The sequence below is a fragment of the Vombatus ursinus genome, unplaced genomic scaffold, assembly GCF_900497805.2.
Source record: "Vombatus ursinus unplaced genomic scaffold, bare-nosed wombat genome assembly UNPS02014821.1, whole genome shotgun sequence".
Classification (NCBI taxonomy): Eukaryota; Metazoa; Chordata; class Mammalia; order Diprotodontia; family Vombatidae; genus Vombatus; species Vombatus ursinus.
Window position 1 is genome coordinate 8127286 of NW_020954599.1, and position 70912 is coordinate 8198197.

Below are 70912 nucleotides of genomic sequence, written 5' to 3' on the forward strand. Positions count from 1 at the left end.
AGTTTTCCACATTCACTTCCACAAGATTTTTCAAATTTTCTCCCCATCTCTCCCCTCCTCCACCCCAAGACAGCTTGTATTCTGAATACCTCTTCCTCTAATCTGCCCTCCCTACTATCACCCCCCCCCCATCTCCTTCCCCTTCTATCTTCCTGTAGGGCAGGATTGATTTCTACATCCCTTTGCCTGTATATCTTATTTCCCAGTTGCATGTAAAAACAATTTTTAACATTCATTTTTAAAACTTCTGAGTTCCAACTTCTCTCCCTTTCTCCCTCCTCACCCACCCTCACTGAGAAGGCAAGCAATTCAATATAGGTTGTACATGTGTAGTCATGCAAAACACTTCCATAATAGTCATGTTGTGCTAGACTGTATTTCCCTTAATCCTATCCCACTGTTTTTTTTTCTATTTTCTCCTTTGACCATGACCCTCCTCAAAAGTGTTTGCTTCGGATTACCCCCTCCCCCAATCTGCCATCCCTTCTATCATTCCCCCTTCTCTTTTCTCCTTCCCACCTATTTTCCTGTAGGGTAAGATAGATTTCCATACCCAATTGAGTATGTTATTCCCTCTTTAAGCCAAATCTGATGAGAATAAAATTCACTCATTTCCTCTCACCTTCCCCCCTCCCCCTCCACTGTAAAAGCTTTTTCTTGCCTCTTTTATGTGAGATAATGTAACCCATTCTACCTCTCCCTTTCTCCTTCTCCCAGTACAATCCTCTCATGTACCAGCCGCGCCGACCTTGTGCCAGCTGCGCCATACGCTCTCCTCCTATAAGGAGCAGGTTGCCAGAGTCATACTTACCAGTCTTCGGTCCTCAACCAGATAAACACAGAGACGAGCCTACCAGGAGGTGCCAACACCAGAGCTTTATTCAGAGGCCATCACAGCAAGGCCAAGCAGGAAGGCCAGAGCAACAGAGCAGGAGCAAAGAGAGCGGCGTGTGACCCAACCACGATTGTTCCTTAAGTACCTACTTAGCCCCTCCTCCTCAGCCCGCCTACTAGTCAATGATTGTAGGGTCAGATACCAGAAGGGGCTGTCTGAGTTTAGCGCACCAAGGGAGAGGGAGTGACGCAGGAGGCTAGGACTGGATACAGGAAGGAGGCGTCTGGGATTAGTGCATAGACAAAGAGCACGTGACCTAGGAAGTCAGGCCCAGATACCGGGAGGAGGCGTCTGGGGTCAGTGCTACACAAAGGGAAGGTACGTGACCCAGGAAGTCAGGAAGGACACAGGAAGGAGGCGTCTGGGGTTGACGTTGCCTATAGGGAGGGGACTAAGCAAAGGGAACTCGTCCTCTGCCATCCCACTCCCACATGGCACAGCCGCTTGCCTCAGGAGCACATGCTCCGGCTACTTCCTTGCACCCCGATCCTTCCCCAGCTTATCTCACATAGCACTGCCCACTGCCCCAGGGCTTCTCCGTATCCAGCCCATCCCAGTTCACCACAACTCCGCCCACCACAGCCCCTGCCTCGGTTACTTCCAAAATACCCAGATCTTACCCCGATCTTGCCACAGCAAACCAACATCAGACAGTCCCTCACACTCTCACCTCTTAATTTTATTTTTTAAATATCATCCCTTCACATTCAACTCACCCTGAGCCCTCTGTATGTATATATCTATACACACACACACACACACACACACACACACACACACACACACACACATATATACACATATTCCCTCCAGCTACCCTAATACTAAAAAAAGGTCTCATGAGTTACAAACATCATCTTTCCATGTAGGAATGTAAATAGTTCAACTTTAATAAGTCCCTTATGATTTCTCTTTCCTGTATACCTTTTCATGCTTCTCTTGAGTCTTATGTTTGAAAGTCAAATTTTCTATTCAGCTCTGGTCTTTTCATCAAGAACGCTTGAAAGTCCTCTACCTCACTGAATATTCATTTTTTCCCCTGAAGGATTATACTCAGTTTTGCTGGGTAGGTTTTAATGCTAGCTCCTTCTATGCTAGCTCTGGGATATCATATTCCAAGCCCTCTGATCCCTTAATGTAGAAGCTGCTAAATCTTGTGTTATCCTGATTGTGTTTCCACAGTACTTGAATTGTTTCTTTCTGGCTGCTTGCAATATTTTCTCCTTGACCTGGGAACTCTGAAATTTGGCTATAATATTCCTAGTAGTTTTCCTTTTGGGATCTCTTTCAGGAGGTGATCAGTGGGTTCTTTCAATTTCTATTTTACCCTCTGATTCTAGAATATCAAAGCAGTTTTCCTTGATAATTCCTTGAAAAATGATGTTTCGGCTCTTTTTTTGATCATGGCTTTCAGGTAGTCCAATAATTTTTAAATTATCTCTCCTGGATCTATTTTCCAGGTCAGTTGTTTTTCCAATGAGATATTTCATACTGTCTTCTATTTTTTTCATACTTTTAGTTTTGTTTTATAATTTCTTGATTTCTCATAGGGTTATTAGCTTCCATTTGCTCCATTCTAATTTTTAAGGAATTATTTTCTTCAGTGAGCTTTTGGACCTCCTTTTCCATTTGGCCAATTCTGCTTTTTAAGGCATTCTTTTCCTCATTGGCTTTTTGAACTTCTTTTGCCATTTGGGTTAGGTTATTTTTTTAAGGTGTTATTTTCTTCAGTATTTTTTCGGATCTCCTTTAGCAAGCTGTTGACTTGTTTTTAATTATCTTCTTGCTTCACTCTCTTTTTCATCCCAATTTTTCCTCTACTTCTCTTACTTGTTTTTCAAAATCTTTTTTGAGCTCTTCCATGGCCTAAGACCAATTCATATTTTTCTCGGAGGCTTTGGATGTAGGAGCTTTGATTTTGTTGTCTTCTTCTGGTTGTATGTTTTGAACTTCTTTGTCACCAAAGTAAGATTCTACAATCTGAGTTTTTTTACACTGGTTGCTCATGTTCCCAGCCAATTACTTAAGTTTTAAACTCCTTGTTAAGGTAGGGGTCTGCTTCTAGTGTGGAGGGTGTGCTGTCCCAAGCTTCAGGGGTTTCATGCAGCTGTTTTCAGAGATATTTCTAGGGACCTGTAAATTTTCAGTTCTTCCAAGGTGGTATGATCAAAGTGGAAGCATTTACTCCTTTCCTGGCCTGTGCTCTGGTCTATGAGTGACCACAAGCTCTCTTTTCTGCCTTTGAACAGTGAGGAGGATTCCCTCTCCATAGCCACCACAAACTCTGCCTCACCAGCACTCCTCCTCGCCCCAAGAGAGCCACCCAGGACTTCGACCCAGATCCAAGTACTAGCAAAGCAAGAGAATCCTTCCTTAGTGCCAGCAGAGAGATCCCTGCAATCCCCCTCTGATAAGCTGCTCAATCCCCCTACTGACTGTGGGTTGAGAGCTCCAGATGCAGCTGCCATGCTGGAGTTATGCTAAGGCCAGGACCAGACTGCACTCCTCTTTCACCTAGGTCCAATAGACCTTCTAAGTTGCTTTGGTGTTTGTGAGTTGAGAAGTCTGGAAACCACCACAGCTACCTGTGATTCAGTCCCCTGAGGCCTGCTCCAGGTTTGCTAGGCCCCGTCTGCCAGCATGGTCCATGCTGAACTGTGCTTCTCTCCCAGCCCAGTGCAACTGATTTTTGCCATCAACCATCCAGGTTGTCTTGGGCTGGAAATGTGTTTCACTCTTGTCTTTTTGTGGGTTCTGCTGCTCTAGAATTTGTTTAGAGCCATTTTTACAGGAATTTTGAGAGTTTTGGGGAGAGCTCAAGCAAGTCACTGCTTTTACTCTGCCATCCTGGCTCCACCTCCTATGCTTGTTCTTTGTAACTTTGCAACATTAACTTTTGATTTTTTGGTATGTGGTTGTTCTTTCCATTTCCACCGTTGTAGTTATTGAGTACATTGTTTTCTTGGCTCTACTTACTTCATTCTAACATCAATTCATGTAGATCTTTTCACACTTCTGTGAATTCATCACATTCGTCATTTCTTATAGCATCCTACTATAAGACATAGTAATTTACCACAATTTGTTTATTCATTCACCAATTTATAGGCATCCACTTTGCTTTCAATTCTCTGCTATCATAAAACATGCTGCTATAAATATTTTGGTGAATATGGGTACTTTCTTTTTATCAATGGCCTATTAATGGAATCTTTGGGTTAAAGGGTATGGATATTTTAGTCACTTTATTTGCATAATTACAAAGTGTTTTCCAAAATGGTTGTACTGATTCACAATTTCACCAACAATGCACCAGTGTGCCTAACTCACAATAGATAATATTGACTATTCTTATCTTCTGTCATCTTTGCACATTTTTGCAGTGTATGAAATGAAACCTCAAGTTTGTTTTGATTTGCATTTCTCTTATATTCTCATATGTTATTGCATTCTTTCAGATGGTTGTTGATAGTTTAAAATTTTGAGAACTGTTTGCTCAAATCCTTTTTCTTTTTTGGTGATGCAACTGGGATTCAGTGACTTGCCCAGAGTCACACACACAGCTAGTAGTGGGTGTTATGTGTCTCAGGCCAGATTTGAGCCCATGTCCTCCTGACTCCAGGGCCTGTGCTCTATCCACTCCACCACCTAGCTGGCCCCTATTTGTTCATATCCTTTGACCACTTATCTTTTGGAGAATTCAATTATTCTTAAATTATCTCTCCTTCATCAACTTTTGAGATGTTTTTAAATACAAGATAACCTTACATTTTCTTCAATTTTTTTTATCTTCCTTTTTTTTTATCTTCCCCCTTTGTTTTGATACTTGTTGTTACATGGAATCATTAATTTCTGTTTGATCCAATCTTATTTTCAGGGAATCTGTTACTTGTGTAAGGTTTTATATTTAATTCTCTTTCCTTCATAACTCTCACTTCTCTTCCAATTCTTTCCTCTATTATTCTCATTTAATTTATATTTTAAATTCTTCAAAATAAATAACTCTGTATCTTTTTTTTTAAAGGAATCCTAATTGATCTTGTGGCCGAGCTATGTTTTCCTTTGCCCTTATGTGTTTTGGGGTTATTCTTCTCTTCTGGGTTTGTACCCTGGGCATTTCTGGCATCACAATAGCTCTTGATCTTTTTTTGTTTACTCTACTTTCTGCATTAGGAGTTTACTTGAAGGCTAGGCTCTGTGTACTTCTGGTGGTACTTTTTGGGTTTTTTATGATCCTGTCTTATCTGTTGTCTTGCTGCTGCAGTTACAAGGACAACATCGAGACCCCACTGCTCACCTAAGTTTCAAGCATCAGATCTCCTCTAGGGCATCAAGATCAAAATGACAGCACTGAAGCCTTGTTGTTCATCTAGGGGCTAAGTCTGAGTTCCCCTCCTTCTGGATTAGGGTAAATGAACTGTAGTGCTTGTGCCCCAGCGCTAAGTCTTGTGTTCAGGGAGCTGAGATAAAATGCTTCCTCATACTCTGATATCCTGACTGGTATATTTTGTTTAAATTTCTTCCATGTATTCTTATAGTCCTTTTAGGCCAAATCATCATCCCCCGCCCCGCCAAGACTTTGCTTATACTTACTGTGGAATCATTTTTTTTCCCTTGGGTTTATTTCTTAGGTATCTCTTGACCCATAATATTTCTTCACAATATTTGGTATCTTCTACTTACTGTTGTCTTCAGGTGACAGGAATAAATTTGAGATTCTGTGTCAGGGCCAGACTCTGCATGCTTCAGTACTCTTGGATGCAGGTGATCAAGCCCTGTCTGGCCCTGAACTTGATTTCCTAGGCTCTTGGCATTGGCTTTTACCTCTCTTGGTATGTCCATTCTCATAGCCCTGTTTCATGCCCCTCTTGCTCATTCTGCTTCAGGGCACTATGGCCTTCAGGGTCTTTTGGAGAGACTCTAGTTAAGACTTTCATGTATTTCACTGTGGTCTCCCTGAAGGGTTCCAGGGCCCATGGCCAAAGTCAGAGCACTGCAGGTTTCTAATCTTACCCTGGATCATCTTCATCAGGGTACTCAGGGCTTCCTGTACCCTAGAAACAGAGTGCTGCAGCCTTCAAGTATGGAGCATCTCTGGTCAGAGCACTGATAGGCTTCTTGTTTGCTTACCTGACCTTTCACTAGATTCTCTGGTTGTAAACCTCTTTCAATGCCTGCACTGTTCTGGCTCTCTCTTTGGCCAGTGCTGGGCTGGCTGAAATAGCTTGCTATTGTTTCTCTTTGGATTTCTTGATCATTATTTAATCTGGTCCTTCTAAGATCTTTGCTGGAACATATATAGGAGAACTAAGCTTCTCTACAACCTTTCAAGCTATCATCTTAGCTAGAAGTCCTTCATAATGATATTTATATGAGAAACCAGTTCATCAAGTCTCATATCAAAAGGCGAAGACAAAATAGGCAAATACAATATGAAGCAAAAAGGAACGTTCCCTCCTCCTCATATAGATTTTTCTATAACAGAAACATATTCTTCCACTAAAATCTATGCTTTGTATTGGCATTAAGGTGACCCCAGGCCTCTAAAAGGTTAAGCTCTTTCAGGCCCTGTTAAGCTGGAAAGGTTTTGAGTACGGGCCCATCAATAGATTCCATTTCTGCCATCTGAGAACCAGCCAAACTATATTGGAACTCCACTCCATTAAGTTCATTTCAGTAGAAATTTTTCTTTTTTTTTGTCTAGGCAATGGGGTTAAGTGACTTGCCTAGGGTCACATAGCTAGGAAGTGTTATGTGTCTGAGGCCAGATTTGAACTCAGGTTCTCCTGAATCCAGGGCTGGTGCTCTATCCACTGCGTCACCTAGCTGCCCCCAGAAATTTTTCTAAGATCAAGTCAGGCCTGGGGAATTTGGGAGAGAGGGGAATATAATATAATCTCCATTTGATTATGTTTTGGGGGTTCCCACCAATGCCCATGGACCAAAATTAAAATCAAAGACAGTTTGGAATATATGCATATTTTAAGGTAAGATTAGAGAGAAGAACTCAGAATAAGGCCTAAAATCCCAAAGAATAGAAAAATGCTGTCAGTGAACTTTTCTGCTGCATAAGACTATAGGTATCTGGTTTCACCCATTAAGAAAAGCTAAAATTTCTATTAACTATTATGTTGTTAAAATTATATATTATTCTATTTTAATTTTATTTCTACTAAATTTCTATTAATAAGTAACATCTTGTTAACTCATACTTCTTTTCCTTGGTAAGGAAATCAAAGTTGATGATTTGAGGTATTTTTCTATCACTAATATTAACAATATTTCTTTTATGACACTGAAATGCTTGAAAATTATGTAAAGATTCTAAATCTCATCTGGAATTTAGAATTTTTTCTTTCTAACTTCATTCTTTGGATATTTACATTTTTTATAAAGTATTTCCTATAATGTCTATTTGTTACAGTAGATCTGTATATGGATTTTGCTACTGTACTCTAAGAACATAAGAAATGACAAATATGCTATATTTGGTCAAATAAATGACCCACCTATGTCATTATTAATTTTAATCATATCACCAAAGACACATTTATGGGGAAGCATGAAATAGTTTAGGAATAGTAGCAATCATGTTAGACTAGGAGTCAGGAAGACAAGGCTTTAGTTCTTGGCAAATACATCGGTTTTATAACTCAAAATATGCATTCCTAAAAATCACTACACTATGCAAAATCATACAATAAAATCCACAAGGTTTATCAGGAAAATAGAGTTAGAAGCATAACACTCAAAAACTTCATCAGTAACACAAAAAAAGACAGGAACTGAATAAAAACAATAGCACAGTTTCATACATGTTAAATAGTTAAGAAATAAATAAATACTATGATAAACAAAGCAGGTCTACAGGACATGATGACTTGTACGGTCTTAGGCACCCACCAAGTCTGAAAGACCTGGAGCACACAGAGCTCAGGCTTTTTATTGGTCCTCAGTCAGGAAGCTATGTCAGAGAAGCTGAGGCCAATCAGGTTTTATGGACGGAAGAAGCTTAACCAAGGAAGCTGCTAGGAAAACGGAGGCTGCAGAAAGTTGTGTGGGGCTTGGATGTAGAGAAGAAGCTGTGCAAAAGTGAGGACAGATGCATCAGGAAACTGAGGTCCTGTCACATTGGACTAATAAGGTGGTACTAGTGGAAATGGACAGAAAGTGGCAAACATAAAAGACACATCAAAGGTGACTGGGACTGGCTAGGTAGAATGCCTGCATAGTGAAGTAAGGCCTCTGACTGGAGAGTCTCATGCAAGGTTAAAGATTTACAAAGCAGGAGGGCCAGCATGGGGTTGAGACTATATCCTTAGACCCAAAAGTCTTGGAAGAATGCTGACAGCACTACAGAATAAATACACATTCACTGGGAATGCTTTCAACAACCTTGAGTCAATTGTCAGGAGCAGAGTGACAGAGATGGAGTAGTGAAGACTCAGTTGACAAGTTCTGATACTGGAATGCAAGGTAGGCTCTCCTGTCTCTACTGTCAGGTAAGTCTAAGGATAAAGTAATTAGAATCACAAAATTTGAAAGCTGGACAGACCTCAGTAGCAATTAAGTCTATTCTATACATGAAAGGAATCTCCAGTCATGCAGCCTACCATTTCTCAAGGTAGCCCATTCTACTGTTGAGCAACTTTGTCAGGAAAGCTTCCCTGGCATCAAGCCTAAATTTACCATAGCAATTCCATCTATTGTTCCTCCTTCTGCCATTTGAAACCAAAAAGAACAAGTCTAATCCTTTTACATGATACCCCTCCAAATATCGATGGCCATCGTGAACATCTCCTGGTTATTCAGAGGAAATGGAGGGATATAGTACTTGACATAGAGAATGTTTCTAATGTTTGACATTTCCTTTTTTTCTTCCATTAAATGCTTTTAATGATTATAAACTACTGATGTTTATGATGTTTACTGATGTTTGATGGGGTTTCTTTTACCATGAAAACTACTGAATAACTAGACCTAAGATGATTTTAGAGGTTCCTTCGTTCACTGAGGGGGTAGAGGCTCAAGCCAAGTGAAGGTACTCATTAGAAGATACTCCTAGCGCAGTTTGGCATGGGTGCAAAGCTGGAGCAGGCCTCACGGGACTGAATCACAGGCAGCTGCGGTGGTTTCCAGACTTCTCAACCCATGAACACCAAAGACAACTTAGAAGATCAGTGGGAAAAGTCTATTTCTGCGGTGAGAGAGAAGCACTGGGTCCCAGCCCCATTTCCCCCAGCTCGGCCCCGGGGTGGCGGCTGCCTCCTGAGCTTCTGGTCCACAGACTGAGGGGGAATCGAGTGGCTGATCAGACAGGATTGCAGGGGATCTCTCTGCTGGTGCAGGATTTTCTTGCTTTGCCTGTGCTTGGATCTGGCTCACAGTTCTGGGTGGCTGTCCTGGGGCAAGAAGGAGCGCTGGTGTGGTGGAGCTTGTAGTGGCTGTGGAGAGGAAATCCTCTTCACAGTCCCAAGACAGAAAAGAGTACTTGTGGTCACTCACAGACCAGAACACAGGTCAGGAAAGGTGTAAACACCTCGTCCTTGATCATAGCACCTTGGAAGAACTGAAAATTTACAGGTCCCTAGAGGTATCTCTGAAAACAGCTGCACAAAACCCATGAAGCTTGGGACAGTACATTCTCCACACTGGAAACAGACCCCTACCTTAACAAAGAGCTTATAACTCAAGTAATTGGCTGAGACCATGAGCAAGCAGTGCAAAAAGAGTCAGACTATATTATCTTACTTTGGTGACAAAGAAGATCAAAACACACAACCAGAAGAAGACAATGAAGCCAAAGCTCCTACATCCAAAGCCTCCAAGAAAAATATGAATTGATCCCAGGCTATGGAAGAGCTCAAAAAGGATTTTGAGAAGCAAGTAAGAGAAGTAGAGGAAAAACTGAGAGTGATGCTAAAGGAGACCCAAAAAAATACTGAAGAAAATAACACCTTAAAAAATAGCCTAACCCAAATGGCAAAAGAGGTCCAAAAAGCCAATGAGGAGAAGAATGCCCTTAAAAGCAAAACTGGCCAAATGGAAAAGGAAGTCCAAAAGCTTACTGAAGAAAATACTTCCTTAAAAATTAGAATGGAGCAATTGGAAGCTAGTGACAATTTGAGAAATCAAGGCACTGTAAAACTAATCCAAAAGAATGAAAAAATAGAAGAGAACATGAAATATCTCACTGGAAAAACAACTGACTTGGAAAATAGATCCAGGAGAACTTAAAAATTATTGGACTATCTGAAAGCCATGATCAAAAAAAGAGGCTAGACAGAAGATACTCCTAACAAATACCAACCCAAATCCATTAGTGGTTAGTGCTATCAACTATACAATGAAGAAGGGCAAAGATGGAGTCTCAGATAACTCTACTGGTGGTATCATTAATAGAAAAAGGAAACTTGGAGGAAATCTCCTAAAGATGGAGTAGAAGCAGAATACCCCAGCTACTCACAACTACTCCAGCAAGGATGAGGGAAAAAAAATAACACTAGACTGAGTAATGATGAAGGAATCTAAAAAAACAAACAAACAACAAAAAAAAAAAACTACAGGAAGTGATAGCCCAAGTCCAGGGCCAACAGGCACCAGAAGGGGTTCAGATAGAAAATTCGAGCTTCATTCTGCACCGCTATTCCATTACCTCTGTGCCAAGAGTTGGGAAGCATGATTCACCATCAGTTTTCTGCAGTCATGATTGGTCATAACTAGTAAGTCTTTTGCCATTATTTTCCTTTATGTAACAAGTATCATCCTTTAAATATAATAGGTAGTTATATCACGTAGGACACATGTAACAGGATTATTGTAGTAGGGTTAACTCCATGCCTAGCAAAGAAAAGGGGACGGGATAGAAGAAAGGAGAGGAGAAGAATCCAGGAGTGCCTTCCTTAAAGGTAACCAGGGAAAGAATACTACTTTATCTCTAAAGTCTCGGCTTCTACCTCACCAACAACAACAGGTTAGAGAAAACTTGGGGTTTCTGATTATAAATCTGTCTCTTTGCTTTTTTGTCTCCTGCTCGCCTACAAGGGGCTGGCTAAGGAATTTTATGACAGTGGCTCTTATGATAGGCACAGAAGCCTGGAAATGACAGCACCTTCCAGACTCCTGGCTCCACTTCAAGCTTAGTCCTCAGAGCCACCATCTGGGGAAGCAACTCCTGTTAGGCAGAGGCCATCCCATCCTACTCTACTGCCATACACAGGGCAGGCAAGCCAGCCTAGCTGAAGTAGCATGTGCCAAGCAAGTGAAACCACCACCTCGACCACTGTCTCCCCTCAGACCATGATGGAGACAGGCTAGGACCATGAACCCCAGAGCCTTGGCAACAACAATGCTTCCAGCCCAGTATTTGTAGCCATCATCCTGGGGAGCAACTCCTGTGGACACGAAGCCTAGCAACTACTTTTGAAGATCCCCAGAAGAAAGTTCTTCTATCCAAGTCCCTGGCACTGTCAAATAGTTCAATCAGAAATGACATCAAAGAGGCATTAATGTCTGCTTTACCACTGCAAAGTTCTCTAAAGATCATGGGACCTATCTGACTTGTACATTCCACATTAGAAGACAGGACAAAATAGTTTTACTATTTGCATCCTTAGAGTTTATTTAGCACAGTGCTTTGCACATAGTAAGCACTTGATAAATCCTCTATACATTCATTTAGTATGACACTACCAGGCATGTAATTTCCTAGGGAAGAAATCATTCCTTGGATACCTCCCTGCCTCCTGCCTCACATTAGGTTCTGATGGGCATAACTTGTACTTCTCCAGTAGGCCCAACCCTGAATTCTCCACACCAAGCACAAGAGTGTTAACAGTTATGAGCATACTTTATTTAATACCAGAATAAACAGTAATAAAGGAATGGACAGAAATTACAGGGGGAAGTGGAGCCAATATAGGAGTACACTGCCTAGGCACAGCCAGGGGCTGCAAGAACAAGGGCTTTCCTGCACTTACTCCTCTGATCACAGAGAGACGGTGATGAAAACACTTGAGGAGTGGGGCAACTACGGGCACCTTCCTTCTTCTTGGATCAGAGCCATGATCTTTCAGGGCAGCGACGGTCATCTCACCTAATACTTCACCTTGGCCCAGTGCTCACATCAGTTGCCTTATGCTAGGAGCTTCTTTTAGATCAGAGAAATACTCAACTCTGCAAAAATCTGCATGGCTGCAACCCCATCTTCTACCCGACTTGTAGCTTCCTTCCACTTTGATTTCTTTGTGAACCTCCCAAGCACCACCCACAAGTTCATGACCTCAGTGGCCTATGGGCTCCAGAGGAAGTGCCTCTATGGTTATTCCAATACAAGGCCTGAGGCAGGGTTACTTTCCAGTGTAGGTCATTGTATAAGTGATTGGTTTTGCTCACTTCATTCTATATCCATTCATACAAGTACTCTCAATTTTCTCTGAATCTGATCCTTTTGGCATTTCTTGTGATGCAGTACCATTCTATTACATTCACGTAACATAATTTGTTCAGCCACTCCCTAAGTGACGGGCACCAACTTGATTTCTAGTTCTTTGTTTCTATAGCACCTTGTCCTTTCTCGCTTCCCCTCCTTTCTCAAGGAATTCAGTACCTGGCTCACTGTCTTCCTGTCTCTTCTAATCACTTCTCTTACTAAGAGAATATATGTGTATATATATACATATATTCATATCTCCTCAAATACTCTGGCCTCCCAGTTCATCAAAATCCTCTACTCCCATGACCTACATTTTTATTCCATCTTAGTTACAAATCACCATCACACACAACTTTTCTATTTACAATCACAGATTATGGGATCATAGGTTCAGCACTGGAAGGAACCTTCCCTTGTTTTATAGATGAGGAAACTGACGCCTGGCGAGGTTCAAAGACCTGCACAGGATCACACCGCTAGTAAGTACTTCAGGCACAATTTGAACTCGGGTCTTCCTGACTCCAAACCCAGCTCTCTGTTTACTATACTGCCTGGCTGCTTCAATGATTGAGAACTCTGAAATTTCTCTCTATGATGCTAACCTTCTATTCTTCTACCTGTCTCTTTCTCACTACTATGAAACCTATTTTGCATTCTCACTGTCACTGGGACCTCTGATCATTTCACTCTTCAGTTATTTTAGTCCATCTGCTCAGTGATGCAGTGCAAAGATCACTGGATTTGGAGTCAGGAAGACCTGCATTTTAATCTGGCCTTAGATACTTACTTTATTAACTGTGTGACCCTGGGCAAGTCTTTAACACCTGTAAAATAGCAATAATCATAGCAAGGTTGTTGCAAGGATAAAACGAGGCATTTACAAAACAAGCGGCAACCTTAAAGCTCTATACAATTGATAGCTATTATTATTATCCATCAACCTGCACTGGCCTCCCTTTCCTTTCTTCAAGATCCTGACCTCTATAGTTGACTAATTACTCTATAAACTTTTCTCTGCCCTTGAATCTCACCCCCTTGATGCTCCTGCCTTACCAACCCCAACCCCACTCCTACCATCTACCTCCTTTCCTTCTGTGCAAATGCTGCTGAAGAAAAAACACAAATCATGTAACCACTACTCTGCTATCTAATCTTTGAATAAATAATTTTCAGTACCATCAGTGCTGCAGGGCAATCTTTTTGTTCCTTGATTACCAGAATTTTCAGTGGCAATTCCAAATCTTCTTTTCTTTCCTCTCAATTCTTCTATATCACCCTTTCCCATCTCTCTCAGTAGAAGATCTTGACTCCTACTTTATACTGAGAAAGTAGGACATCCATCATGAGATTCTTCTTCTTTTTTACATCCTAAAACCTTATAGCATTCACTATTCTCTCATTTGCTCTAATCTCTGAAAAAGATGTGACCCTTCTCCTTGCCAAGGCTAAACCCTCTGCTTTTGCCCTCGATATCAACCCCTCCCATCTTCATCCCTTGCTCCTTCAGTCATTCTCATGTCCTCTTCTATCTTATTTTTAATCTTTGTTATTTATAGGCTCCTCTGCAGTCTACAAACATGCCTAGATCTCCCTTATCCTTAAAAAACAATAACAAAAATTTTCCCTTACCGTTGCCATTTTCTGAAACTATTTTTCTATATCTCTATTTCCTTTCAAAATTAAATTTCTAGAAAAAGCTATCTACATTCACTGCCTTCACTCACTTTTTAACCCTTTGAGAACTTGGTTTAAGATCCCACCAGTCAACTAGTATTACCTGCTAAATTTTATGGTCTCTTCTCATTCAAAACAAAATGTATCAGTGAACTTAAGTAAATTACACAAGTAAGTCTTTGGTCACCTTAGTCAGGCTAGATTCTGAGTCCTACGGCCACATGACAAATATAATTCCTAACCGTATGGGCTTGTGCTTGCTTGACAGCACACAGAGAATTACCCATCATTGATCCCTATTACATTATCTCAAAATGGATCCTTGCACACAGTATGTGCTTTTTGATAACATAGCTTTTCCCAATACTCTTAGCATAAACTTAAGTCACCATCCTCTGCTTCCAACGTCTATTTTTGATGCCAGTTGTCCAGGTTCAGGTTAGTTTTTACTCAGCGTTTTTGTTAGCTTTACTATTATGAGTATGTATGCACACATTTGCTTGTGTGTGAATTAGCACAACATCTCTGAGTGAAAAGAAAAAAATCATGTCTCTGAATACTAAAATAAGGCTTATGCTTTCTTAAGTATTAGTAAATGGATCAAATCAGATCAAATCATATTCTTTTATCCAGGATTACCATTACTGAGCATTACCATTCCTCCATGTAGTACACTAAAATATTCATTAGTAGCATGGAATGGGGTGGGTAACAAAACTTGGAAGCAAAGCCCATCAATTAGGCAGTGATTGAATAAACTGTGGTGTGTGAATGTAATGAAATACTATAGTGCCATAATAAATGCCAAATATGAGGAATTCAGAGAAACTTGGAAAGACTTTAAAAAACTGACAGAGATTAAAGGAAACAGAACTAAGGAAACATATAGATAAATGACCACAGTAATATTAAAAAAAAAATAAAACTTAAAGACAAAAAATTCAGATCAACGCAATCCTGATTCCAGAAGACTGATGATGAAACTCTTCCTTTTTCCTGATACAGAGGGAACAGATTACAGATGTGGAATGCTACATATGTGGTCAGTTTGCTTTGCTTAACTGTTTTTTGTCATAAGGCAGGGCTATATGTATGGGAAGAAATGGAACAGGGATATTTGGAAGTCACGGTGATTTTTTTTAAAAAAGAAAAAGACTCCTAATCATCAAATTTAAAAAAAAAAAGTATTGAATTTGTGGGCTGATGAACTGATTGAAGATCCTTAAAGTTTACATTTAAATTTTTTTCAATTAACAAGTATTTATTCTGCCCCCCCAACCCAAAAATGAAGAAAGGAAAACTACTGTAATAAACATGTATAGTCAAGCAAAGCAAATTCCCTCACTGGCCATGTCCAAAAATATGTTTCTGTGTTTTGAGTCTTATCACCTGTCAGAATACAAGAAATATGCCTCACCTTCAATCCCTTGGAATCATATTTGATCACTGCATTGGTCAGAGTTCTAAAGTCTTTCAAAGCTGTTTTTATTTATAATATTGTTATTGTATAAACTATTCTTCTGCTTCCGCTTTATTTTCTATCAGTTTATACATGTCTTCCCAGGCTTCTCTCAAACTGTTCATTTTGTCGTTTCTTATGGCACAATAATATTCCATTATATTCATAAACCATAATTTGTTCAGCTATACCTAATTGATGGATACTCTCATTTCCATCTTTTTTCCACTACAAAAATAGGTACTGTAAATATTTCTGCATACATGAGTTTTTCTTAATCTTCTTTTGGTCTTTTTGGGGGTATATGGCTAATAGTGGTATTGCTGGGTCAAAGAGAATAAACAGTTTGGTGACGGGGCATAGTTCCAATTTGCTTATCAGAATGGCTGTATCAATTCACTGCTCCATCATCAGTGGTTATTCATTTAGCAAGCATTTCTTAAGTGCTTATCACGTGCCAGGCACTGTGCTGAGTGTGATAGTTACAAAATGTGCCTATTTTCCAAAGCAGTACCTCCAGCATGTCCTTTTCTTTTTGCCAATCTAATGGGTATAAGGTAGAACCTCAAATTAATTTTTATATCTCTATTAGTGATTTGGAGCATCTCAAAGTTCAAATCTAGATACCACTGCCCAGAGACCTTTACTAAGAGAAAGCTGTGATTTGGGGGCTTGAGATATTGAATTTGCTCAAGAACCCCTTTTCTCCCCAGAATGCCCTCCTATGCCTTTCCAACAAGCCACTGTGTCCAGTCTTTTAAGACTATAATGGCAAGCTACCTCAACAAAACATTTTTAGTCTAGCCCTAATTAGACTTCAACAACTCTAATGCACCTGGCAAGTCCTATATCCTTAACACCTCCTCAATCACTTAAGCATGACCACTAAAATAATTTATTAAACACCTTATACAATGCACTTTGCTATTTATAGTTCAAGAAGCCATGATTTCATCAGCTGTGAACATTTCCTCCACTAATGCTGACTGCAACTCCTCTATACCTTAGCCCTTTTCTTGGGTATTTGAGTATGTATTACCATGTCTGGAAAAAATCATTACATGATGGACTTCCTTGAGATCCCTTGACATAGCATGAATACTAATACAGCATACAGGATATCCATTTATCCTTAACTTTGGCTTCTGGAGTCTCCCACCTCGAATTATCTTTTACGCTGCTTTCTGTATGGAATTAATTGCAATGGTAATAAGCTACAGACTACTTATGTTGAACATTTGTTTCCTGATTGCCCTTTGGATATTCCACAATTTTTAATCTAAAGAATGTTGTAATTTTGTTTCAAGGAGAAATTTGGGGTCATTAAAAACATTGTGCAGTTTGTCAAATGCCATAGAGCCTGCCCTCTTTTTCTCGTTCAATTCCGGGTCCTGTTCCTTGTTTTATCTACAATCTATCTGAGACATAAATATTGGTGACAGCCTAATGGGCTTTCCATCAGAGAATGCTTTTCCTTTTTCCTTGTATCCCCACTCACCAATGTCTTACACATGGCAGGTGCTTAATAAATGCTTGTTGTCAACGCACAATAGACGTTCTTCATCTGCTTAGTTTTTCCTATGTGGAAAGTCAGACTGAACTATTACGGGAGAGTGATTTATTTATCTGATATAAGAGACTCCACAATGAGGAATCTGGAGAAAAGTGGGAAGACTTACAGATACTGATGGAGATTGGAGAAAGCAAAACTAAGAAAATATACATTAATGACCACTGTGATATAAGGCTTGAGGAATTTCTGAACTATGTGATCTGCAAACAGAAGAATGTGAGGAACTCTACCATCTACAGGAAATAACCTCCATTTGGACTCTGTTGGTTGCATAATGTAGCAGATATCTTTGATCAACATATATTTTTCTATTTTGTACCTCTTGATAGGAAAAACTTACTGTACTGAATAAACATCTATTCTTTATAATTTTAACATTTACATACGAGACTTCTTGGTGAAGCCCAGCACAATTTTGATCTACCAAATTTGATGATTTAAAAAAAAATAATCAACAGTAAACCCTGCTGCATCTTTCTGACAACTGTGGAACTATGACATGGTTTCCTGAAAAATATAGTTTGAGAAAGCCTGCTTATTCCTTTATCATGTCCTCAACTACACCTTCTAGCCTACCTTCCTTATCAACTAAAGTCCCATCTTCTGCAAGAAGCCTTTCCTCCAAAGTTATCTCCAATTTGTCCTGTCTTTGTACATCTGTATTATTTGTACACTTGTTTTCAGTCTTCCTCTATTAGACTATGCACTCTTTAGCAGTCTTTTGTTGTGTCCAAATGAAGAGTGCTTACCCAGAGTCAGTAAGACCTGAGTTCAAATACTACCTCAAACATTTACTAGCTGAGGGCTCTGGCCAAATCACTTAATCTCTCTAGGCCTCAGTTTCCACATCTGTAAAATACAGAGGACACCAGTACCCCACCTCGAAGTGTGTTTTGAGGATCAAATGAGATTCAACACATGCAAAGCGCTTTGCAAAATGGTATAGCATTTTAAAATCTAGCTATTATTAGTTACATCTCTGTCGATTTGCACAGTGCCTGGCATATACAGTAGGAGCTTAATAGGCGCTTGATGACTTGACTTGGAGGAGCTTTGGCAACAGGAAGCATTTCGTCACCCGATTCTGGGATGGCAAAATAAATTAAGTTTGCTTCCTTGTCCGACAACGGGGTGCGCAGGGGAATGCAGTGGGGGTGGTGGGACACGTAACCTTTGACGTCAGATGCGGTCAATTCTCATTTCTAGGACCAGGGTGCAGCTCTGGGTCCCGGGCGCCTATCTACACCTGCCCCAGCGAGAAAGACGCCAAGTCGAAACAAACAAAACAGCCAAGTGAATCCGGTTCGTCCACACTTTAGCACATACGTGCATACGCGTGCTCGTGCTCCTCCTTAGGCCCTCTGCTTCCTGCTGGGCGGCCCTCCCCGATCGCCAGGCCCGCTTTGCCCCTTCTCTGCCGGCGGCTCGCGCTTCTTACTCTTACGTCATCAGCCGCGCCACCAATCAGCGCCCGGCAGCTCACCGCTCCCTTGCTCCGGGCCCGCCACGGACCCGCCTCCCCGAGATCCCCAGCCGACTTCAGCTGCGAAACGGAAAGCAACCCGGCTCGCGGCGCAGGCGCAGTAGCGGTCAGGGCCCGCTCCGAGAGCAGAAGGCAAGCTGCTTTGGAGACAGAATGGTGCTGGAGAGCGTGGCCCGCATCGTCAAGGTGCAGCTCCCCGCCTACCTCAAGCGACTCCCAGTCCCGGAGAGCATTACCGGGTTCGCCCGGCTCACAGGTAAACAAATTGGGGGGAGTGTGTATACATATGTGAGGGGAGGTATGAATGGAGAATCATTAACCCTAGACTTAGTCTCCCACTCACACCCGACCTGCCCTCTACGGGTGGTGGGAGGGGAGAGAGGTAGCGGAGCACGCTCGGGGGCGGGACTTCCTCGCGCTTTGTGCGCGTGACCTCGTAACCCGGTATAGCGCGCGCTGGGAGGCGGAAGTGGGAGGGTGTAGTGTGGTAGGACTCTTCTGCGTCTGCGCATGTTGCGGCCTCAGTGCCTCCGGTGCTTACGTATGTGTGTTTCTCTAACCCTCTTTGTGGCCCGAGCCGGGGTCACCCCGGGTCGTCCCGAGGCACAGACGAAGCTCTTAGTGAGCGGCCTGCGTGTGCCCAGCGCAGCCAGCTTGCCTAGCCTTTGAATGGCGCCTTCGAAGCAGGCTTGTGCTCGGCCGTCGCGGGGCCTGTGGACGCCCGCTCCTCACCGCGGAGGAGCTGACCCAGGCCGGCCTCCTGGCTCCGCCCGCCCCTCCCCCGCCCGCTGGCCCTCTGCTCACCGCCGACTTAGATACGTAAGGACAGAAAGGGACACCTTCCAAAAAGAGTGCAGCTAGGGTGACGAGCATTGGGTGCAGTCCCCAACTCCTTGGTATGGTCTTTGTGAGGGGCTTGAAGCTGGAGGTGAAGCTTTGCAATGGAAGATGCAGTTGCTGGGAGACCAGCAAAGGGATTCTTAACCTCCTTCTCCGAGTGTTTTTAAATACCTTAAAAATACACTGGATTACAAAGGAAACCAATTACATTGAAATGCACTTAACGAGTTTTTCTTTTTTAAGCACAGACCCTGGAATATGAACCTCTGCTTAGTATGCCTGTTCTCCGCCTTGGGGAAAGTCCAGAAGACATTCTGATTCACTGAATCGGGTGGGAGGTTCTTCTAATATAAAGGTGCTTAATTCATTTAGTGTAGTGGACCTCTTGGGCATTCTGGTGAATCCTGTAGGTCCCTTATCAGAATAGTATTTTTAAGTGCATAAAATACATGGGATTACAAAGGAAACGAATTATACTGGTTCAATTAGATTGAAATACGGTTATCAAAACATTTAAAAAAAAAACAAAATTCACGGGCAAGGTTAAAAACCTTTTGTCATGAAACTCAAGGTCATAAACAAGTACTATTTTTCTCTGGAATTAGTTAGATTCAGCTACTTCCTCCTTGTAGTGTAACATAGTGTTGAGGAGTTTCTTGTTTTGCTGATTTAGTCTTAGTTTTTAAAATCTGAAATTGAGGACTGACTGGTCCACTCACTTTGAGGTCTTTGATCAAGTGTCAGAGTATATCCTTGAGTGGGTCCACACAGATTAATTTTCCTCATGCCCAAATATTTTAAAAAATCTTATGAAAACTTTTTTCTATTTTGTATTGCCTTCATTTCTAAATACATCCCTCCTTCACTACCCAACAAGCCATCTTTTTTGACTCAAACATTTAAAAAGAAAACAAGAAAAAGCAGTTCAAATGAGCCCACACATCGGCATCATTTGATGGTTATGTGCAATATTCTGAGGAAATAGTAGCCAGCATTTTGTAGTTAAAGTTTCCAAAGTACTTTACATATCTTATCTCATTTGATCCTCATCACAGGCTTTCCAGTTGATGCTCACATCTTTGCAAAAGAGGAGAGGAAAGTACACTAATGACTATATATTGATGAGGATATTCCATTGCTTTAAAATTTTTCAGTGACTGCTACCTACAAAATAATAGTCCAAACAGCCTGGCTTTCTGGGACTTCCACAAGCAGGTTCAAACCATTCTTTCATACTTTCGTACTTACTCCATTATTTCCATACTTTTCTCCTTCACATACTCTAAAAGGCCATATACTGTTCCCTTAAACATTCTCTAGTTTGGGGGCAGCTAGGTGTCGAAGTGGATAGAGCACCTACCCTGGAGTCAGGAGGACCTGAGTTCAAATCCCACCTCAGACTCATAACACTCACTAGCTGTGTGACCTTGGGCAACTCACTTAACCCGGATTGCCTCACCAAAAAAAAAACAACAAAAAAAATTCTCTACCTTGGCTAGACTGCCCTGCTCTTTCTGCCTGTTGAAATAATCTTAATCTCCATGAAACCTGACATTTCTCCTTCCTCAAAGCTCTCATAACTAACACTCTTTGTATTTTTCATGCATTTAATCATGTTCTGTCTTGAACACTTAGTGTTTGAATTGTCCATTTGTTTAGGGTCTGAAATTAACTAGCCATTGTTTTATGACCACTTTGATTTAGAAAAAAATATGAACTTTCTAACTGGGAGAATTAAAATAATCTTGGTGAAAAGAAGACATGGTATTTACTGAATTTTGTACAATATCATCAAAGACTTAAAAGTCTGTATAGCCTCTGACATATCTTCAGAATGGAGGTTACTTTGAAATACTTTCAACATTGAACTATGATATAAGTTTTGTGAATAAAGTGGATTGTTAGTCCAGCAACTTTTTTTCAGCATTGAATTCATTTTAAAATGTTCCAGAGACATAAATCCTGCTACATTTTCCATGTGTCCTTTCTCCTCGTGTTAACATTATACAGTATTTTTCCAGCCACGTGTTCTCTCACCATGACGCTGCATTCCTAGTAAACATATGGGATTCTTGATTACAGTGTGCTATTTAAGTACTTAGACAATACTTATCTGTATCCAGGAACAGCTAGAATGAGGCACTTGAAGTATGATAAGGTAGATTGACAGTAGTCCTTTGAAAGTTTGTTACTAGTGATATCTGTTACTAGTGATATTTGTTACTAGTGATATTAAAAAAAATTTTTATTGATGTCTGAATAGGTCCCCTTCCACTTTTAAAAGCAAATTTTTAACAGAAGCTGGAAAACAGCAAAGTGCCCGATTTAAAACACAGTAGTTAAACTGAGTATAGCTTTTTTGCAAAGATAAACTACTTTGTTGCCTTGAATTGCATAGTATGGGAGACACTGTTTATGTTACTTATGCCCAGGGATACAATAACGGACTCTAAAACCTTAATGTGATATGCCAGTTCCCTACACATTTTTTCAGAGATAGTTATAGAGCTGACACTCTGAGGCTATGAATTTTCATATTTTGATTCTTTACTTATTTAGTATTGTACTAAATAAGAGTTTTATCCAGTGAAATTATCTAGTGAAAATTTATTGCCAAATTATCTGACTGGGTCAAAACCAGGTAATTAGGTGCTTAAATGAATGCTATTTCATCTCTATAGTTCTTCCTTTGTTAGTGTAGATTGTAATCCTTCTATGTGTTCTAATTCTACGCAAGTCTTTTCCATGTTTTTTTTCTTTCCTGAAAATCATAGGATCGCAGGATCATAGTATCATTAGAGGTAGAAGAAGTCATCAAGCCAACCCCCTCATTTTACAGATGAAGAAACTTTGTCCCAAAGAGGTTAAATGACTAGTAACACAACTAGTGTCAGGAAGTATCTGAACCCAGATTTTCCTAATTTTTAAGTCCAGTGAGGCATTCTTCTGCTTCCTTAAATATATTGATACCAATGTAGCATTTGGGTAGCCCATCTGTTTTCTCAGTCACACATATCCTTCATTTCTTTTGTGCTTCCTCTTTTTAACTTCTTGATAGTGAAGAAAAGAGGCCCTGTTAAAGTTTGGTGTATTTTCTATACCCTACTCTTTCACTTTGTGGTGAAACTTTGTCTCTTTAAGTTAAAAAAGTAGCTCACCTGAAACCCACTCCCTTCACCTCTTTCTCTATGTTTGTGTATTCTTAAATTAAGTCAAGTCAACAAACATTTATTAAGTGTTTCCTATGTGCCAGGCACTGTACTAAGTGTTGGGAATACAAATAGAAGCAGAAAGAAGAACAGTCCTTACCCCAAAAGGGCTTATATTCTAATGAGGGAAAACACATAAAAAAGAAGCTGAAAAGAAAATGGAAGATACTAAAGAGAAGGAATGGCAAAGAAAGTCCAAAGACTCAGGGGTGGAGCCTGGAGAGGAATGAAAAACATGGCTAGTGTAGTGACTTTCTTTAAAATTGAAATGCTGAGAACCAGCCAGGAAATGTGCCGTCCTCATGTTCCCCTCCACCCTACCCCCATCCCCACCAAGTTGGGGTTTCAAGGATAGAATGTAGAGTATTAAAAGTCGAGGGTTATAGTGAACCTCCATTATGAGAAATAATAAGTTCCACTCCCTTTTTCCTTTTCTTTACACTAGTGTATTTTTCTTTCCCTTTTTAAAACCTTTAGAACAGAACCAGTCCACCCCCATGACTTCTGTTTTTCTATATTTATTTAATATTTGTACCCTCTGGAGACACTAAGGTTCTGAAGAGGCAGTTCTCATGTTAGAATGTTAGCACTTCATCTTACAGTCCTTTTTTCCAAATGTACCTCTTTGGTTTCTCTTTTGTCTTATGTTTTCATTTCAGAGTTGAGAAATGCTTTAAAGGTCTCTATTCAATTAAAGGTGAATTATTGGGTGATGTAGTAGAGTGCTAGGCCTCAAGTTAGGAAGACTCATCTTCCTGAGTTCAAATCGGGCCTCAGACACTAGCTGTGTGATGCTGGGTAAATCACTTAGCCCTGTTTACCTCAGATTCCTCCTCTGTAAAATGAGCTGGAAAAGGAAATGGCAAACCATTCCAGTGTCTTTGCCAAGAAAACCTCAAACAGGGTCACAAAGAACTGGACACGACTGAAGAAGATGACTGAACAACAAAAACTGTTCAATTATAATATTTACTCAGTCTTCTGTGGTAAATTAGTCTTGATTATAAGTTTATATCTTTTTCCTTTTGGAATACCGTATTCCAAGAGCCCCTCTCTTTTATCGTAGAAGCTGTCAGGTCTTGTTTGATTCTGACAATGGTTTCTTAGTACTTAAATTTATCTCTCTGGCTGCTTGTAGTATTTTTCGTTGACGTTGAAGCTCCGTATTTTGGTTATGACATTACTGGACTTTTCATCTTGGGAGTTTATTTTAGGAGGTGATATGTGGATTCCTTCTATCTTCACTTTTTTAATAGCACATATCTTAGATTTTTTTCCTTTTTCAAGCTTTTGATTTTTTGCTAATATTTCTTTCTGTCTCATGGAGTCATTGATTTCTTTTTGGTCAAGTCTAATTTTTAGGACTTACAAGGATAAATTTTACCACTTTTTTGTTTGTTTGTTTGTTTGTTTGTTTTGGCTAGGCAATGGGGTTAAGTGACTTGCCCAGGGTCACACAGTTAGTGTTATTTGTCTGAGGCCGGATTTGAACTCAGGTCCTCCTGAATCCAGGGCTGGTGCTCTATCCACTGCACCACCTAGCTGCCCCTACCACTTTTTTTCCTAAGCTATTCTCCTTCTGGTTTTTTCTTCTAGAGTTTTTATTTCATTTTTTAATTTCACATTTTATTTTTAGTTATTTGTATATTCATTGTAGAAAATCCATTTTTCCCTCTTTGATTTTCTGCTTGCAATTGTTAGGGAGTTATTTTTGCCTGCTATGTTAGATTTTTAGGCAACTTTGGATCTCTTATAATTATTTTTTCTGGTCTGTATTGTCTGTTTACTGTTCTCTGTAGTCTTAGTTCCTGAATTGTTTTGTGCCAGATCCAATCTCCATCCCCACCTGCCTTTTTCAGTGTGGTAGTTGGCCTTTGTCGTCTTCGTTCCTGTATTAACATTTACCTCGTGAGTTTGGGCCCTCCTGGATCTTTGAAGTTCCTAGGATTGTATCTTCAGATACTTTTCTGGAATCTCGGGGATAACAATTCCTGGGCCTGGCCTATCCACATCAGAGAGTTGCCGTCACCTCACTGTAAGCACACAGCGTGGGTCATTCCAGTTGCTTAGGTTTCCAACCAATTTAGGGCTTTCTTAGGAGAGTCTCTTCCCTCACTGCCTCAGGATACCGAACTTTGTCTGTTACGTGTATAGCTTGTATTTGATCCTACAGGTAATGGGGAGCCATTGGAGTTTATCAGGCTGGTGAATGACCTGGTCAGAAATGTGTTTTAGGGATCTTAGTTGAGCAGCTGTGAAGAGAATGGATTGGAGAGGGAAGATACTTGGAGCAGGTAGATCAATAAGGAGGGTATCGCAATAGCACAAAGATTCCTAAGTGAAAACATAATATCAGGATACAAAATATTTGTGTTTTAGCTGTGCATTTATTTTATTCTAAACTTAGTAACCATCTGCAAATATAACCAAATGAGTATGTTTGTGCATAATTGTGCAATTGAAATACCCTCCTAATTGATCTCCCTGCTCCGGTAACTCCCCTCTGCAATCCTGAAAAGAGATGAAACCCTGGACTAGAGGGATAGCTAAGTGAAGAAATATTGTGGAGGTAGAATAAAGCTTGGCAAATGATAAGAAAATAGAGATGAGAATTAAAGTGGAATGAGGAGTTGAAGATAACCCAGTGGTCACAAAACTACATGACAAAATACATATTTTGTTAGTTTCCATGTGTCTGTTTATACAAACATATCCTCTTTTATTGTTATGATATTGCAAGCTAGTGATTTATGTGTGTGCCTACCTTCCTGAACATAGAAAAGAGGGGAAGAAGCCTTACTGTTCTAGAGAGTATTGTATGTACTGCATGCACTATCAAGGCTAACATGGAATTAGCATGGGGAGTCCTTTGAACTAATGATCACTGCAACAACTGATGCCTTGTAAATATTACTCCATCCCTCCAGCTGGTTATAGACCTCAGAGTCTAGAATACTGGGGCCTGGAGGATAGCTAAGTGGCCATTATGGCTTCAAGTGCTGTGTATCTGGGTATTATTAAAAGCCTCGTGTTAGCAGAACACCTCTGAGCAGCACCTTTCTTCCTCAAGCTGGATGAGATTTTAGGATGTCATCTAAATCCAGTATTTTCATTTTACAGTAGAGAAACATGTAGGCCAGAGAGATTATCACTTGCCTAGTGTCACACAGGAGGTTAGGAGCAGAGCTGGAATTCAAATGCAGGACCTTTGCCTTTTGGGTCAACCACAACTCTGAATCCTTTAAGACCTTAGTGTCTTAAAATTTACAATTATAGAGCCTCTAAAGCATTTAAAGCTCTTCACAACCTGGCTGCAGTCTGTCTTTCCAACCTTCTCTATTATTCTTCTTGTACTCCTCTGTCCAGCCAAAATGGCCTTCTTGAATTCCTCACGCAGGACTTTATTTCCTGTCTTTGCTCAGCTTGTCCTCAATGCCTAGAAGGCACTTCCTCCTCACCTCCACCTGTTAAAGTCTCAGGCTTTCTTCAAAGCCTTTCCTGATCCCTCTAGCTTGTATCCTCTGTGTCTCTTGTTCCCTCCCGCACATATATACACAGAGTATAGAAGGTATTGCAAAATAGAATAAACATGTAAAAACCAACCATTGCTACAAAATAGAGTGTAGGAGAAAGAACAGGTATGCTATTATCATTCTAGGAACCCTTTGAAGATGCTAATGTCTTGTCCCTGGCCTAATGTTGGGACTTAGTACCCCACTCCCATCCTTTGACAGTCTCCAAACTTTAAGACTGCCATACCTACATTGATTTTTTTCTTCATCCTGTTTTCCGTATTTCATATTTCTTTTTTCACATCATCCCTAGAAGAAATGTTTTAAATTAATTTTGCTGTAACCTACAAATTTATAGGAATCATATGACATAGATTTTGAGCTGGAAGGGACTCTGGGGCCATCCAGTCCAACATCTTTCCTCATTTTGCAGATGAGGTAACTGAGTCAAAGAGCAGTTATGCCCAAGGATATTGTTTCTCATTACAGTAGTTGTGTTATTAAATTGAAATTAAACTCTCTGAGTCTGCAGTTTTCTAAAGTATCAATCAACAAGCTTTTATTAAATGCTTATTACTTATGTGCCAGGCACTGCTAAATGCTAGAAGAGATAATGGTGTATCTCCCTATTGTATAACAGAAAGAGTAACATTCAGTATTTTTTATAAAATTAATTTTAAGCTTATCAGAAAATAAATACTTGCTGAGGTAGTTTAATAAGTCATAATAATACCATTTGATCTCTGTTTGTAGCTTGTATAAGCTATAGCATATTAAGTTTATGAAAGAAGTCCAGATTCTATACTTTGTTTTTCAACCTACTTTGTTTTGTTAACTTGGTAGGTCATTTAACTTTTTCATGACTCTTTTTTATTTTGCAGATGTGCTTAATAATGCCATAAATTAATGCTTACAAAGATTCCTAAATGAAAAAATATCAAGATAAAAAATATTAGTTTTAGGCATGCATTTATTTTTTTCTAAACTTAGTAACCATCCACAAAAATAACCAAATTAGTATGTTCATGCATAAAGCCATATGCTCCAAATCTTTATTTATTTATTTATCTATTTATCTAGTTATTCATTTATTTATTTATGTTTGCTTAGGCAGTTGGGGTTAAGTGACTTGCCCGGGGTCACACAGCTAGTAAGTGTCAAGTGTTTGGTCTGAGGTCGAATTTGAACTCAGGTCCTCCTGACTTCAGGGCTGGTGCTCTATCCACTGCGCCACCTAGCTGCATAATTTATTTTAAAAATATATATTAACATTAACAAAATAATAAAAAACCATCCTATTTGCTTCCATTCTAATCTGTTTTCCTGTGTTTTGAAAAAAATTTTATTGCTATTTTTTTACATAGCTGTGGATAGTGTGTCTATTCTGATTCTATTTCTTCACACTGCATTTCTTCATTTGGCTTCCTGTTTTTCTTTGAAATTCATATTCGTCATTTCTTCATTCCTGTACTATGATTCGACCTAAGGTGGTTTCTATGTGTTTGCTATTATAAATAAAACTTCATTGAAAATTTTTGTATGGATAGTTTGTGTGTTTTTTAAAGATACTGTATTTCAGTTGTAAGCCTAGTAGTGAGATCATTGGTTCAAATGGCAGGAAGAGTTTTACAACTCATATGGTATATTGCTGCATTTCTGTTCAAAAAGATTATGCCTGTTAATATGTATATTAAAATATTTAATAATGCTTTAAGACTATTAATCATCTATTTTGAAGTAGAACAGTAAATAATATATTTTGTATTTGAAGAAATTGAAGTACAAAGTAGTTTAGACTTAACCATCTATCAACTGACTCCCTCAATTAACTGCAATTTTTCTCTATCAGGCCTCATCTCATTTTCCGTTTTCAAGCAGTTACATCCATAGCATGCAATTTATTCATTTTAAACAATATATTTTTCATATGATTGACTCCTGTCTATTTCCTTCACAAGCCAGATCCTTTACAATAATACTGGGAAATAAGAATAAAAATAGCACATATTATCTAGGGTATGAAGGTTTACATTCATTTTTTAGCTGACATTTACATAGCAGTTTGTGGTCCACATTTTGCTTTACATTTATCTCATTTGATCCTCACAACAGCCTTATGAGATGAGTAATGTAGATATTACCTCCATTTTACAGATGAGGTAACTAAGGCACAATATAAAATCGTTAAATGACTTAATCAAAATCCTACAACTAGTAAGTAGCAGAGCTTGCATTTAAAAACACCTATTTGTCTCCAAATCCAGTGCCCATTTCAGTACACCTGTGTAGCTGCTTTCACAGTGTACCCTTAAGCCAGGTGTGGTGGCACCCACCTGTGATCTCTACTGGGGTGGGGGGCTAGTGCTGGCAGATTGCTTCAGTGCTTCAGTGCTAAGCTAGAAAAGGCTAAGTCAATCAAGTGGGCAGCAGTGTGATGAGCCTTTGGGAGCAGAGGCTACCAGGCTATCTAAGGAAGAGCAAACCAGCCAATGTTATAAATAGACCACTGTTATGCTGATTAGTAGTGGGATTGGGCTCCATGAGTGGCCACTTTACTTCCTGCCTGTACAAGATAGGACAATCTATTCTCCTCCGTCCTCACCAAAGGAGGATTCATTGATTTGAATTAAAGTGAATATGTGTAAGTTTTGTTTCCCAAACTAGAGTGTAAGCTCCTCAAGGACAGGAACTATGTTTTAGGCTTTGTATCTCATTAACCACAGTACCCAAAAAAAATGCTGTGCACATAATCGTGCTCAATAAATACATATGAATTGGAATTATATACTACTTCATTATTGTTCCCTTGTTGGACTATGTCTTCCATTTTTGTTTTTTCCATAGTGCCTAGAATGGAACTTGATATAGACACTCAGATGCTTATTGAGTGAATATGGAAGTGAGGAATGGTGTGTCCCCCATTTATTTTAATTCAGGAAACATTTAGTAAGTACCTACTCTACAAGTACGGTGCTAGGCTTTGAATCTAAAGTCTTCCTGTCCTTGTATAGTTTACATTTTACTTGGCAGATATAATATGTGCACAGTAAGTAAATACAATGTGATGCCAGAATGAATAGAACACTAACAAGGAAGGGACCAAGGAAGGCCCATAGTTGAGGTAGCACCTGAGCTGAACCTTAGGGAACATAAAGATGAGAAAAGCAGAGATAAACAATGTGTTTGGGGTGGGGGAGGGGAGGAGGGAAGAACATGTATATGTGCATGCATGTGTATTTGTACTAAATACATTAAGATAGAAGATGGAATGTTGAGTTTAGAGGTGAGCCAGTAGGCCAGTTTGATGGGAAGGTGTACTGTGTGAGGGCACCTTATATGAAATAAGAATAGATTGGAACCAAATTATAAAGGGTCTTAAATGTCAGACTCGAGGGTTTGTAATTAATCCTGGAAGCAGTAGTGATTTACTGAAGGTTTTTAAGCATGGTAGTCACATGATCAGGACTGGGCCTTATGAAGATTATTTTGACATCTTTGTGGAGGACAGACTGGAGATAAAAGAGACTAAAGGCAAAGTGACTAATTAAAAGGCTACTGCAACTAGGGGCCTGAACTAGGTGGTGGTCATGTGAATGGAGAACAGAAATGAGAAGAGATATGGGAATGAAAAAAAAAACAAAAACCCTGACTTAAAACTGATTGGATATAGGGATAAAGGAGGGGAAAGCCAAGTCAAGTCTTTGAGGTTGGGAACCTGAGTTACTGAAAAGATGGTGGTACCCTCAACAGAAATAGGGTTGCTTGGATAAGGGATGAGTACACTGGGGAAGAAAATGCATTCTGTTTTAGACAAGTTGAGTTTGAAATGACAGTGGGACATCCAGGTAGAGCTGTCTAGTAGGCAGTTGAAGATGCAGAACTGAAATTCAGGAGAGAAATTAGAATTGAATGCATAGATTTGGAGTCATCTGTATAGAAATAGAGATGATGAAGTGACTTACCCAGGCTCACAGTTAGTGTCTGAGGCCAAATTTTAACTTAACATCTTCTTTATTGCAGGTCCAATGCTCTATCCACTAAAACACCAGAAAGTAAGAAAGAATCAAGGAGAATGAGAACTAGCCAGAGATCTTAGAATTAAGCAGTTGAAAATATTTGTAACCATTGAAAGTCTAGTTTCAGTAGAGAAAATAGACTGCAAGAGGTCAAGAAGTGAGTAGTAAAAAGGCAGAGACAAGTGTAGATAGTTTTGATGAGGACTTGGGCAGAGACGTAGGATGGAAGCCTGACGGAATTTGTAAGGATGGGACAGATCTCAACATATTTAGGTGGGTGGCAAGAGGTTGGATAAGAACAGGAAGGATAAATGAGCAAAAGAAGTAAGCTCTCAAAGGAAACCAAAGGTGACCTAATACTTTTGAGATTTTCCTCTGGTTTTTCACTTCTGCTTGCAATGAAAATTCTCAGATCTATAACTAGAAATTCTAGTGCCATGGTCAAATTGTGTTGGGGGAGGGGAGGGTGGAGTAAGGGGTGGGACAAAATTTTATAAACCAAACCCAAGTTGTGCCCCCTCTGTAGCAGAAGATGTCATTAATTACAGCATTAACTCCCTTAATTAATTCCCTAATCAAACACTGGAAAAATACTATTCTATTGCACATACTATCTCTAGCTAATGGGAAACTTATATGCCAAACTACCCAACAGGTTAGATATAGAGACTCGTTTGGGCATTTTATTTTTTCTCCTCTCTCCTCCCCCACTTTCCAATTGAATTTACTTTGACACAGTGATGAGGAGATAGGAGATAATAGGAGAGGGACACCATGGCAATAGGAAGCTGGAGGTATCCCCTTGGGAATGTCACGTGCTCCTTTCTTGGATGATGACTCCCTTGGGCAAAACCTATGTTTCATAACCTTTGTTACAGTTCTGGAAATTCTCCTAGAGGAAAGGTTTTTAACTTATGGTCAGTTTATGGATAGATTTCAGGGGATCTGTGAACTTTGATGGGAGGGAAAAAAACCATATTTTTACTAGCCGGTAACTGAATTTTAACGAGCAGCAAGGTGGTGCACTGAATAGAGCACCAGCCCTGGAGTCAGGAAGATCTGAGTTCAAATCCAGCCTCAGACACTTGCTATCTCTGTGGCCCTGGCAAGTCACTTAACCCCTATTTGCCTTAGTTCCTCATCTGTAAAACTGACACTCACTGGAGAAGGAAATGGCAAACCACACCAGTATTTTTGCCAAGAAAACCCCTTGGACAAAAGTCCACAGGGTCACATAGAGTCGATATGACTGCACAGTAGCAAACTGGATTTTAGCATTTCCTTCAGTTATTTAAAAACATTCTTAAAAAAAGGCCCGAAAGCTTCATGAGACTGTCAAAGAAATTCATGACAGAAAAAAGTTTTAGAACCCCTATCTAAGAGGTTAAAAAGATTCTCACTTTCACTTTTGCCCTTTGGGGAAATTTCATTTAGGTATTGATGGAATACTTGGATACATGAAGGACTGAAGTAAGATTTACCTATATTGCAGTGAAAAAACCAGTAGGTTGTTACCTGGCTAGGGTTGGGTAAAGACAGATGAAAATAGGGCTTCGTGTCATGGGGAATCTTTGGAATGAAAGGAGATGGGGACATAATGTTCAGTTACTGGGAAGGTAATAGGAACCTAATGTGTCATCCTAAATAAACCTGTAGTGAGATGCTGAGGGGTTAGGGATCAGCAGAACCAGACATTAATCTGAGAAACACATAGAGGCCTGGAAAATCCAAGTAACAGAAGCCAGAGAGAGAAATTATTGTGGCCTATCCTGAGTAGTTGTATAGAATGAGGTAAGGCAAGCAAATTGGAGGAATACCTGTGTTTGAAAATTGTAATTTATAAAACATCTGAATTAGACAATGATTATTTTATTACACTAGAATTCTTGCTTTCCTAAAAGATTCTTTTAAATTCTGTGACTTGATTATAAGCTTCTTAAGGGCACAGACTGTCAAATGAATGAATAAATGAATGAATCTAAATAGCATTTCCCCTAGTGCATTTAGATTTCTACTTTTATACACAAACAGCAAAAGTGTTAGGTGTTACTGCCAATTAAATTGAAATTAAAATATGACATACCTTATAAATAAATGAAAGTGTGTTATTTGCAAAGATCATCTTTGATTTCAATAATTTTTTTTTTAAAGCAATTCAACTTAGAATACAGTACTTCTATAGAATATAGATTTAGAAGTGACTCGTATTATGATCTCTCTTGGATGTTAAAAAAAAGAGAAAGCTTGAACACATTTTTTAAATAGTGAAAAATTTTGTTATATTCATTTTCACTCATTTTTCATGGCATAGTGTTCTGATATATACTATGTGGCACTAACAGTCTTTTCACATGGAGAGAATGCAATTTTAGATTGAGATGGGCAAATGTGTTTTGTTATTAAAAAGATCACATGACTTCTGGGTTGTAGACTTGACATTTTTCTGATCCACAGGACCTCTTAGACCTGTCGAATATAGAAATTATGCTCCAGAGATAAAACAACTTTAGCTGTCTCTATGGCCTAGGACACAAGTACTGAAAGAAGGCTTAAAAAAAGTTCATGAACAAATACCTGACTCAAGCTCACTCAGTACCCTGCTGCTGCCATCCACCACTCTCCCAGCAACAAGATTGTACTCGCCAACCTGACTCATGGGCCTGCAACAGAATGCAGCACCACATCCAGACCCCTCTTCCCTCTTTCCAGTGCTGTGGAGATCCACATCCCAAACTATAGAAATTTGCTGAGGCTGCAATAAGCCAGCACAGCAGCATGGTTCTTTGTTGTTGCCATAGAGATCTACAAGAAGGCAGAGGACCACAGAGAATGGGCAGGACACATATCTAGATAGGGCTCGACTCTACACACTGACCCCTGCCTCTTTCTAGTACCATAGAAACTCAAACTCCAAATGGCAGAAATTTGCCCAGACTGGAGTAGCAGAAATGTGTTAGTGCTCTATGTTGCTGGGCCAGAGAACTCAGGAACAGAACAGGGCAGGATACTGTGCATGTACACAAACCTATGTAGAGGGCTTTATGGCATTCCACTAAGCATAAGAGAAAGAACCCAGCATTTAGCTAGGGCCAGGCCTGTCCCTATAAAAGTTACTTGGGACAGAGACCTAGGCGGGTGAACCTTTCAGATCCAACCCCGAGGGAAATCACCATCAAAGGGGAAAGAGAAAAAAAGTGAGCAATAGAGGAAATATGGGGGGAATGACTGAAATTACCAAAGTTCTCAGGAGGAAGAAAAGACCTTAAACATAAGCAAATAAACCAACAGGGAAGACATGAACAGCAGGAAATATGGTCTCCAGATCTAATGAATGAGTTTAGGCATCTATGAATAAATACTGCAAAACAAAGAAAAATGATTCAATGTGAACTGATTGGGAATGTAAATACATAGAAGTGAAGGACAGTCCAGAAGAGAAGCAAAAATCTCTCTTTCTCTCTCTGTACTCTTTCTCTCTTTCTCTCTCTTTCTCTCTGTCTCTCTCTTTCACACACACACACACACACACACACACACACATACACACACACACACACACATACATATGCACACAAACACATGCTTTCCATACAAGCAAAACATAATTCCAAAGACTGTATATTTGGTGACAACTTAAGGATTTTAGGTCTCCCAGAAGAACCTATAATTTTTTCAAATCACAAAGCCCAAACACCATGATGCAAGAAATAATACCAGAAAATTGCTGAATTGTGTTCTGAACTTCTTGACATAGAAAACAAAGTACCAGTTGAAAGAATTTATATATTTCTTGGGGGGGAGGGACAACCCAAGGCTACAAACTCCAAGTCACATTGTAGTAGTTAAATTTAACAATTTCATTGAGAAAGAACAAATTCTGCAAGTAACCAATAGAAAGACCTTCAAATACAAAGGAAGGGACATTCAAGTAGCATGAGACTTTTATACCTACCAGAGAATGTTGGAGGGAATGAAATAATGTGTTCCAAAAAGCATTGGACCTCAGGATGCAGCCAAAGGTGACTCATCCTTCAAATCTTAGCTTAATAAATGAAAAAGATGAATGTTCAGTAATAAAGAGGCATTCCTAGGAAGAAAATCAGTCCTGAAGTAATTATTTCCTTTATGAACACCTGAGACAACAGAAATGCAAGAAGGGTGAATGAATGCAGTAGCCAAGGACAGCAACAGAGTGACAGCAGAAGGAACATTAAGAGACTTCTTTCTAAAAGTATACAAAGAGATAGGGGTGATGGCAGAAGTCAGATGAAGGTTATAGTGGAGAGGCAGGCCTTGAAGCATTATGGCCTGAACCTCACAACACCTTGCTACAGTGAATCAGTGGTTTTTGCAGAACTAAATTACAAAAAGAGAGTGTCAGTGGAAGGAGAGAAGGAAGGAGGATAAAGAGGAGCATGTGGTGTGCCATGCTCAGGTCAAGGGCTAGCTATGAAGTGAAAATGACTCCTACTGTCTGTCCTTTCAGTGGAGGAGAGCCTGCAGGAGAGTAGTTGAAAAGATCAGGGAGGAATAATAAAGGGGGAGGGAACAGAAAGGTTTGGAGGAGGTGTCATTGGTGAATGTTCTTGGGTGAAGAGGCATTCTGTGATGGAAGATGGGGATTTTGTACCAAGTATTGTGGGCATTTGATGCTTAGAGACTCTGCTTGTCCTGCCTCAGGAGGGATGGAGTCAGAACTCCTGAGAGCAACTGGCACCTGTGGGAAGGCCACAGGACCCAGAGAAGAGGTTTTGAAACAGATAAGGAAGGAAGGTGACCAGGGGAAGGGCAGAAATCAGTAGTGAGCTGCATAATTGGAGATGCTGGGGAGTCATGCCATAGGGAAGTGTCTTCTCTGTAACCTGAAGGACTTTTTCTGGAGTGAAGCATAATGGGAAAGGCAGGACCAGACAGCAAGCTCTAACAAGAGAGTGGCAGAAGTTGCTTAAAGGGGAGAGCCCAGAATGGATACCTCAGAAGTTTTGATTCTGTGAGAAATTAAATAGTCAAATAAAAGTGGCAAAGAAAGAACTAATAAGCAAAATTCTAAAGGGAAAGGTATAACAAACGGGAAAGGCATTGGGAGTGAGAACAAGAGATCAAATAGGAATAGTGCTACCTTAAAAAAAAATAAGGTAACTGGAGAGCCATAGTACTGTATTTATAGTAGAAGAGGTAAAAAAAAATCATAACTTGAAAAAAATACAGTATTGGTGACAAATAGAGGAAAACATAAACCTAACTCTAACTGTAGATGTGAATGTTTTAAGCAATCCAGAAGTTAAAAAGAGTGACAGATTAGATAAGAAAGCAAAACCCCACAATCTGTCTCTTACAAGAAACACATTTAAAAGACAAAAAAAAAAAAAATACACAGAATAAAACTGAGGGACTGGAAGAAAAAATTATTGTGTGTCAAGTGAATCCAAAAAAGCAGGAGTTGCAGTCATGCTATCTGACAAAGCAAAAATCAACATTCAAAAATTAAAAACAGGGGAACTACATTATGCTGAAAGGAATAATAGACAATAATTCAGTGTCAGTATTAAATATATATGCTGTGAATGCTTCAGCATCCAAATTCATAAAGGAAATTGAGCTATAAAAAGACAGACAGTAAAACAATAATGACAGGAGATTTCATTGTCCCTCTCTCAGTTTCACATAAGTCTAACAAAAAAGATAATGGGTAAATATGATCTGAAGAAATTGCTAGAGAAACTAGACCTAAAAGATTTATGTCATCTTCTAAAGGGGACTGCAAGAGAATACATATATGTCTTTCTCAGCACCACTTGGAAGTCTTATAAAAATTGACCACGTATTAGGGCACAGAGATGTTGCAAACAAACATAAAGAGACAGCAGAAGTAATGAGTCTGTCCTTTCCAGACCAGAACAAGATAATTCAAATGGGAACTTAACCATGAAATCTTAAATTGGGGTGGGGAACCTGCAGCCTCTAGGCCATATGTGACCTTCTAAGTCCTTGGGTGTGGCCTTTTGACTGAGTCCAAGATTTATGGAACAAATCCTTTTATTAAGGGGTTTTGTACTGTGAAATTCCCTTCCTTGGTAGAGGACCACATGTGGCCTTGAGGCAGGTTCTCCACCCCTGTCCTAAATAATGAGTGAGTCAAAGAGCAAATCATAGAAACAATTATTATGTGAAAAAATGATAATGATGAAAAAATGCCAAAATTTCTGGGATGCAGCCAAAGCATTCCTCAGGGTGGTAAATCACATCCTTACATATATTAACAAAACAGAAAGAGAGATTAAAGAACTGAATATGTATTTTTTAATTTTTTTCTTTTGTTTTTTCTTATTTTTATTTTTTATTTTTGGCTAGGTAATGGGGTTAAGTGACTTGCCCAGGGTCACACAGCTAGTAAGTGTTATGTGTCTGAGGCCTGATTTGAACTCAGGTCCTTCTGAATCCAGAGCCGGTGCTCTATCCATTGCGCCACCTAGCTGCCCCCTGAATATGTATTTTTTAAAAAATTAGAAATACAACAAATAAACCTAAAATAAGCATGTAAGAGGAGATATTAAAAATTAGAAGAGAAATAAACTAGAAACCAATAAAACCATAGAAATAAACAAAACTAAAAACTGGTTCTTGGAGAAGACTAATAAGTTGATAAACGTTTAGCTAATCTGATTTTTTAAAAAAGGGAAGAAAATCAAATCAATAAAATATCAAATTAGTAAGGTAAAATCACAACAAAACCAGAACATTTTTTTAAAAAAAGAATAATCAGAACATATTATACACAGTTATATGCTAACAACTGACAACACAAAAAAATATGGGAATGCCTTCAAAAATATAAAATACCCAACCTCTTAGAAAACCAGATAGAGCTCCTAAATAGTCCAAACTCAGAAAAGAAAATAGAACTAGGTATAATGGAACTACCAAATGAAAAACTCCTAATCCTGATGATGGATTTGCAGGAGAATTCTAGTTTTAAAACAATTAGTGCCCATAATACACAAATTATTTATTTATTTATTTATTTTTTAAATTGAGCATGAAAGCATCCTACCAGACTCCTTTTATGAGATAAATGTAGTCCTAATACCTAAACCAGGGAAGGATAAAACACAGAAAGAAAACTATAGATCATCATTAATGAAGAATTAATAATTTTAAGCAAAATCTTTTCAAACAAACTATAGCAATTTATCCAAGAAATCATTCATTGTGACCAAATGGGGCTTCTATCAGGATGGTTCAACATTAGGAAAATAATCATCATAATCATAATAAAAACTAAACATCTCAGACCACATTGTTGAGGTTTAGAGGTTTAGGGGTGCTGGGGCCCCAAAATAGCAACACACGGTCCTGCCAAATGAATTTGACCTCAGCCTTCTTTCAGCCAAAGATAGAGTTTATTAAAGATCAATTGAGTGTGGTCGGGATTTTAAGAATCTTCCGTACTGGCCAGCTTTTCTTTTTTGGGATCCAGATCCCAAAGACATGGTCTTTTCCTTTTAGGGGTTCAACATGATTATCTCAATAAATGTAGAAAAAGCCTTTGACAAAGTACAATATGAATTTATGCATGTACTGAGAAAGGCATACGTGTTGTCTAGCAGTCCCTTTTACAAAATGATATGTCTTTTAGGTCTAGTTTCTCCAGCATTTTCTTCAGATCATATTTTCCCATTATCTTTTCATTAGACTTATGCAAGTGTAGGCATAGAAGGGTCTATTTTAATATCATGAAAAGCATTTATTCAAAGTCTAAAGCAAGCATCAAATGAATGGGTATACTAGAATCTTTTTTCATTGAAATATAGGAATGAAGCAAGATGCCCACTCTCCCCACTATTAAATTCTAGCAACAGTAGTTAGACAAGTGAAAGAAATTAAAGGCATAAAGATAGATAAAGAGGAGATAAAATTATTCATATTTGCTGATGATATAATGGCATACTTGGAAAATCCTAGGAGATTAGCAAAAATGTTCATCAAGACAATAGCTTCAGCAAAGTTGCAGTCTACAAAATAAACCTTCAAAATCAACAGTATTACTTATAATAAGATCCGTGGAGCAATAATAGAAAGGGAAATTCCATTGCAGATAACTACCAAATGCATAAAGTATCCAGGGATCAATCCATCAAAGCACACAAAGACTTGTATAGATTTGATTACAAAGTCCTTTTCAAAGAATCTTCAGTGTTTATGGCTGGGCCATACTAGTGTAATAAAACACGATTTCTACCAAGGTTAATTTACACTTTTAATGTTATACCAAATCAAATTGAGAAACTTGATAGAATAATAACAAAATTCATTTGGATAAACAGAAGATCTAGAATATCAAGAGAAATGTTGAAAAGAAATAGGGATAAAGGGGGAATAGCACTTCCTCACACTATAATGTAAAGCAGCAATTATCAAAAACAATTATCAAAATCAAATCAAAATTATATGGTAAAATATATAAAGGCAGATCAATGGGAACAGATTAGATAACGGAGAATCAAGTAGGATTTAACTTGGTACTCTTGTGTTTGATAAACTGGAACACATAAATTACTTCAAAAAGAGTTCCCTGTTTAATAAAAACTGCTGGGAAAACTGAAAAGCAATCTGGCAGAAATTAAGCTTAAGCCAACACCAATACGTTCTGAGTGGTTATGAGAACATAATATTAAATATCATAATATTTTTTTAAAAAGAAGAGAAAAATGGCTTCTCACAGCCATGGCTAGGGTCATTTGTTTAACCAAACAAGAGATAGAGGCAATTACAAAAAATAAAATAGATAACTTTGATTAGGTGAAACAAAAACTTCTGCGCTAACAAAATTAATGCACCTAGAATAAGAAGAGAATTGGTTAAATGAGGGGGAGGGAATCTTTGTACCAAATTTCTTTCAGGGTTAGGTATCCAAGATATATGAACAATTAACAAATATTTAAGACTAATAGCCATTCCCTAATAGATAAATGGTCAAAGCATATGTAGGAAAAGTTCTCAAAAGAATTGCAGATTGTTGTATTAACAACTATTGGAAACAATATTCCATATCATGAATGATAAGAGAAATGCAAATCAAAACAACCCTGAGGTTTCACCTTACATCCTGCAAATCGACAAAGATGACAAAAAATGGCAGTAGTCAATTTTGGTGGGCTTGTGGAATTATTGAAATACTAATGCCTGGTTGGCGGAGCTGTGAATTGATACGATCATTTCAGAATGCAATTTGGAATTATGTAAAGTAATTAAAATGTCCATATACTTTGGCCTAGAGATTCTGTTACTGAGCTTATACCCTGAGGAAGCTATTGATAGGAAAAAAGTCTCCATATACACCAAAGTATTTATTGTAGCACTTTTTGTGATAACAAAGAATTGGAAACAAAGTAGATGCCCATTGATTGAGGAATGGATAAACATATTGTAGCACATGAATGTAAATGGAAAATGTGCTGGAAGAAATTATTAATGTGATGAATACAGAGAAGAATGGAAATATCTACATGAACTGATGAAGAGTGAAGTAAGCAGAGCCAAGAAAATAATATACACAATCACTACAACAATTTAAACGGATAAGACAACCACGTACCAAAAAACAAATGTAACAATGTAACAGTGTAACAAAACAAATGTAGCAAAATTATAAAGATCACATATGACTTGAATAAAGAAATATGAGAGGACATCCCCAACTCATCCCTTCATGGAAGTGAGAAGCTCAGAGATGTTGCGTGTTGTACATGTTTTCAGATTTTTTCCATATATTGATTGGTTATGCTGGATTTTTCCTCTTTTCCTTTTTTTTTCTTTATAAAATATTGTTTGCTGTATAGGATGGTCCTTAGGGAGAGGGATACTAGAGAAAATTATGATGATGTAAATAATAAAAGACCAATAAGAACTCATTTCTTTAAAAAAAAATGGAGAATACTTATGCTTTGGGATAGGTATTGATTTAGTACCATACCGGTGATAAAAAATGTGGATTCTTTTATAGTCATGTGCTGTGGGCTTCCTTTTTACCTAAGAACATCAGGATGTCATTGATTCCAAGTGACCTGGATTTTGAACTCGTGATGTTGTTATTCATGATTAAATTTTTACCTTAGGTTCCAGTGATGGCTGAACGCCATGAGGCTCTAATTAACCCATTAAAATAAGATCTTAAGTGTGGAGATGTGGTTTTTTTAATTTATGCAGCAAAAAAAATTAATAATAAAAATAATTTATGCAGCAGTTTACAGTTGATTTTAGAAGACAGAACACTACAAAGCTTAATAAATTCGTGTGTATTTAGTTGCAGAATGGCTTCGTTTATTACCATTCCTGGGTGTACTTGCACTGCTAGGCTACCTTGCAGTTCGTCCATTCCTCCCCAAGAAGAAACAACAGAAAGATAGCCTGATTAATCTCAAGATTCAGAAAGAAAATCCAAAAGTAGTGAATGAAATAAACATTGAAGATTTGTGTCTTACTAAAGCTGCTTACTGCAGGTGTTGGCGTTCTAAGACGGTAAGATGCCTACTTAAATATAAACATAAAAATTCTTTGCAGTTGTGGCATTTTTACTTCCCTCAATCACAGTTTAGATTCCTTCCCCAGGTTGGAAGATTTCTTGTGATGTTTTAAAATTTCTGTATTTCTCAATATGTATGTATTTGTGTTTTAGAGATAGGTGTACTCTTGAAAGGGCCGTTTTCAGTGAAAATTTGCGTAAATTGTTCAGAATCAAAATTTAAACTGGTTTATCTTAGGGTATCTATAATAACATTTCCCCTAACTTTAAAGTATTTCAACTTTTAAAATTAAAAAAAAAAAAGGAAAATGGTTTGTTTGAAGTCATCAGTATTACTTCCTGTTGACAGTCTTTCATCATGCTCTTTTGTTATTTGGACAGTGACTGTCAGTTGGTCTTAATAAATTGGTCATAATAATATAATAGTATTAATAATAAGTTAGCTTAATAAATGCCTTGGGATTGATCAGACTGCAATGCGAATATACTCAGAGGTAGTTTTTAATTTCAAGCTGCAGCATGAAATGGTTAGGCATTTGCGCTGACTTTCTGTGTCTTTGGCTGATGTGAACTTTCTAAAATCTAATACAAGATGTAACAAACAATGGCTTAATTGTTCAACTACTTGGTTTGAGATTTGAAAAAGGAAAGAAGGTTGTAAGTAGTATCAGAAACTATTTTTTATTGTGTCAGGTGCTAAATAAAATGAAGTAGTTTGGTCAGAAGTACTTGATATCCACTTTTCAAAATCAGTTTGCTTTGTATTCACGTTAGTCAGTATTTAAATTTATTGGATCTTGTGTTTTGAATAATACTTTTAATTTTTTTCTTTTCTAGTTTCCTGCCTGTGATGGGTCACATAATAAACACAATGAATTAACAGGAGATAATGTGGGTCCACTAATATTGAAGAAGAAAGAAGTATAGGAGTGTTGGACTAATTACTTTAATTTCTGTGGTATAAAGTCATGTTACATTGTATTTTTCAATTATTTGTGTCTATAAGTGCCTTTGAATGGCATAGATGGTATCCTTAGTAGTCTTAATTAATATTGTTGATTTGATCATTATTTCTGCCATTTAGTTTTCTTACTACACTACTGTTTTGTATTTGATACTTTGTATATTCAGAAGAATCGTATTTATGTAGAACTAAAAACTGAACAAGCCTTTGTGTTATGAAATAATAGGTTCCTTTGTGTGTCAGCAATAAAATCATACTCCTGATCTTGATTTTTAACTGTGAGATTGTTAGTCCAAGATTTCTGTAATACTCCTAAAACTAATAGTGTTTTCAATATCTACATAACTCCTTTTATTTTCTGCAGTGTAAAAATACATATTTTTCAAACACTTCTGTACCTTAAAATTATTTTTCTTCAGCATTGTTTTCTTTATGGGAATAAGAAAATATGTTGTAGCCCAACATTGGTATCAATTCAATGCTCACATGACAGCAATGTGTTAGGTAACTGGGATAAAGATAGGTTCTTTGCTTTAAGAAGATTCTGGTGCAATATGAATCCCAATTGGAGAAAACTAGATGAACAGGATTTTTAAAAATCCAGATAACTTAAGGGGTGGTTATTTGCATTACAACAAGGATTCTTTGGTTTACAAAAGGATTCCTCTAAAGGAGGAATCTTTAAATAAAAATTTGCCTGACAATCATGAACTACTGAAGCTAGGTTATGAGGCAGGGTAGCATTGTTAAGACCTACTGCTGTCTTGACAAGGATCAGAGAGGAACATTTGAGGTTTTCTTTGTCTGGAACTTTGATTTTGTGGATAAAAATAAAAAATCTAAAATTATAATGTAAGACCGTGGAAAAATGATTCCATTCTGAATAAGTTAATAAAGACAAGAAAGTTTTTCAAATAAATATTTTGTTAGGAAAATTACAAAAAGGAACTATAATTTTATTAACTATAGGTTGTTTTGTTTCTATGTACTTTGGGTTATTTCTCATTTTAAAAGAGTATCTGGCAATAAATGGTGTTCAGTACATTCAGTTCGTTTAGTTTTATGTGAAGAAAATGCTACTGACCAAGCGTAAATTTTTTTTCAGGGGTGGGAATACGTTTATACTGAATCAGCCTTATTTGTTGTGACCAATGGTATATTTTACAAGCCTTTGTTATTTCTCCTCCCCATTCTACCCCCACAATTGAACATATATAAAAAGCAAAGAAAAGTAAAACGCTCATAACAAATATGCATAGTCCAAAAAAACAAATTCCCACTTTGGCTGTGTTGTTTACTTCTGCATTTTAAAAACATCACTTCTGCAACAGGAGGTGGGCAATGTGTTTCATTTGTGATCCTCTGGAATTATGGTTTATCATAGTACTGTACTGAAGTCTTTCAAACTTGCTTTTCTTTATAATGTCATTATATAAATTGTTCTCCTAGTTCTGTTTATGTCTTCCCAGTTTCCTCTGCAACTGTCAATTTATTTCATCATTCTTTTTTTTTTTTTGACTACATGATTGCCGGGTTTAATGTAACTGTTATTCCCATTTCTGCCCTGCAAAAATAAGAAAATGTTCCCATCAAAATTACACTGTAAAATATAAGCACAAAGTTTCTTGACATAGTTCTAGAGAAAATGTTGGTACCAGCTGCATTTAAAAACAAGTTTTAAAGTATAAAAAAAAAAATACAAGGACACATAATGAATGCATTTTAGAAGAGACTGCGAGTACAATGCTAAGAGTCTTTGGATCTTCCAAATACAGGCAGTTCCCAACAAACAAATGCCAGACATATGTACCTCTTTTATATACAAATGAACCCAGATGCATTAACACGTCTTCCTGTTAGCCAGTCTCATTCTCATGGGCTCCTTTCGTTCCCCACCCTTCCGGAGCCACTCTACACCCAGTTTTCTGGTCCACAGCAACAAGATACATGAGGCAACAAAGAAAAGAGAGTTAGAAGAAGGGAAATGTCCTACTGCTGCTGTTTAGAACTCTTCTGCTCATCTTTCCCACTGGATGCTCCACCCCTGTTGCTCACCACCCCATTCTACTGAAATTCCTGTTCTAGGCATCACCACTAGTGGCTTAGAGCTTCAGAATTCAGGTGGAAAAGGGGAATTGTCATTGCCAGTTATGTGGATAATGAGGTGTGTTTTTGCCACCATAAGCTAGCACCCAAGACATGTCTTCCCATAGACATACTGTTATAAATGCTGACCAAGTTCCATAGTTCAGCTACATTCTGAGTTAAGGAGACTTCTTCATCCAGTCTAAGAATTTAATCACCATTTACAACATTGTTTCTACATAAAAATTATTTCCTAGTTTCAAACAACTGACTTCCAAAATCTTAGAACACAGCCTGCTAGATTAGGTATTTTCTCTACTTTATAGGCTCATAGGAAAAGAGAAAGCTTATCTTGGCTATAAAGAAATCTCCAAAATCATCAGGGAATCCTGAAGAGGTAAAATCTTTGGCTAACAAATCCCATATGCCAGTTCCCCTTAATTTGCCAAATAAGAAGTGTTTAGCAGCAATTTCCTACGGGTACTTAAATATTGAGAACAATGGGTGCATATTAATACAAGGTGTCAGTTTGCTAAATATTGTAAATAGAACAATATTTCCAGAATTTGGTGCTCATCTTGCAGATATCCATCATGAAACCTCATCTGCTCTTCTTGCATGGTAATATCAGATGTTCCAAAATACAAGTGGTATGGAATTGTAAAATACGGTGTGATTTAGTCTGACTGAGGAACATTTCATGAAACGGATTGAAGGGACATGATTCAATAGTTAAATGTGATTAGAATAGCTTCAAGAAAATTGTAGTCTATTATCTCCACTTAAAAAATTCATGTTTTATCCACTGATATTAGGTCTAGTTAATTTTCAGATCTAACGTTTCCAGTTTCACTGGGCAGAAGATTGCAAAGATTCCCTGAAGTAAATAATCACTCATACAAGGAAATTTTCTGCTTACTTTTTAGTGTACTTATGTAATTAAGGTGTCATAAATGGTTCAAAGTCATCAGCAGTTTGTGAAACTGGTAGTTGAACAGCATCAAAAATGGCACTTTCAATATTGTCCAAAATGTTTATTTTTGAAGAATTAACGGTCCTCAGTGATTTTTTTCTCCTCCTCGTCAACTGATTACAGTCAAAAAAAAAAAAGTCTTAGAAAAATACGAATAACCAAAATATCAGAAAAAAATTGGATAGCTTAATACGGCCTTTAAAAAGTATTGGAAGGCCCCATCCCCTGTCCCCCATAGAAAAGAATTGTGGTTTGTGAAAGTAGTATGTTCATACCACTGGTGGACTTCAGAGGCAGTCAAAGGTATGTAAGGCTTATGAGAAGGGTGGGGAGATATCATTCACTTTCAAAGTAAGTTAATAAGAAATCCAACGTAATCTCTTATGTAAGGCAGGCCTTTTGATCTAAGATCAGGCCAAAGTCTTTTAGATGACAAGGTACAAACGACCCTGGAAGATCTGGATGGAAAAATCTGCTATCAGGAATAGGTCTAGGGCAACTAGGTGGCGCAGTGGATAGAGCACTGGCCCTGAAGTCAGGAGGACCTGAGTTCAAATCTGGCCTGAGACCAAACACTTCACATTTACTGGCTCTGTGACCCTAGTAGGCAAGTCACTTAACCCCAATTGCCTAAACAAAAAAAAAGTAGGTCTACAAACAAGGGAAAAGGGAAATTGGCTTGACCAATAAGCACTTACTTGCAAGAGGTCAAATCAAGTCCAATACCCCTTTCAAGTTGCAGCTTAGTAAGTCTTTCCCTGGTTTTCATGGAAAAGAGGTAAAAAAGCCTCATAGGATGTCTGCAAAACAACAGGCAAACTTAACAGAACACAAACAGACTCAACACCCATTTTCTCAGATATTAGTGCCCCTAGAAAAAGTAAAGGTCCTGTATCATCACTATAATTAACGGACTGTGAGCTAAATGATCCATTTCCCCTTCTGAAACACAAGTTGCATCCCTTTACCAAACAAGTGTAGGGGGGCATTCCTTGGACAGCTGCCCAACACATCATTCACATGGGTTTTTAGTCCCCTTGTGAAACTGTCAGTGGCTACTGCTGCAGAACCATCCCTAGATGTGTATTTGCCTAGCAAAACACAGATGTTCCTAGAACCCATGAAGATCCTACTCTTTCCTCATTTTCTTTCACCCCATCAAAGATCATATTTGGAACTAATTTTGGGATGCAAACCTGAGGAATTCCTTGTTACTCCCATAATATTTGTTTTCTGTGTCCCCTGGTCCTGTGTAGCCCTAGCTATTTCTAGAAGACAAGTTTGAGCAGTGAGCTACATGAAAATCTTCACAGAAATCATCAACCCCTCCCCTCTCCACCTCACTCCACCTTGTACTAATTAGAAGCTATAAACCTTGACCCTCTAACAGAAGAGTTTCTAGTCTGAAGATGCTGGTGTTAGTTTCCTTTAGTAAAAAGATGCTGGATTTGCCACCTGGTGGGTTGAGGACTTTGTTGTGTGAGCAAGGTCTAAGGCCCGGCCTGGGCTCATGGTTGTCAATCTTGAGTTTAGACTCAGTTTCCTTGTCTCGTTCCTCCTTTCCTTTCGCACATTTCTGATCATGTCCTTCTCTTGAAGACTGTATTCTCTGCAGCTCTGAGTGACAATTTTCTGTCCTCGTTTTCACATATGACAATATGATCCTTAGGCTTGTTTGGATGTGCTAAGGGCACAGTAATGGTGACTGGAGACTCAAACATTTCACTGGTCTTCCCACCAGGAGGATTCAAACAATATCGAGCCTGCACAGGAGTAGGCTCTTCAAAGATACCACTTCCTTTGCTTCCTGGAGGATTTGACCCTTTGGGTGTATTCTGAGGTTCCCCAGATGCTCCAAAGATATTAGATGCCATTCTGTTTGGTCTATTTGAAGGAATAACTTCTGGAGTTCCAAAGAGATTGCTTGAGTCTCCTCTGGGGGATTCATTAGCCTGGAGCTTGGCTTGCCACCCTCGATCTCCTACCCCTGGAACACGTGGCAGCTGAAGTGGTAGGGGCAGCAGCTGTGGCATTCTTCTAGCACTGCCTTATTTAATCATTCATGAGGTGTAATAATATTCAATTACATTCACATATCATAATTTAGCCAATGACATATATTTTTGAGAAAAAGTTGGGAATGTAGTCTGGTTGGAAACCAGTCAGTTGATTTAGTATCAATGGGTAATTTGCCATTACAGAGGAAAGTAGTGATCTGAGACAGCCTTTGCCCCCAATTCAGAGCATCCTTGCATCCTAAAGCTTGGGATCAGGCTCTTCCTGATGGTAGTCTATGATTTAAAATAGACACCTATAGAAAATGGAATCAAGGAGTGGTAACAGGTGATAAATGTGAAACATGGCATTGGCCTATATAATATTGATGTCAGAAGCACTGAGGCTCAGAATGACCTGAGCCTAGAAAGGAAACTTAAGACCAATTTTTTAAAAAAAATTGTCTTTTTTTTTTAGCTCATTTAGTGAAAACAGAGAGGATCCTCAACATTCTGTTTTCTCTGACAAGAAACAACAGAACAAAAATGGGAGTTGATAACCAAGATAAGTGAAAGAAACTAAGAAAGTACCTATAGCTGCCATTGAAGAGTTGAAGTCACCAGGCCCAGTTGAAATATATTCTTTTTTACTGAAGGAATTGGCATAAGTGATTGGTGAGCCATTGTTAATATATTTGAAAGATCATAGAAAATGGAAGAGGAGCTATAGAATTAGGGGGTGGGATGTTTTGCTGATTTTTTTTTAAGAGGATGGAGACTGCCAAATATAGACCAGTGAGCATGACTTCAATTTTTCAACAGTCCAGAATGTTTTATTAAATGTCTTAACCTAGAAATTGTAGAAAAGGAAGTGATCACAAGAGCCCTCATGATTTCATCAAGAACAGGATGTGCCAGATTAACTTTATTTCTTTTTTGACAAGTGACTAAGCTGGTAGATCAGGAGAATACTATAGATAATGTTAGATTTTATCAAAACATTAGTCTTCTAAGTGGTGCAGTGGATAGAGTACCAGTCCTGGATTCAGGAGTACCTGAGTTCAAATCCAGCCTCAGACACATAACACTTACTAGCTATGTGACCCTGGGCAAGTCACTTAACCCCGTTGCTTAGCCAAAAACAAAACAAACAAAAACAAAACATTAGTCTTTCATCCTATTTTTGTGTAAAAGATGGAAGGGTTGTGGGCTAGTGATAGTACAGATTTCAGATGAATTTTGACCTGATTGAATTACCAGACCCGAATGTTTTGCTGTCAAAATTTCCAGGGGAGCAATGCATAGATTTAACAGTTGGCCCTGTGCATTTTTATCAATGACTTGTATAAAGGCATTCTTAGAAAATCTGAAGATGACATGAAGTTAAGAGTAGCTAACACCAGATGAATGAGTTAAGAGTCAACAAAATACGTAGGTTAGATATAGTTTAAATCTGGCCTCAGACACTAACTAGCTGGGTGACCCTGGGCAAGTCACTTAACCCTATTTGCCTCAATTCCTCATCTGTAAAAATGAGCTACAGAATGAAATGGCAAACTACTGCAATATCTTTGCCAAGAAAACACCAAATGGGGTCATGAAAAAGCAGACTAGACTGAAATGACCAAATAACAAACTATGGACTAGAACAGTGGGCTAAATCTAACAAGATGAAATTTAATAGGAATAAATGGACTCACTTTCCTCAGTACAAGATAAGGTAGGTATGATACGACTAAAAGGCATTTTTTCTGGGGAAGATTTGGGAATTTTAGAGGAATGCAAGCTTCCATAATTTGTTAGGGCTTCCAGGAAAAGATGTCATCTTGGGGTGTATTGAGAGACAGGGCCATCCAGTCAGAGTGTACTCTGCCCTCATCAGAGCCCATCTGGAGCATTGTTTTCAGTGACAGGTACTGTATTTTAGCAAGGACACTGGTAAGCTGGAGACTGTTTTAGAGAAGGGCTCCCAGCATGGTGAAGGGTACATATGAGTATCAGTTGATGGAACTGGGGAAGGGGACAAGACACACTGCTAAAGCTTCCTGCCTAGAGAGGAAGCAGATTATTTGGTAGCTTTCTATTTCAACTAATTCTTTTTGATATGTAGGTGCTAACAATCCTTTTTTTTTTCAATCCAAGAAACCTGATTACTCAGGTGGGGTGTGGGGTGGCACCCCTTGAACAAACATTTATTTTAAAGGTGGGAGCTGACAGGGTTTGAAACCAATCCCCTAAAAAAAAAACTCTTAGTCTATCATGTTAGATCTAGAATGATCCATAACAATGGAGTAATCCAACCCGATTTGCAAAGGCCCAAGGGGGCTGAGGTACCTTACTAAAGGTCAGGGAGTTCACAGAAAGGTTACTGAAATTAGGGCTAAATTGAGATGGTGTATACATACTCCAGATCTCATAGTCAAAGCTAGAAAGATCCTTAGAGATCACATTTTCTACCACCACCAGCCCCATTCTGCAGAAGAGAAAAGAGAGACCCAGAGCAAAGACTCAATCCCTACCTAATCCAATGTTCTTTCAGCCAAGTTAAGATTTGTCATCTCTTGTGGGACCAAATTTTTCCAGATTAGTAAGTAGTTCTTGGTTTTCTGACTCAGCACCAGCTAATTAGTAGAGAATGTCCTTCCTGGTGCATTCTGGCTCCAAATTCTCCTGGAGTTCCCTTAGGTAGGATGGAGGGAAATTAAAGGTCCCTAAATTGGGGAAGACATGTTTCCCCCAGGATGCATGGCTAAAGGACTGTCTTCTTGGGTCTTGCTTTGTTTGCCCACCCTCTGCCTGAGTAAAAGGTGGGCAGCCCCTGAAGGCTATCTTCTATGGGTTGATAGCAAATGGGGAGGGATTGATTTCAGCCTGAAATAAGGCCCCAGCCTACTCTTCTCCCCTGGGGTCCCTTAAGGGCCAAGACTGATTAGCCAGGGGCCAAGACCAGGACCACAGTGTGGTATAGTATAAAGAACACTGACTCCAAAGTCAGAAGACCTTGGTTAAGATCTCAAATCTGCCACTTTACTACCTATGTGACCTTGAGCAATCACTCCCCCTTTCGGGGTCCTCACCTCTAAAAAGATCTTCCACTCTGAATCTGCAATCCTTTGATGATCCCTCTCCTGCTCTAGGCCATGACGATGCTCAGCTTGATGGCTTCCACCCTGTCCTCTCTCACCTGAGAAGCCCTTCAAGATGGTATAAGTCATAGCTAAGCTGCTTCGTCTTTGAATCAGCTGTGACTTCCTCAACATTCTGTCACAGGCTCTGCCCTGCCACAGGCCTCACCCCTGCTTTCTTTAGAAGAAGCTAAGTGCCGTGAGCCACCCTTTAAATGTTCTGTGTTGGTACAAGGCATACATCATCCTGTCTAGTTTTGACTGTCATAGTGCCTAAGGGCCACTCCAGATATTACTTAAATTATTTTTTAAATTATAAATGAGCAAATCATTAACAAACATGAAAACTTCCCATCAATGAAAGGTCAGAAGATTATATATATGAAACTGAATTTATTATAGCTTATTTATTGAACTATAAATTTAACATGGTAGTGCCAACATTGCCCTGCTTATTTGTGTGACCTTCTGAACATCCTTCTGTGTATTTTTAAGGTGTTTTGTTGGGATACTACCTCTATAAGGAGGCTGAGAAATGCTCATTCCAGCATCTTATCTGACCTCAAGATCGTATTATACGTAATGTCTTTACTGTAGAGCCATAGAGAAATGAATCTCATTCTCTGTGGGGTCTGATAGGATCCTCTCAGTAGTTTCATATTTCTTTGAGAGGCTTCTGGATTCTTTTCAACTACTTGGCCACCTTTTAGCTATAGCTCTACCTAATCTTTCTAATAAACTGCCTGCACTGATCTTTGGCTTAGTTGAGTACCATGGACCTATCAGGGAGTAGCAGTGTAAGGGTACTTTCTGACTTTAAATGCACCCCAAACTATATTTTATACTGTTGCATTAGCTTTAGGAAGCAAAGTCAACCTGAATGTGGCCAACAGCCTAGACAGAGGTGGGGAACCTGTGGCCTCAAGGCCTGGCTAGGAGAAACAGCAAGTGTCACAGTGAAGTACATTAAGAAATTAACATTTTTTTTTTACCAGCTTCTTGCCCATATTTTTCCCTACCTTTGTCTACATTCACTCCCATATCAAACTGTTCATTTCTTTTCTTTTCTTTTCTTTTTTTTTTTGGCTAGGCAATGGGGTTAAGTGACTTGCCCAGGGTCACACAGCTAGCAAATGTTATATGTCAGAGGCTGGATTTGAACTCAGGTCCTCCTGAATCCAGGGCCAGTGCTCTATCCACTGCGGCACCTAGCTGCTCGCTCAAACTGTTCATTTCAAAGCATCAATCTTGAAGTAAAAAGATTTGGGTTTTAGTCCTGGCAATAATACTTACTAGTACTGTGGCTCTAAGTAAGTCACTTAACTGCTGAGTTTCAGTTTCCAGATCTTTAAAATAGGGGTAATGCTTTGCACTATCTGCTCCATGTGGTTATTGTGAATAAAATATTTTGTAAACCTTGAAGCACTATAGGAATGTGAGTTATGATAATGCTGCTTACTTTCTTACACAATTCTATCTCCTCTTGCCTCTACTATGTTCTTCTGGAGTTACCTTTGTCATAATTCCTGAGAGAATCTCTGCTAAAACAAGGGATTCTCAAATCAGCCTGATCTAAATTGATGGTAAAATGGAAGATGCTTTGAGGGTGGGGGGTAACTATTGTCCTGTGTTACTAAGAAACTCCACCCTCCCCTTGATCACATAATTACTGGCTTCCACAGTTACTTCTCTGAGTTACTAACCCAAGGAATTACTTTTTGCCTTACTCAGTGAATGAGCATGACTATTACATAAATACCAGGTAAATAAAGTGCTCCAAGGGGTTTCCAGGTGTGATGATTCAGATGAGTAATTAACCAGGTTGCATTACAAAAGGGGTATTACAAGTCAGCTTGGAGTCTATTTTTCAAGTGATGATTAATTCAGTACCTTTGCATTTTGTAACTTAATTTGTTAATAACCTTGTGGGAAGCTATTTACACCAGCTGTTAATCTGTGTCCTTCCCTGAGATTCCAGTAGGTGGTGCAGTAGGTAGAGTGCTGGGCCTGGAGTTGGGAAGATCTGGGTTCAAATCCAGCCTCAGACACTTACTAGCTATATGACCCTGGGCAAGTCATTTAACCTGGTTTACCTCAGTTTCTTCATCTGTCAAATGAGCTGGAAAAAGAAATGGCAACCCACTCTGGTATCTTTGCCAAGAAAGCCAAAAATGGGATCATGAAGAGTCAGGTATAACCAAAAACAACAACAAAAGTAATCCAGAATTGTTAAGTCTTATCTTTAGTTAAAGTAAAAAAAAAAAAAAAAAAAAAGCAAGGGTAGCAATCATGATCCCAGACAAAACAAAAACAAAAATAGACCTAATTAAAAGAGATTAAACAGGAAAACCACATTTTATTAAAAGGTACCATAGACAATAAATTGGTATCAATACTGAACATATAGTCACCAAATGGCATAACATCTAAATTCAAAAAGGAAAAGTTAAATGAGTTACAAAAGGAAACAGACAATAAAAGTGTAATAGCGGGGGAACCTCAATTTACTGCTCTCAGACCTAGATAAATCTAACTATAAAATAAGCAAAAAAGAAATTGAGGAAATCTATAGAATTTTGGAAAAGTTAGATATGATAGACCTCTGGAAAATAGTGAATGGGAATAGAAAGGGATGTATACTTCTTTCTCAGCTGTGCATGCCACTTTCACAAAAATTGACCATGTATTAGGGCATAAAAATCTCACAAACCAATGAAAAAAAGTAGAAATATTAAATGTGTTTTTCTGACTATAATACAATAAAAAATGTATTCAATAAAAGGCCTTTGAAGCATAGATTAAAAATTAGTTGGACTAAAGAACTTAGCCCTAAAAAATGGGTGGGTCAAAGAACAAATCATAGAAACAATAATTTCATTAAAGGTAATGACAACAATAACACAATACACCAAAATTTGTGGGATACAGCCAAAACAGTACTTAGGGAAAAATCTATATCTCTAAGTGAGAGCAGATCAACAAATTGGACATGCAACTAAAAGAACTAGAAAACCAACAAATTAAAAATCCCCAATTAAACACCAAAATAGAAACTCTGAGAATCAAAGGAGAAATTAACAAAAGTGAAAGTTAAAAAAAACAAAAACAAAATCCTTGAACTAATAAACTAGGAACTGGTTTAAAAAAATAAAATAGATAAAACATTGGGTAATTTTCTTAAAAGAAGAAAACCAAATTACCAGGATCAAAAACAAAAAAGATGAATTTACAACCAAAAAAGATAAAATAAAAGCAGTTATTTGGAGCGATATTGCTCAAATGTATGCTAATAAAACTGACAATATTAATGAAAGATATGAATATTCACAAAAATATAAATTACCCAGGTTAACAGAATAGGATATAGAATAATTAAATGATCTTATCTTAGAGAAAGAAATTGAACAAACCATCAATGAGCTCTTTTAAGAAAAAATCTGAAGGCCCCAACCAGAACAAAGGGGGAAGCATTCATATCATATACAGGGTTATACATAGCCTTAGGACAGACAGCAAAAGGAACATTTAAGGTATACTATCACTTTCCTTATTTGGGAGGTTGAGTAATACATACAGGATGTCAGGTGATGAGAGAAGGAGGGAATGTCTTAACTTTGGTGTTGTGACCTGTTACCTTTAGTTTTGTAATTTGTTAACTTTGGTGTTCCCTATAGTTAAACTCATCAGACCTCTTAGTGGGGCAGGAGGTATTGAGATAGAACCAGAATAGAATGCAGACTGAGAGTCTGTATTTACACAAACCTGCAGGCTCAATTTCTTTGACCTGTAAGGTGGTGAATAAGTAGCACTCCTAAACTTAGAGTACTCAGGTTCATCTATTTCTTCTACTATAGCAATGTTATTTTCATTATATTGACATGGCCATGGGCACTGAATATTCTTCCAGCTATTTAAGTTGTCTTTTATTTCTGTAAAGAATACTTGCTTTGTAACTGAATCCATACAAATCTTATTTTTTTTAATTTAGGTAAGGAATGAGATTTCTTTTTATTGTTGCTTCTCAGATTTTGCTATTAATATACAAAAATGCTATTGATTTTTGAGGATTATTTTGTAGCCTAAAACTTTGCTGAAGGTATTCCTTCAATTAGTATGTTTGCTGATTCCCTAGATTTTTCCAAGTATATTATCATATAATTAGCAAATAGAGATAGTTTTATTTCCTCTTTACTTATCTTTATGCTTTTAATTTCTTTCTCTCATCTTATTGCTGTTGATAGCACTTCATAGTGGGGAGAGTGGACATACTTGCTTCATTCTCATATGTTTTGGGAAAGATTATTCAGTATCCCCATTGCATTTGATTCTTGCTTATGCTCTTTAGATACTTTTAAATGATATTTTTAAAGGTTCCTTTATGCCAATATTTCATAGATTTTTAAAAAAATCATAAATGAGTGTTATACTTTGTCAAAGCTTTTTTTTTTCTGAACCTGTTGAGATAAGTATGTAGTTTTGGGTATTTGGAGTTTTAATATGATTATGTTGTTTGTTTTCCTAATGTTGAACCACCCTTGTATTTCTGGTGGTAAATCCCACTTGATCATAATTAGAACTGGATTTGTTTCATAAAAGGATTCTGTTAGACTGTTTTCTTTCTCATTTTTTGAAAATAATTTGTGAAGTATGACTTTTTTTTTTAAAGTTTGATAGTATTCTCCTGTGAATCCTTTAGGATCAGAAATTTTTTTTCTCTTTGCTAATTTCTTTACAGATAGATCTATTTCCTTTTCTGATATTGGGTTTTTTAAGATCTCTCTCTGGACTTCTGATAGTTCAGATATTTCATATTTTGAAGGTATTCCTCTGTTTCTTTTGTGTTCTTAGTTTTGTTAGCATATAACTGCATAAAATGTTCTGATTATTATTTTTTATTTCTCCTGGTTTTGCTGTGATTTTACTTTGCTCATTTGCTATTTTATTGACATGATTTTCTGCCCTTTTCTTTTTTAATCAGATTAGCTAAATATTTATTAATTTCATTAGTTTTTTTCAAAGAACCAGCTTTTAGTTTTATTTGTGATTTTTATGGGGTTTTTTTGTTTCCAATTTATTCTCTAATTTTTCTTAATCTACTCTTTTGTGCTTATTTTAGGTTTATTTGTTGGCTTTCTTTTTTTTAATGCATATTCAGATCATTAATCCTCTCTTTTTCTATTTTGTTAATGTGTGTTTATAGGGATATGATTTTTCTCCCCAAAGTCTGCTTTACCTGCTTCCTAGAAATTTTGGTATGTTGTTTCATACCAAAACAGAGAAGGGGGGAAAAAAACCTGGAGTGGATGGGGGAATTAAAAAAACAAAACAAAACAAATAAAAGCAGGAATTAAAAAGGAACTCCAAAGAGAAAGGTAATAAATGGGGAGAAAAGATCCAAGATGAGGGAAGAGACCCAATGGGAATAAGAACACCTTAAAGAAGAATAAGCTAGATGGAGGGAAATACACAGTAATCATAACTGTGAATGTGAATGGGACAAACTTACCCATAAAATTGAAGCAGATAGCAGAGTGCATTAAAAACTAGAATGTGACAATATATTGTTTACAAGAAACATAGTTGAAACAGAGAGACATGCACACATTTGGTTTTTTTGCTTTTTGGTGAGGCATTTGGGGTTAAGTGACTTACCCAGGGTCACACAGCTAGTAAGTGTCAAGTAAGTAAGAGACTGGAACAGAATCTATTATATTTCAGTTGACATTAAAAAAAAAAAAGCAACGGTAACAATCATGATGTCAGACAAAGCAAAAGCAAAAATAGGTCAAATTAAATGAGATTAGCAGGGAATTTTGCTAAAAGGTACAATGGACAGTAAAGCAATATCAATAATAAACATATATGCCCCAAATGGTATGGCATCCAATTTCTTAAAGGAAAAGTTAAATGAGTTACAGGAGGAAAGAGACAATAAAACTATGCTAATGGGGGACCTCAACTTTCCTGTCTCAGAACTAGATAAATCTAATAAAAAATAAACAAGAAAGAAGTTAAGGAGATGAATAGAATTTTATAAAAGTTAGATATGTTAGGCCTCTGGAAAAATTGAATGGGAATAGAAAGGAATATACATTTTTCTCAGTGGTATATGGCACCTACACAAAAATTGACCATAGGACATAAAAACCTCACAACCAAATACAGAAAAGCAGAAATATTAAGTACATCCTTTTCAGATCATAATGCAATAAACATTTGCATTCAATAAAGGGCTGTGGAAATATAGATTAAAAATTAATTGGAGACTAAACAATCTAATCTTAAAGAATGATTGGGATAAAAAAAACAAATCATAGAAACAATCAATAATTTCATTAAAGAGAATGACAACCATGTGACAACATACCAAATTTATGGAATACAGCCAAAGCAGCACTTGGGGGGAAATTTATATCTCTAAACTCTTACATCAATAAAATAGAGAAAAAGCAGATCAGGAATTGGGCATGCAAAAACACTGGTTAATTTTATTTTAAAATGAAAGAGGAAAACCAAATTACCAGCATCGAAAATGAAAGGGGTGAACTCACCACCAATGAATAGGAAATTAGAGCAATTATTAGGAGCTAATTTGCCCAGTTATATGCTCGTAAAACTAACAATGTAAGTGAAAAAGATGAATATTTACAAAAATATAAATTACCCATATTAACAGCAGAAGAAATAGAATACTTGATGCTATCTTAGAAAAACAAATTGAACAAGATATCAATGAGCTCTGTAAGAAAAATATCCCTAGGAAGGACCAGATGGATTTACAAGTGAATTCTACCAAACATGTAAAGAACAATTAATTCCAATACTATATAAACTATTGAAAAAAATAGGTAAAGAAGGAGTCCTACTAAATTCCTCTTATGATACAAATATGAGTTTGATGCCTAAACCAGGGACAACAGAAACAGATAAAGAAAACTATAGACCAATTCCCCCAATTAATATTCATGCAAAAATTTTAAATAAAATGCTAGCAAGATTACCATAATATATCACAAAGATCATACACTATGACCTGGTGGAATTTATACCAGAAATTCAAGGCTGCTTCAATATTAAGAAAACTATCAGCCTAATTGACCATATCAATAAAAATAACAACAAAATCATGTGATTATCTCAATTGATGCAGAAAAAACTTTTGACAAAAAACAACACTCATTCCTATTAAAAACACTGGAAAGCACAGGAATAAATTGAACTTTCCTCAAAATGGTAAGTAGTATTTATCTAAAATCATTATCTGTAATAGGGATAAACTAGAGGCCTTCCTAATAAGATCAGGGATGATGCAAGGATGCTTATTATCGCCACTATTATTCAATATTGTACTAGATATACTAGTTATAACAATTAGAGAAGAAAGATAAATTAGAATAGGCAATGAGGCAATAAAAACTATTACTCTTTACATCTATGATATGATGGTGACATTTGACATCACAGGTTCACATTTTTCTATTCTGCCCATTATTTTGCTGAGAAGGACATAAATTCTGCTCTCATAATTCTCACTTTTCTTTTAAACCACTTAGGTAGTATTTCTTATGGTTCCATATTCTCCTCAAATTCCACAGAATCTTCTTTCTCATCAGCCCCTCTGGTGGTGGTTTCCTTTGGGGCTGGATCTCAAAGTATCTCAGCTTCCTCCCATTGGGCAATTCACCATTCACCAGCTTAGGTTTCTGCCCCAAGTAATTTTTGGAGGAACCCATCTGGATGCTAAACTCTTTCCCCTCAGGCATAGTGGAGCGCTGTGGAGTCCAGGCATACACACATGATGTCCTGTCCTGATGTCCTGTTCCACTCCCTCTGTTCCTCACTTCTCTGGCCTCGTACCAGGAGTAAAAAGTGTTGTTAACACTGGTGGTATAGGGTTGATTCCTCTAGTTTGGATGCTTGAGGCTCTGGGAGGACAGGGGTGTGAAGTGTGGGATTGAGCTCTAGTTCAAGCCCAGACACATGTCCTGCCCCTTTCCTTGTCTTCTTCTGCTGTCCTGAAGAGATCTTTTGCAGCACAAAATGCTGCCCTCACCGCACTGGCATTCTGTCACAGCCCAAGTAAATGTCTGAAGTCTAAAGTCCAGATCTTGTAGGCACTGTAAGGGGGGGGAGGGGAAGGACTGGAGTGTGTAGTTGGATTTTGTTGCAAGCCCATTTGTTGGGTCCTTGGGTCAGCTAGTGCAGCCTCACTGCTGGTAGCCTGTTGGTTGGTGGGTCAGGAGTACTGAGTGAGCTTCGGGTAGATGTCAATGGTTGGGGGAGGGAGTTGTTTTACTTTATACCTACTTTTGGATTCTAACTATTCTAGGCAACTAAAGTAACTTTATCTTTGGCACATAATTTCTGTTTTGGAGAGGTCTGAATAGTCATGGGGGTCATAAAAAATGTCTAATCCTCCTCCATCTTGTTAGTCATGTGACCCAGAAGTCCTGCATTTCCATGGTTGTAGCTATTATGTATACTGTTTTTGTGGCACTGTTTACTTCACTCTGCATCAATCTATTAGTCTTCCCATACTTCTCTGTATCCTTAATATTCACAATTTCTTAATAACTCAATAGTTTTGCATTACCTTCATGTGTCACAACTTGTTACCCATTCCCTAGTCAATGAGCATCTACTTTGTTTCCTGTTATTTATTATGACAAAAAGTGCTGCTGTAGATTTTTTCATGTAACCCAGTAAAGTTGTGTTGCAACAATCAACATTTCATTGCTGTCAGACAGGCACCATTTCTCTAACTAAGTGTTAAAGGCTGTTTCTTGGAAGTTGTATGTAAAATCTGGCTCACAATGAACTGCTTGGGAAACCACAGATGATATATGTGACAGCCATGTAGAAGGACATATTAATTAACTAAACACACAGATTAAAAACATCTGTGCTCAAAGTACTAAAGATAAAAGGGTCTTCCTACCCCCCATCAAAAAAAAAAAGGAAAAGGAAGAAGAGTCCTTTGTATTCTACTGGTGGATTCAACATCTAAATACAAGTAAGTAAATACAAGATAATTTGAGGAGAAAAGGGAGAAAGAAAATGAAAGGGGGTGCTGTGGTCAAGGAGAGTTCAACAAGAAATTTGTGTTGCCCCTGAGCAGAACCTTGAAGGAGGCTAAAGGGTGTCACTAGCTGAGGTGATTCTGCAGTTCTCTTATTTGATTTCTCAAGTGACTCTCGGTTCCCAGCAAAAGCAACTATTTTGGCAGCAATTACGATAACAGCACTACTGTCCAAAAAGAAAAAAAAAGTCAGAATAAAGATCAGCCCTAATGACACCAGGTTACTTAATAGTCTTAATTCCCACTATTTTGAAGTTAAAATATTTAAAAGACTAAACAGAAGAGAGGAAAAGAGTAACAAATTGCTGTTATCCAGATGAATCTTGTACTGATAGGAAAATAAAAATATCTCCACTAAAGAATCCAAACTTGTAGTTCTCCATTAGGCTTCTTGGCATATACTTCTGTATTGTCGGAGTAAAGATACTGAGATACACACTGTCTTGAGTAAATCAAACAAAAACAACGTAAAATTGGGGATCTATAGAAGTAGTGCATCTATTTAATATCATGCTTCTAGCAATAAGAAATGCAGGTGCCTGTTGTTTAACAGAAAGGAATACTTGCTTACGTACATACATACATGCATACATACACACACAGAGGCATACTTTGAGTTCAGCGCCAGATGACCACAATAAAGCAAACATCTCAATAAAGCAAACCACATGAATTTTTTGGTTTCCCAGTGCATATAAAAGTTATGTTTACATTATATTGTAGTCTATTAAGTATGCAAATATTATTATGTCTAAAAAATTTGACTCAGATATCTTAATTAAAAAATACTTTATTGCTAAAAAATGCTAACCATCATCTGAGCTTTCAGCAAGTTGTAATCTTTTTGCTGGTGAGGATCTTCCCTCGACGTTGATGGCTGCTGATTGATCAGGGCAGTGGCTGCTGAAAGTTGGAGTGGCTGTGGCAATCTCTTAAAATAACACAAAAATGAAATTTGCTACATCAATTGACTTTGCCTTTCACAAAAGATTTCTCTGTAACTTGTAATGCTGTTTGATAGCATTTTACCCCCAGTAGAACTTCTTTCAAAATTGGAATCAATCTTCAAACCCTCCACTGCTTTATCAGCTAAGTTCATGTAATATTCTTCAACAGAGAATAGAATAAGGAATAGAGAGGCCTGAGGACAGGGAGAGAGACAGGCAATGGCTGATTGGTGGAGCAGTCAGAACAAACACAACATTCATCCATTATATGGGTGTAGTGAATGGCGCCCCAAAGCAATTACAATAGTAACATCAAAGATCACCGATCACAGCTCCCCACAACAGATATAATAATAATGAAAAAGTTTGAAATATTGTGAGAATTATCCAAATTATGAAGTGACAACATGCTTACCAGTAGACATGCCTGAAGCAGGATTGCCACAAAACAAAACAAAACAAAACAAAACAAAAAAAGCCAAAACAAAAACACAATATCTGCAAAGCACAATAAAGCAAAATGCAATAAAATAAGGCATGCCTGTACATTTATTTGTATATATGTATATATGTATGTGTAAGCACACCTATGCCCTCGTATGTTTTTAAAAATCCAAAGTATTGGACACTTACCCCATTGTTGTTAGCAATGAACTACTCACTGGGATTGCAGGTAAGTTGACACTTTTCTGCTGAAATATGTATGTGTACAATTCCAACAGAACCAACTCAATTAATTTCTCACTAGGAATCATGATATTATCATAGTTGATCTTCATTGATAGTGTTAAGACAGTACATGCATTATGGTGGGAGGTCTCAAATTTTTTCAATATATGGTTGACCAGAATTTATTTGGCTTTCATTATCAGGTAACCTGGGTACAAACTCCACCTGTGATACTTGCTAGCTGTGTGACCTTGGGCAAGTCACAGTCTCCCTGGGATTCAGTTTTCTACTCTGTGAAATGTGGAGGCTCAACTAGATGGCCTCTGAATTCCCTTCCAACCCAAATTGACAATCTTATGAAGAGTACGAAAAGGAAAGAACAATTGGGCATGAAACCAAATAATAATGATGTGGTTTCTATAGGAGGATCAGGTGATTAACTATCCCTCAATGAGACGAATGAAAAGCCCAAGAGACAAAGTTTCTGGGTACTCAATAATCAATTTATAAACTGAGCTAGCAGATATTCAATAAATTGATGGTCAGTAGTTCCTCTCAATAACCAAAGATACCTAATGGAGACACTGAATGCCTTAAATTTTTTTTTTGAAAGGGAATGCCCCTGATGGGAGAACTCAACCCTGACTGATGTACAATTAATGGGTGAATGGACTTTTAAATGAGGAGGTAGGCTGAAAGCCTTCAGCTCCTCCTGCAGAGAACATGTCTTGATCATGAGACTCAGCTGCCTCTAGCAACCTGGAGAAAGAAATCCATCTCTACCCAGACCCTAACCCTAACCCTAACCCTAACCCTAACCCTAACCCTTTGGTTGGTTTTCTCCTTCATAAGCTGGCTTACCCTAAACTCCAATGGAGGGGTGCAAGGGCATAGGCTTAATGCTTTAGGGCTGGAATTCACCTAAGATTAGATTCTGTTTACACTCTAAACAGAAGTAAGGTCACCTAGTTGGGTAGGGTCCCACCCAAGATTGAGGAACACGTTCCCTGAGGATTTGGGGAATCTCATCTATCAGCTTTGTCCTTCAGACACTAGCTGACTAACCTGCAGGGATTAGTCCCTTTATGAGGAAAGAAAGAGAAAAAGCTTTAATCCTAATTTAATACTTGGTTATTAATATAATAGAAAAATAATCACTTCTCTCACCAAAATATATTAGACTTTGGGTTCTGGTTCACAAATGTGGTAGGAGTAACTTGAACTGATAGGACATTGAAGGTAGATGTCAACAAGTCAACATTTATTAATCACTTACTTTCTGTTAGACGCTGTACTAAGCTCTAGGATATAAAGAAAGGGAAAAGACAATCCCTGCTCTCAAGGAGCTCACAGTCTGATGGGGAGACAACATGCAAACAACTATGTACCAAGAAGATATAAATAGGATAAATTTAGAGATAATCTCAAAGGGAAGACAGTAAGATTAAGGAGAATTAGGAGTAGATGCTTGCAGAAGGTGAGACTTTAGCTGAAACTTGAAGGAAGCCCCAGATCTCACCTCCTCCCATCCTCTCCAGCAGATTACAACCTCAGTCATTCCTCCTCTGTCTTAACAGGGGTAAAGAATCTACAGCCTCAAGGCCACATGTGGCCCTGTAGATCTTCAAGTGCGGCCCTTTGACTGAATCCAAACTTCACAGAACAAATCCCTTAATAAAAAGATTTGTTCTGTAAAACTTGGACTCAGTCAAAAGGCTGCACCCAAGGACCTAGAAGGCCACATGTGGCCTCAAGGCCACAGGTTCCCCACCCCTGATCAATCTTCAATCTCTTCCTATATTGTAGTTCTTTCCTTCCTGCCTTCAAACCTACCTATACCTCCCCTATCCTTAAGAAGTCTCTACTAGACTGCCACTCTCTGGTGTTGTATCTCATCTCTCTCAGCCAAATTCCTAGGGGGAAAAAAAAAGCTTTCTACACTTGCTACCTCTATTTCCTCTTGTCTCGATCACTACTCAGCCTTTTGTACTATAACTTCCAACTTCCTCATTCAATTGAAACTGCTGTCTCCAAAGTTACCAATAATCACTAAATCAAAGGATCTTTTTTCAGTCTTCATCCTTCTGTTTCCTTTCTGCTGCATTTGACATTGATGATGACCTTCTTCTACTAAATACTGTTTCTTTTCTGGGTTTTCATGACACCAGTTTCTCCTAATTATCCTCTTACCTCTTTGACTGTGTTTTCTTCGTATCCTTTGCTGTCTCATCACCAATATCACTCCCCCAGCATGTTAATATTCTATTCAAGGCCCTCTTCTCTCTCCATCCTTTGTAACCTCATCAACTCCCATGAGTTTAACTATCATCTCCATGCAGATAACTTACAGATCTATCTATACAGCCTGAGCCACCATGGGTTCAATTTTTATACCTATGCAGATGGGATTCCTAGATCTAGTTATCTAGCCCTAGTTTCTTCCCTGAGTTTCAGTCTTGCCTATTGCCTATTTACCTATTGGACCTTTCAAACTGGATATCCTAGAGAATCTCAAACTCAAACTTTCTAAAACATAACTCTTTATCTTTCTTCTCAAACCCTCCTTTCTTCCAAACTTCCCTCATTCTATTAAAGGTACTGCCATCCTTCCAGTCTCCCAGGTTCATAACATCAAAATTCTCTTCAATTCTTCACTCTTCATTACCCTACATATTCAATCAGGGTATGCCATTCTACCTCCACAACATTCTTGCTTATGAATCCTTTTGTCCACCCACACATCACCTTTCACCTCGATTATGGCAATAGCCTTCTAATTGATCCTCCTACTTCAAGTCTCTGCTCACTCCAGTCCATCCTCCATACTGCTTACAAATAATTTCCCTTAAGTGTAGATCTGAGCATATGACTGCCCTACGCAGTCAACTAAAGTGGTATCATACTGCTTCTGGGATAAATACTAACTCCTTTGTTTAGTTTTTAAAGTCTTTCACAACCTCACCCCAACCTATCTCTCTAGACTCATTAGACATTACATTCTGCTATCTAGCCCAACTGCCTTTCTTCTTCTTCTCCTCCTCCTCCTTCTCTTCTTCCTCTTCTTCTTCTTCATCTTCTCTCTCTCTCTCTCTCTCTCTCTCTCTCTCTCTCTCTCTCTCTCTCCTTTTCTCTTACATGAAAATCCATTTACAGTCTCTGTACAGGGCCATGCCCCATGCCCTCCTCCTTACCTCCACTTCATAGAATCCCTCTATTCCTTCAAAACACAGCTCAATCATTGCTTTCTCCATGAAGCCTTTCCTTAATCCCTCAACTTCTAGTGTCCTCCTTTCACGGACTAAATGCAGTGTGCTTAGGGAGGTTCTAAACTATTTTTTCTTCTTTAACACACTGTCTTCAATAAGTCTTTCCTACCTGAGGTGTCTATCAAACAGCTGTTTCACTGCCTTCCAAACTTTCTTGTAATTAACTGCTCTGTATTTAATCTCTTTGTATTTATTCTGTATATGCATATAAGTATTCCCATTCTAATGCAATGCAATTAATAGGTTAATTGATATTAATTAATTATTTATATCTATTTTATTAATTTATATTATATTACTTATATATTTATATATTATATTTATATATTATCTATATGATGTATTGAGTTAATATATTTATATAATAATATCAATAATAATATTATATAATTATATAATCAATAATAGTAATATCAATAATAATAGATAATAATTGATTAATTAATACAATAATTAATTATTAGAAGTCCCTTGGGAATAGGAATTGTTTTCTACATTTTACTTATATCCCCAGAGCTGTGTACTAAATGCTTGTTGAACATTTGACTTACTAGGTCTATGACCTTGAGCAAGTCACTTAACCCCCAATTGCCCAACAAAAACAAACAATAAATGCTTATTGATTGAGTTACATAGGCCATGTATAACCACCTTAGATCCTTCAGCAGGGAGTGACATGATGAAAATGATGTTCTAGGAAGATTAATAGTTAGCAAAATAACGATTATATGGGAGAGCTACAGTGATTTACTGCTCACTCCACCATCTTGGCTCCCAGAAATCCATAATAACACTAATAGCTAGCATTTACATTACATCTTAAGGTTTACAAAATGCTTTATATATGTAATCTCATTTGATTAGTCTGGAAGCAGTGCACAATATAGATTGGACTATGGAGAGACTAAGTGTGGGGAGAATAATTAGAAGATTATTATTGCAGGAACCGAAGCATGCGATAACTAAGGTGGTAGCAACAGGGATGGGGAGGGAAAAATGAACCTGATCATCATTTAGAAGGAAGAATCTATAGAACTAGTCTGGGGAGAAAGGAAAGGGAAGACTTAATAATGATTGCCCAGTTTTGAGCAAGGGTGACTAAGAGAAGGGCGTTATCTCTACTAGGAATGGCTAATTTAGAGGGGAACAGCTGGTCTTGGGGGAGGGAAAGGCAATCCTCTGCATTAGGCCCTGCTGAATTTGAGATGATGGCAGGATATTTAAATGGAGACATTTCAATAGTAGTTGAGAAATGAAGTTGTGAGTGGAGGTTATGGAATAATGGAATTTCATTGCTGGAAGCAGCAATCTAATCCAATCCATAGCCATGCCTGAAAGAGCATGCCCGCCACAACCCACTGGACAAGTCAGAACTGGAGATCTAAGGAGCCCAAATCATGTGTGGCACAAGGCTGTCAACATATAGCTCTGTCTCCAGAGGTAAAAGGCGTAGTGTTGACTTGCCATCAAATAGTTCAAGCTGTCGTATCTGAAAAATTCACAACCTGGTTTAGCTTCTGCAAAAGTGTTCTGTTTTCCTTTCGGACATTTTCATAGTAATTGGACCTGCTTTCCTACCTGGCATTCATATAGCACTTTAAGGTTTGAAAAGTGTTTTACTAATGTAACTGGACTTCCAACAAGCCTGGAGTTTTCTTCTTTGCTTCTGTACATGGAGGAAAATGCAGGTCCAGATCAACAGAGAGAAAGCTGAGTGCAAGGTCATGCTATGGGACTTAGGGAGTGGGTTCTACAGGTTCTTCAGAGAGATTTGTATAGTTCCAAGCTTCTTTTGAGAAGAGATAGAAAGGAAGAGGAGAGAAAGAGAAAGAGAGAGAGAGAGAGCTCATATATAATACTAGCTAGCATTTATATAGTGCCTACAATGTACCTGGCATTGTGTTAAGCGCTTTACAAATATTATCTTATTTGATCTTCACAACAATCCTGTGAGTTAGGTGATATTCTCCCATCTTACAGTTGAGGAAACTGAGGCAAACCAAAGTTAAGTGACTTGCCCAAGGTCACATGGCTAGTAAGTGATTGAGGTCAAATTTGAACTCAGGTCTTCTTGACTCCAGGCCTAGTCTCTTTCCACTGCACCACCAAGCTGCTGCTCAAGGGGTACTTTGCTGGAGAAAACAGGATGGAGTAGGACCACTTATGCATTTAAAGGAGTTTGCCTTAGTAAGGAGAAGGGTTATTTCATCATGTGAGGCTGGGGTGAAGAAGGAAATAGTGGAAGAAGGCCTCTGGGTGATGTGAGTTGGGGAGGGGGAAGAGGGAGTTCTCAGAGAATGGCCTCAATTTTTTCAGCTGACAGGAGAAGAGGAGAGTGCTATGGGAGGTTTGAGGAGGGATTTCCTCCAATGGTTCAGGAAGATTTTGAACAATCACCCCAGAAACAAGTGAGTCAATTGCCATATCCAAGGACTTCAGCAAGTTCTATTGTTCAACATCACAGATCATTCTGAGCCCTGAGCCAAACCTTGCCTTGGAACAAGACTAGTCACAGCTAACTAGCTGACTTGGAGATGCTCTCATGTCCCATTCAGGATAGATTAGTCAAGGTGTAGCTGGCTGATGCCCTCTCAGCATTCATCTGATAATTGTATATTTATGTAGACCCTTGCCTCCATTGCATCCAGTCTGACAGTCTCCTTGGATTATTCCATCTATCAACTCTCCCACCCTTGTTCAGGAAGAGTACCTGCCACAAAAGGACCAAATTTTGATCTATTCCTGAGAAACAGATCCAGAGGGTGGAGAAACTGTCTATACTGTAGTCAGATAGTTCATCTTTAGCTTTATCTTTGCCCTCCCAAAAGGCACAGTTCCCCACAAAAGGATGGAAATTTTTTCTACTGCCAAGAAGGGGGAGCTTTCATAGAACGCCTTCTATTTTAAACCCTAGAACCCATCAGCCTATCAGTTTTGAACTCCCAGACTACTGAGTGTAGGGTCTAAGAGTTTGAATTATAGAGTTTCTGAAAATGTCATGTACATAATAATCCTGGCTCAGTGAGAGAAAGATTTAACCCTCACCAGCACCAGTCGTGAAGTAGTCTATCAGTAAATATATCCTCTGGTAATGAAACATATACTTGGTCTCATCATGTTCATTATCTGATCTCCCTTGATCTCAGTCATGCTAAGGATCAGTTGGTTGGCCTAACATGGCCCAGACATCCTTTGGAACTTGAAGAAGTTGGATCAGAGAAAAGTTTAGGGTCATTTAAGAAGCTTTGTAGCTTCCTAAAGGCAATTCATTCCACTCTACTCTTCCTATTTAAATCTGGTACTAAATGATTGTCTTTTATACTGATGGAGAAGTCCTACAGGTCTTTCCTCTAACTACCTATCATGATGTGGATAATAGACAGTCTTTCTCTAAATTGTTTTTCCTGTGTGATCAGGTTAAATTCTTTTCAGTGGTCATCCAAGAGGCTTTACAGTGCTCTGGGGCTTCATGTAAATAGCACAATATCATCCACAATAACGGTAGATGTTGACATACTAGCCAAGATGGCTTGAACTGACAAATACCACTAAGGCAGCCTGCTTATTTCTTTGGAAGATTTTTCTGATTTCATGGTATTCTCTCCAATTTAGCTCCTACTTGAACCCTCAGTTTCTCTCATTTGTTTTTGTTACCCTTCAGGAAAACCTTCAGCTCTTTTCTACATACCATTGGTAATTTGACAGATACACAAAATGTACCACCCTGTCCTCAAAAAATACCTTATGTTTAAAAAAAATACCTACCTAAAAGCTGTGTGCTCTTTCTCCCATCCTCTGAAGGTCAATATTTGTTGTTAGGTTGGTTTTTTTCAGTCATGCCCATCTCTCTGTGACCCCATTCAGGATTTTCTCGGTACTTCTTCCTATCAGAACTGGGTTGCATTACTGCCCGTGGTAAAGTTCTGGTAAAATGGCTCAGTTCACTCATTTATCCAAAGCCCCTTCTTCCATGGCTTTTACTGGATTTTCTTTATACCACAATCCTGGTTGTTGACAATTACTTAATCAGAAACTATTTAGACTAATCTATAGTAATCCTGTGTGTAGATGGCTAAAGTCACAGGGAGGATAACCCATAAAAAACCCCAGGAGCCACTTACAGGTTAGAGCTAAGAGCTAGTTTCTTTCCAGGGATTTGGTATGTTAAATAATTGAAGCAATCTCAAGTTCACCGCATGGGTGGTGAGCTCAGAAGCTCTTATGAGATAGAACTGCTTGTCTTCTTCCACAAGCATTCTATACTCAACCAATCCAGGTTGCAGTGAGCATACCTCAATTTGGGTGTGCACCTATTGAAAACTGCCCATCCTTATACTGACCACTGATCAACAGAACTCTGTGTTGAAGCACTTAGCACAGTACCTGATACATAGGTGTGTGGTTAATAAATATTTATGCATCAATCTCAGATTTTGGATGTTATAGGGTCATCTCCTATATCTTGTGGACTGGGCTATAGACCTCCAAAAAAAGACATAAGAAGTTATATGAAGTCTGCATACCTCCAAACTCAAAGATTTTTAACCAATAATACTCTACCTGGCCTTGTGCCTGGGCCATAGATAGATGTTTTAGGAGGAGTGAGGTATAAGCTTCAGTACTTAATAGCTTCCAGGAATTGGGCAGGGATGGGTGTGACGAACAGTCAGCTCCCAGAGTAAAAGACCATAACTGATGAGTCAGAGCTGAGTAGTTCTGGCTGTTTGCTCTCAGTTTCAGGCTCTTGAACCCTGGCTTGTTCTCCATCCTCTATCCATGCTCCTGCTTCTTCTTCACCACCAGTGGTTTCTCTGATGTCTTCTGGATGTCTTTGATTTCCTTGGATTTGTACCTACCTTATCTTTCGTCTATAACATGTGGTGGATTGAACTTTGAATAAATTTAACTTTTGCTTCCTTTTGACATTCACTTGCTCTTGTATACACTTAAGACACAGCCTAAAGGAGATTAAAAACTAACTTGGGACTTATGAATATAGTGATAGTAAATGGAACAATGAAAGTGGTGAGTTCTCCAACAACTGGGTAAAATAAACTGGACCTTGGAAGAGTTCAAATATGACCTCAGACACTTACTAGCTGTGTGATCCTGGGCAAGTCACTTGACCCTATTTGCCTTAGTTTCTTCATCTGTCAAATGAGCTAGAGAAGGAAATGGCAAACCATGCCAGTAATCTCTGCCAAGAAAATCCTGAATGGGGTCACAGTGAGTTGGGCATGACTGAAAAAAACCAACCTAACAACAAATATTGACCTTCAGAGGATGGGAGAAAGAACGCACAGCTTTTAGGTAGGTCAATATAATCTTATATTATTTAATCTCTTCCGGTAGGTCAATCAAGGAGCCCACACTCTTATCCTAGTCTGGTCATTATCCTAATCACTTCAATAGAAAAGTATACTGGCCGCATGCCGACCTTCTGCCAGCCGTACGCCGGTACCCACTCCTTCTATAAGGAGCACACTACCAGAGTCTTACTCACACTCGAGTCTTCGGTTCTTTGCCGGATAACCACACAGAGACGAGCCATCGGGAGGCGCCAACACCAGAGCTTTATTCAGAGGCCAACACAGCAAGCCATCATAGCAAACCCAAGCAGCAAGGCCAGAGCAACAGGGCAGGAGCCAGGAGAGCGCGTGTGTGATCTGACCACGCTTGTTCCTAAAAACCTACCTAGCCCCTCCTCCCCAGCCCGCTTACTAGCCAATGATTGTAGGGTCAGATACCGGAAGGGGCTGTCTGAGTTTAGCACACCAAGGGGGAGGGAGTGACGTAGGAGGCTAGGACCGGATATAGGAAGGAGGGGTCTGGGATTAGCGCATAGACAGAGTACGTGACCTAGGAAGTCAGACTCAGGCACTGGGAGGAGGGGCCTGGGTCAGTGCTGCACAAAGGGACCCAGGAAGTCAGGAAGGTCACAAGAGGCGTCTGGGGATGACATTGCATATAGGGAGGGGACTAAGCAAAGGGAACTCAGTCCTCTGCCGTCCCACTCCCATGTGGCACTGCCCCTTGCCTCAGGAGCTCAAGCTCCGGCTACTTCCTTGTACCCAGCTCATCTCATAGCACTGCCCGCTACCTCAGGGCTTCTCCGTATCCAGCCCATCCCAGTACACCACGACTCTGCCTACCACAGCCCCTGCCTCGACTTCCAAAATACCCAGATCTTACCCTACCCTTGCCACAGCGCCCAACCTGGTAGCTGCCAACATCAGACAGTCCCTCACAGAAAAGTCCTTCCTTTAGTTGATTTGAAGAGGGGGAAATCTTTTTTTCAAACTAGTAGTTAAAGACTGATAAGAGCATTTCCTTCAGGTTAGTCCAAAGGCCTCCTACTAGGATAATTTCAAAATGCTTTTTTCATATTTCTAAAAGTAACTAGGTGAGGTTTTATCTGCTTCCACACGTTCATTTACTACATTTTGTTCAGTCATTCCCCAATTGATGTGCATGTACTTTGTTTCCAGAAAAAGTCTGCTGTGAATATTTTGGTGTATTCAGAACTTTTCTTTCTGTCTTTGATCTCCTTGGGGAATATTCCTGGCAGTAGAGCCTCAAGAGTCAAAAGATATAGACATTTTAGTTGTCTTTTTTTTTCCCCATCATCCTAAATTGTTTTGCAGGTTAGCCCAATTCATGTTCCTATACTCTTGCAGTCCTTCCAACATTAATCTCTTTTTTTTGGCCGTCTTTGCCATTTGATGTGAGGTGTGGGATGAAACCTCAGAGTTGTTTCGATTTGCATTTCTCTCATTAAGAGTTATTTGAAGCACTGTTTCCTATGGTTGTTGTTGAGTCATTTCAGTTATGTCCTACTCTTTGTGACCCCATTTGGATTTTTCTTGGCAAAGATACTGGAATGGTTTGCCATTTCCTTCTCCAGCTCATTTTACAAATGAGGAAACTGAGGCAAATAGAGTTAAGGGACTTGCCTGGGGTCACACAGCTAGTAAGTATCTGAGGTCAAATTTGAGTTCAGGTCTTCTTGAATCCAGACCCAATGGTCTACCCACTGTACCGTCTACCTGCCCCTTTCATAGGTTGTTAGTAGTCTGCAATTCTTTTTCTTTTTTTTTTTTTAAGGCAATTGGGGTTAAGTGACTTGCCCAGGATCACACAGCTAGTTAGTGTCAAGTGTTTGGTCTGAGGCCGCATTTGAACTCAGGTCCTCC

General features: G+C 38.5%; 1 protein-coding gene and 1 pseudogene across 1 annotated transcript; one reads left to right on the forward strand and one right to left on the reverse strand.

Annotated features, from left to right (window-relative positions):
- The first annotated feature begins 18545 nt into the window (after positions 1–18545).
- CISD2 (CDGSH iron sulfur domain 2) lies at positions 18546–42625 on the forward strand. The gene is made up of 3 exons (XM_027837302.1): positions 18546–18774; positions 40399–40613; positions 41455–42625. The coding sequence occupies exons 1-3, from the start codon at positions 18672–18674 to the stop codon at positions 41542–41544; spliced, it is 408 nt and encodes a 135-aa protein (XP_027693103.1). The 5' UTR covers positions 18546–18671; the 3' UTR covers positions 41545–42625.
- A 3380-nt stretch (positions 42626–46005) lies between these two features.
- LOC114024380 lies at positions 46006–49105 on the reverse strand (annotated as a pseudogene).
- Between the last annotated feature and the right edge of the window lie 21807 nt (positions 49106–70912).

Bases quoted from the DNA above. Each gene is read 5' to 3' on its own strand.
- CISD2 (XM_027837302.1), top strand. From the start codon at position 18,672: ATGGTGCTGGAGAGCGTGGCCCGCATCGTCAAGGTGCAGCTCCCCGCC. The intron at 18,775-40,398 runs GTAAACAAATTG...GTGTGTATTTAG, and splicing joins CGGGTTCGCCCGGCTCACAG to TTGCAGAATGGCTTCGTTTA. The intron at 40,614-41,454 runs GTAAGATGCCTA...TTTCTTTTCTAG, and splicing joins GGTGTTGGCGTTCTAAGACG to TTTCCTGCCTGTGATGGGTC.